At 41.7% G+C, this 72,089-nt stretch overlaps 1 protein-coding gene and 1 long non-coding RNA gene across 7 annotated transcripts; one reads left to right on the top strand and one right to left on the bottom strand.

The window, feature by feature from the left end:
* Positions 1-6,758: 6,758 nt before the first annotated feature.
* On the bottom strand, positions 6,759-10,964 carry LOC122627631. 2 transcript variants are annotated; one of them, XR_006326891.1, is made up of 3 exons: positions 10,750-10,964; positions 10,441-10,598; positions 6,759-7,184 (listed from the first exon to the last, which is right to left on the bottom strand). It is a non-coding gene; the product is annotated as an uncharacterized LOC122627631 (long non-coding RNA). The 2 variants fall into 2 exon arrangements; XR_006326892.1 differs by having other exon boundaries at positions 10,769-10,860.
* A 60-nt stretch (positions 10,965-11,024) lies between these two features.
* LOC122627630 (netrin receptor UNC5C-like) lies at positions 11,025-50,634 on the top strand. Of its 5 annotated transcripts, none has more exons than XM_043808909.1 (12): positions 11,025-11,651; positions 27,163-27,394; positions 39,460-39,870; positions 40,351-40,632; positions 40,733-40,900; positions 41,685-41,735; positions 42,105-42,269; positions 42,435-42,476; positions 46,509-46,646; positions 47,541-48,038; positions 48,724-49,681; positions 50,284-50,634. In XM_043808909.1, the coding sequence occupies exons 2-12, from the start codon at positions 27,313-27,315 to the stop codon at positions 50,453-50,455; spliced, it is 2,967 nt and encodes a 988-aa protein (XP_043664844.1). In that variant the 5' UTR covers positions 11,025-11,651; positions 27,163-27,312; the 3' UTR covers positions 50,456-50,634. The 5 variants fall into 5 exon arrangements, with proteins under 5 accessions (XP_043664844.1, XP_043664842.1, XP_043664843.1 ...); XM_043808907.1 differs by having other exon boundaries at positions 11,026-11,651; positions 39,457-39,870; XM_043808908.1 differs by having other exon boundaries at positions 11,026-11,651; positions 39,457-39,870; positions 41,688-41,735.
* Positions 50,635-72,089: the final 21,455 nt, after the last annotated feature.

Below are 72,089 nucleotides of genomic sequence, written 5' to 3' on the forward strand. Positions count from 1 at the left end.
GAGATACACGATCTCCTCGTGTATTTACTCTTTCAAAAATAAAAGAATACGTTATATATACATTTCTCTCTTTTTCTTTATCTGTTTCTTTTCTTTTTTTGAATTTTACTACAACACGATGTAAAAACGTAAGCAACGATTAATGAAATCTCGTAAGTATTACATTATTCTTAATCCAATTCGACTCGATTCTGTAATGATATATAATTTTGAACGACTGCATTCCTTCATAAAATTTCTCATTCAAGTTTCTTCTAGCGATCGAATAACCAAGCTATTCGAAGGCAAAGCAATACGTAGTAGCATATAGTAGGTAGCCGAGGTTCATTGAAACGCAGAAGAAGGCGCTCGCGGCATCGTCTGGAATGGTGGTAGGGCATTCACGATTGCATAAGTAGCGCAACGGACGTATATAAAGCCTGTTGCACAAATGCATATCCCGCAGCGAGAGAGTGGAGCTTGGCGAGTACCTACTCGAGTTACTCGCCGGTCGTTCAAGCGGCGTTCACAATTGTGTCGCTCGGTTGCGCACAACCACTGCCACCCATCGTAGTCGTCATCGGTAGCAAAGAGAATCTACCCTAGCTACACCCTCTTCCTCTTCATCCCTCTCCCTCTACTCTTCTCATTCTATGCCTCCCTTCAGCAGCCGGCCAGAAAAACGATTCGCAAACTACCGCGTAATAGCACCACCACCACCACCATCATCATCACCACCAGCAGAGCCACAAACGCATAGGTAGGCCGGATTGAGAATTTCCAGTGTGCTTGTTCGTTCGCGAGCTTAGCTTTTCCCGATTATTATTGCCTACTACTACTACTACTACTACCATTATTATTATTATTATTATTGTTATTATTATTATTATACCAAGTCATAAACCGTCACCCTTACAATAGGCCTTTCGACTGGATAGAGAGTTTCTCGTTGCCCAGCGTGTCGCACGAGAAACGCATATGGCCAAGTTGCACGTTCGCGATAATATACCTAAGTACTTAGTTGTGCCCTATTGTCTTCGCTCGAACGAACATAGGAGATATGATAATTTCCAAAGACATTTTTCACTGTATAACTCGCGTACACGATTACTTGGATACTTACATGCTAAATCGTTCCGTGGTAATAATACCTACGGAATTAAGATCGCTGGAAACTAGCTCGAACGGTATTACGTATTGTTCTCGCGAAGAGAACAATATACCTAAAACCTTTCACCTGTCTGTCGACTATCGTCCATACGAATTATGTATATATATATATATATATATTTTTTTCTTTTTTTCTACTCTCTTTAAATAAAAAATATTTTATCTCTTTAAAAACGACAAACGCCACACGTCCATGCGATTTAAGTAAGTACATAAGCGACAAATGGCATTCTCGTTTAATACATGTAAATATGTCTAAATTAACTTACATATGTACTTACACGACGCGACGTATACTCGACCCAGAATCACGGCGAGCAGCCTCGAAAATCGGAACGCTAGAAGTGCACTCTCGATGAGTACAAGCATGGTGTTACCGTTGGTACCTATAACGCGAATCTCGCAATGTGCCATATGTGAGAGCTCTCGCGTTCCCGGGGGTCCTTTTGCATTGTGGGGATATCATAATAGTCCTATACTACAAAACCGAGCGGGTTTTCATCTCCCTGGTATTAGCGAGCTAATGAAACGTGAGTTGGATTCCAGTCGGCGGTGTCGCGTTTCCGGAAGCTGTTAAAAAGAGAAAGAGAAAGGAAAGAGTGAGAGAAAAAAAAAGAGAAAGAAAGAATGAAAGAGAGAGAGAGAAAGATTCTTTTTCTTTTTTCGTCTCCTTCTTCGCATACTAACAGAAAGAGAGAAGGAAAAGGGAAGGTAGCTGTGGACGAGGGAGAAACCCGATCAATTTATTTATTAAACGTTTTTCGTGCGCTTTTGTTGGCATTGCCGGGTTCCCACGGGAAATACGAGGTGCTTAAAAGAGTGAGGGAGAAAGAGGATAGGAATCCTTTAGCGCGCGAGGGAATTCTCGGCGTCGAGAACGGAAAGGATCCAATGGAGACCTTCCCTAATGGAATCAGTGAGGTGTAGAAGGAAGAAGAAGATGAGGAGGAGGAGAAGAAGAAGAAGAAGAAGAAGAGAAGGAGGAGGAGAAGGAGGAGGAAGAGGTGAATAAAGAGGATGAAGAGAGCGCGTCACGAAGATACTCAAGGATAGAGAAATAGGTTGACACGTACCGTTGGTCCTTCAAATTTTCTTCTCAAGTGTTTTTCCCTCCTTCCACGTTTTTCGTTCCTTCTATAGGTAAAGGAGACAAAGGTGCGAGAAGAAAAAAGTAAAAAGGAAGAAAGACTTGTTTTCCATGCCGAGAGAAACGGAGAGAAAGAGAAAGAGAGGGAGAGGGAGAGAGAGAGAATGAGAAAGAAACAGAGACCAGGTCGATTCTTCTCGACGGAGGAGACAGCGGTTCGCCATTAGCGCAATCTAATCGTCGGAGGTCCCTTAATAACAGGTTGGTCTCGAAGAAGCTGCTGCGGCAGACCAACGATTCTTCCTTCCTTCGAACCTGAGAAATGCCGAGATGCTTTGCTGGAAAAGGGAAGGGAAAAAGAAGGTGGAGAGAAACTTGGGCAGAAATTCATTCGGTTTCTCGAATAGCTCGAAGACCACGATGTCTCTTCTTTCTCTTTCTTTCATTCTCTTTATCTCTTACCTCTCTCTAATCTCTCTCCAGACCGGGGCGTTCAATTAATGCTTAACGACAAAACCGAGAGAAACTCTCTTCTACATTTTCTTTAAGAGCATACGTGGGACCGAAAGAAAAGGACCAACTTTAAGAATGCAACCATTACTTTAAGAAGATAGTAGCGCTAATTGTGAAACGTCCTTTTCTACCCAACCGCAAATTGCCTGGTACGCGTTCGAAGAATGCGCATCGAATCGTTTCATTCCTTCCTACGCTACTCGATGGCGCCGTAAACGCCACCCTCCATTTTTCAAACCCTCGTGGGCCCTTCCATCTTCTCCTTTCTCCCTTCGTTTCCTTTCGGTCTTGTTTGATAATTGAAAAGCACTCGAAATATTAATGTACCATTGGTTTGCTTTACCTACGGGCTACCTATTATCGTCAGACAATATTAACTTTTTGATAAGGACGATTACAGGAAAGACTCGACTTTCTTTCGTTTGTCAGTATATAATGAACCTTATGTTTCGTACCTACTATTCCTACAGCTGCTTCTTTGATTCTCTCTCTCTCTCTCTCTTTCTTTCTTTCTCTCTTTCATAGTCTTTTTTCCTTTTTTATTTTTGAAAGTATCATTCATTTACCAAAGAATTCTTTTTCTCTATCTTTCTTTCGTAGGATTCAATCCTACGAGTCCAGATTGCAATTTGTTGCACGATTCTTCCTGGAACCCCATGGGACATGGCTCTGTCATTATCTCGATAGCTACGAGAAGAGCAAAGAAAGGAAGAAGAAAAAGAGGAAGGAGGAGGAGGAGGAGGAGGAGGAGAAGCAGAAGGAAGGTACTGTGGTAACGCGAGTGAAAATTGAAGGAGAGGAATATCTCTTCTTTCTGAATTATAAGCAGTCTTTCGTTTAAAAAAGGTAGATCCGGCACGGTGGGCCCTTCTCTCTCTCTCTCTCTCTTTCTCTCCCTCTCTCTCTCTCTTTCTATCTATCTATCTATCTATCTCTCCTTCCCTCACGCTTTCTTAAGAACCCTCAGTCTTTCGCCTATGGTCGAGATAATTCGTGTTCTAGGTAATACGGGATACAATCTAGCGGATTATGGGGCACCGAAATTGCCAGGTTACGAGAGTAAGAGAAGAGGAATGGGGGTGAGGGGCTAGAAGAATGTGCAGGACTAAAGTCGCCGCCCTTTTTGGAAAAGCAACGTGTCATTAAAGACGGCTCGAGTCCTTTATATCGAACGTTCCCTTTTTATTTATCTATCCATTATGTTTCCCTCTTTCGCGGTTGTCCCTTTTGAGTGGCCACTTTATTCCTTTTACTTTTTACGATTGTGAACAAAAAAAATTTGTTTCTTTTCCTTTTTTCTTTTCTTCTTTTTTTTTCTTTTTTTTTTTTTTATTTCAAAACATCGGTTATATGTTTGAAACTAACGAAAAGAGCGTTATTAAAAGTTTACCAAATATTATGGATTTTCATTTTGTCATTAGGATACGTTGCTACGTATAAAACGAATGTTACGTGGACGATCTTGTTTTCGAACATGAAATACGACTCTTTCACTTCGTCCGTCCTATCTAATCCATCTATCTAAACGTTCACCTATCTTTCCATCCATCTATTCACCCGCGTATTCGTCCGTCTATCCGTCTTTCCTCTTCCACTGCTTACCTCTACGGTCCGGAGATATCCCACATGGTAGGAAGGATCGCAGTCACTGGTAAATAATGCGCGTGTGGAGAATGAAGAAGAGAAAGAGAGAGTGCCCTCACGAAACAAAGAATAGAACTCGTACTCTTTTTGTTTCTTCCAAGCCGATGGAAACGAGAAGGATTTGTTAAAAGATTCCAAAGGTTTCCTGGATTATCTTTCTCCTTTGAATTTCTACTTTTCTCATTTCGAATATTAAAACCAAAGAGTGAAAGAAAGAAAGAGAGAGAAAGACATTATCATTAGAAAAATAATAGATTCTCGATTATAAATATAATTATAAAATGTAACGTACGATCTCTTTGAATACCCCTTGGTAGCTCTTTATCGACGAAACGTATCGTGATTCGAAATCGCAAGAAGTAAATCGATCGACGTGAGAGTTGGAAGGAATAAGGACGTGAAGATCTAATGAGACCGAACGACTGAATGAAGATAATCTTATTACCCATAAAGGTACAAGGCTCTTGGTAGCCGTAAAGGAGCAAGGAACCAAGGAAAAAAGGTGCGGCAAGATGGATAACATGGAGGACGGCGACTGAGTCGCGCGACTCGAGAGGTTGTCTCGTTCTAGTAATGTGGGAACGATCTCTTACGATGATGCGGATCCGATCGGTGGATGATAAAAAGAAAGTAATGAAAGAGAGAGAGAGAGAGAGAGAGAGAGAGAGAGAGAGAGAGAGAGAGAGAGAGAGAGAGAGAGGAAGGAAGAGAGATCCACATATATGGAAGGCGAGATCGAGAATTTACGAGCGCCAGTAAAGTTCTAACCCCTTAGGGATATATCGAAGATTTGTCGTACAACTTATCGATTCCATTAAGTACCTACTATTAGTCCGATAAGTCGAGGTAGGCGCGATCGAGTTCCAAGGATAACAGATTTCGAACAGTCCGGTCCAGATTTACTTAAGCGTCCTGAAATGGATTCATTTGTTTTAAGGGTTAACACTACGTCACGGTGATCCTTGCTTCGAGATAAAAGAGTCGATCCGTAAGAGATACTTCTTACATTCCTTATCTTTTATTTTCTTCTTTTTTTGTTTTGATCTTTTTTCGAAGCACGCGAATGTCGTTTTGCTTCTCTCAGAATATTTCAAATGCATCGCTCACGACCAAAGACATCCGTCTTTTCCTCTTCGGGTCCCTCGACGTCCTTCCTTTCGAGACGATCGTCCGCAGAACGATCAACGTTTCTCTATCACGGGACGACGTCTACGAGAAACGGGACAAGCTCGGATTTCACTCGTGGGGCTTGAGAGAGAGAGAGGGAGAGAGAGAGAGAGCTCGCATCGTAACCCAAGACGTAGTCGACGTCGATTTTCCTCTTGAAAATTAATGGACCCGCTGACGCTAGCGTAAAAAATATTCTCCACCCTCTGTAGAGTTTCCCTCGCGAGTTACTTGGAAGGTGGATTTTCTTTCTTCGTCTTTCTCACGTTACAATTCGATCGTCTCGGAGTCCCCAATGCGTGTTCTTCCTTTTACCAGCTTACTTCGACTACCTACGAGAATCCAAATGGATATACGATATATCTGAAGAAAAAAGAAAAAAAGAAAAAAAAATTGAGAACATCCAATTTCCCTGTCATTCGTTCGAACATAAAAATATGTGGGTACGCGATAGCCGTATATTTAAATTCATTGAATGAGTTCGTTACGTCTTAACGTCAACGACAATTATACTATTGTGATTCGAAGAATTAAATTGTGCGTATGTATGTATGTGTGTGTGTGTGTGTGCTCCTACGACGATGTTCACCCTCTAGAAAATTTTCCAATTCGTTTATGCGACCTTTTTGTAAACTTCGATCGTTCCCCAAAGGAGACTTCCTCGTCTTACGTCATTTATTTTTTTTTCCTCTCTCTCTCTCTCTCTCTCTCTCTCTCTCTCTCTCTCTTTTTTTACATATGTATGGAGAATACGAATTTTTCTATTTATGTAAACCGAATCGTCTCACCCTCGATTCAATTCAAGTAGCATAGAATATCGAAGATATGCATAAGAGAGAAAGAGAGAGAAGTAGATCCAAAGGGAGATACGAGCTTCGTTGACCTCCTGGCGAAACGAAACGACCTTACAAGAGTTTCCTCTTAAGAAAAGCAACTCACGAGAGCGAAAACGAGGGGTGGGAGGGGGAAGGTGGGAGAAAAGAAGGAGAAAGCGAATGCGAGGGGTTCACGAAAAAACATTCGAGTGAAACGAGGTGGTTTCTACTCGACGTTGAATTTCACGACGACAAAGAAGGACCACCTCGTAGGTCCACCTCGAAAATTTTCCTTTCCTATCTTTTTATTTTTCGTTCGTTCGTTCGTTCGTTCGTTCGTTCGTTCGTTCGTTCGTTCGTTCGTTCGTTATTTTTCTTTTCTTTCTGTTTGCTTTTATTTTTTTTTTATTTTTTTATTTCTCATTTCTCCGTATAGACAGTCAATGTTCGTTCACACGGCGTTCTTCTTTGAACGATAAAGAGTCAGTTCCGTTTCCGGCACGTGCGTCTCGTAAATGGCGTGTTTTCCGCGATACTACGTGATGCCGCATGTCGTAGATCGTTGTAAGAAGGCAGACAGGACTCGAAAATGAGAAACGACGAATCCGTGAACGCGTCACGTGCGACTGAGATACACTTTCGAAAAGGAGTGGGCGACACGTGTTTCAGACAGCAAGCCAGCCAACCGAACGTCCGATTCATCCCTCCTTTTTTCTTGACCAGAACCCGCATTATTTTCGAATTTCAAGTCCCTTGGCCCTTTTCTTCGGCGCCATCGAACATCAAACGTCTTTGTGCCGATAATATACCTAAGAGTAGATAAACCAACAAGATACAAGCTTATCCATACAAATACAATAAATAGAATAAAATGTAAGAAAGTAAAAGTATTCTTACCGGAAAACATATTCACGATTCTCGTGTAAACAGACGAGTTAATCGCATAAATAAGAGGATAGGATTACGAGGCAAGAAGAGATCAAAAAAAAGAGAGAGAGAGAGAGAGAGAGAGAGAAAGAGAGGAAAGAAAAAGAAAACAAAAAGATTCACCTGTAGCAACCCTCGAGATTTTCGTGCGTGACGCGAGTGGAACCACTCAGGCTACCCTTTTTTCTCTCTGGGAAATCAGAAAACGACCATGAGTGTCCCTTACTTACAAGGGAAGGGACACGAGTTATATAATAAATCTTTGAAGCTCGGTCGGGACGGGAGTCTTTGTTCTCTCGTTGCCTTCTCGGCCGTCGGAGTGTCGAAGATTTTCTTTCGAGGATGATCGTGAAAAACGTAGGACTTTAAGGAATGTTACGAGTGTAAGTATCTTCGAAGGGTTTCGAGAATCTGTTGGCAAGGAACGACCGAGGTAAATGGAACGCTATCATGGCCGTGGTTCGAGCACCCCCTGCTGTTAAAGCAGCTTCGTAGGTACCAGACTGGAGGGGGTGTGGCAGTGGTACACCCTTCGAAAGAACCCTGCGGTCATTCTCGTTCTTTGGTCGTCGGTAACCTTTAAAGCCGCGTGCACACCGAACGTACTATTATGCAGCAGGCTCCAAGCTATACGAACACGAAAACTATGCCAACGAAAACGAGGACGACGACGACGACGACAACCACGAGAACGATGATGACCGTTACGGAACCGCCCTGTAATGGGATAAAAATAACCGTGTTTATATAGGATTACGAGCAGATCATCTTCTCTATTTTAGTGCGAGACACCATGTAGGAAAAGAGAATAGGGCAAAGAATGCTTTCGGCGAAGGGTATGACCAAACTACTCCGTTCTCTTCTTCAACTCCCTCCGTTATTGTCTAGCTCCGAGGGATACTTGTTTATCGATTAGCGGCTCTGTTAGAGCTACGAAATACGCTAACTGTAACCGAGCTTATCCCCAAGTTAACCATGAATAAATATCGTCGTTTGACCTACACACTGCGGTTAATGTTCGAGATGAGATCGGAAAACATCCTGAATAATATATGCATTTTGCAAAGCGATTCGCAGCAACCCCTTCGGTGTTTAATAGAATACGTAAATTCTTCTTGATAAATATTTAAAGATTCTCGAACGTTTTCAAACTCGTTCCTGGGTAAGAATCGTAGGACGGTACATTATTGAAAGTATTAGCATATTTGAAATTTATTTCGCGACCCTTTAGAAATTCATACGATCATCCTATGCAAATTATCTAACTATGGTCTCGTAATAACGAAATTCTAATTGATGATCGTGCTACCGAACGAATTTCATTGGTTAAAACGCAATACGATTCGAATTTTCGATAACAGAAAGCGAACACGAATTTAAAGCTTGTTACGAGCGTGTCCCTTTCTTTCTCCCTTCATCGATACAAGAAAGAACCTGGAGGGCCTCTAAACGAGCACAAAAGAAACAAGCTCGGTCCACATGTTCTCCATTGATCCAAAATTCTTCTACCAGCATCCTTCGAAAGAAACTTACAAAGCGGTAGCTTTCCGATGCAATGAACAACGACAATAAAACTCGAAGCAACGTGTTCGAAGATATCGAATTCGAAATTCGAGATTGTCATCGAACGAAAAGGATATTTCCACGTATCCGAATATCGACCTGTAAAAGATTACAAATCGAATTTATGAAAATTACGAATTATTAATTACGACAAATTCAAAAGAAATAAAAATTACACAGGGTAATAATAATATCGAATAAAATTAGATTTGCAAGCTCGACCTCTCGTTTTTGAATTTTCCGTGACAAAATATACGATCGTAAAAATATTACATTTACTTTATTATCACGATGTCATAGTAATTACGGTTATTTCCGCTGTACAATTGTCTTCCACGATAACGAGTTTGCGACTTACTCGGTCGCAGAAAATGTGGAAATCGTTCATTTTCTACACCTTGCGTCGTTTCTCCGACTGTCCTCGGATCATCCACCCCAAGAGGAAAAAGAGAGAAAAGGATAAACGATGAACAAAAGAAAGAGAGAGAGAGAGAGAGAGAGAGAGAGAGAGAGAGAGAGAAAGGAGACAGAAGCGATTTCTGCTTCCACTCTCTTCCACCATGTCTGTTTGCTTTCGTAACACGTTAACGAGACTCGTCGCGAAATTCGAACGGCGATATTAAGCACCAGCCAACTCTCCCCCACCTCGTCATCCCACCCTAACCACCGCCCGTCGCCCCCACTACTTCACCCTCATATTTGATTATAGTTTTGCTAATTGCGTCGGTGTAAGAGAGAAGGGAGTAACATTCGATGTACTCATGGTGGGGGTAACGCATGGAAACGAACGTTATTAAATTATTCTAGCCTAACGCTGTATCCGTTCACGTTCATGGACATAAATTGACACCGAAAACGTTCGAACCGAATGGCTCCAACGTGTACCATTCCCGATCGCTACGTTGCAAGCTCCGCAATGGGATTAAATTCCTGTTATTAATGGATTTGTTTGCGGTACCCGACTCGACGGTCAATATTTATTTATCCGAACGGACGTTAACGCTGCGACAAGTACTACACTAGCCCTGAGGGGTTTTGTAGCCTGATAAGAGTTACCTTCGTGGAAAAGGGAAGACGGTGAAAGGGGATGTTTCCTAAATAAATGACTCCCGTATTTATTTGGTGAAAAAACAAATTTGTACACCTACTAAAATGCCGAGAAACGGCTGCGTTTTTTCGTTTCGAAAAAAAAACCGGAACGCGAGGGGCTAAATTTCTCTCTCTTTCTCTCTCTCTCTCACTCTCTATCTCTATCTCTTTATTTTCTCGAAAGTCTTTCGAAGCTTTCTTTACTTTGGTCTTGACGATAATCAAACCGTACCTTTTTCTACATTTTTCTAAAGGTATCCTACACTTTGCTCTTTAACCGTTCGACTTTATGTTTTTCAACGATGACTTTTAGCGATGGATTTCGATTCCCAAAGCTTTTTTTTTCCAAAGTATTCTCATAATTCTACCGCACCGATTCTGACTAGCGTTTGACAGGCATATCGAACGCAATACATCACCGACCCTTCCCGGTTGGCTCGGTAATTCGAGAGAGCCGATGTATTTTTTGGTTCACGTAAAATTTACCTGTGGTTTGACGTTCTCCATAAGTTGTACGAACGTTTTTTGAAATCTCTATCTTTCTTCTTTTTTCTTTCTTTGTCTTTTTATACAATAATACTATTCCATAAAAGCGCACATGTCTGCCTAAAAGAGAAAGTGCGTGTTTTCATCCGAAATCATGCCTGAAAAAAAAAGAAAAAAAAAGAAAAAAAATGTAATGAAACAATGCGCGAATTAAATATTGGATCGCGAGAAATTGAGATTTGAAAGGTATGATGAACGACTCGACGAGTTTCTATATTATTATTTTTTTTTGTTTTTATGAAAATTTACCAATACGAGAAAAACAAACCGACTCGCGCGAGAGCTCGCGAGCTACTCCGCAGCATCCGGCGCGTGGTAGAGATACTCGACGTCTCATTTCCCCCACCAGATCGTTTTCTACCTACTCTGGCACACTCTCCCCACCATAAACTCCCCTACCAGCATCATAGCCGCCACCACCACTAGCACCACCGCCGCCGTTAGCCGCCGCCGTTACGGCCGCCCAGCACCGGCGCCCAAGAGCCGAAGGGCCCCGAGTCTTTCCTGCTACGAGTCAGTTGGCCGACATGAGCCGCGCGTGTTTGTTAGGGCTCTTCGTGTCCGTTTCTTTCTCGAGATTGATCTCTCGTAACTCATCGACTCGTCGATGCTCGATTTATTAAAACTATTATACGGCCTGTCCGATCGAAACGATTTATTTTTCATACGAATCATTCCATGATCGGATAATATTATCGATCGAATTTATATAAATATATGTGAACGAAATGCGATTACGAGATACGATTGTTTATTGTTTTCCTTTTTTTTTTTTACTTTCTTTTTTTTTTTTTCTTTCTTAAATCAAGTGCGTAAACATACGTGCGTAGGACGATACGGTGCTCCGGAGTGACGAGAATTTTAGTGTTATATACCGACTCGTTCGTTTCTTCGAATTTGTTTCTTTTTTTCTTCCGTCTCCTACTTCTTCTACTTCTACTTCTACTTTTCGATCGATCTTCTGTCGGCGGACACGACCAAGTTTTTCTTTCCAAGGATAAGTTGAATATCGTCGAAAAACAGGTCGAAACACGACGCTGACAAGACAAGCACGGTGTAACGAACTGTATGGATGATAACAGTGTAAGTGCGGTGGGGTTAAAGTGCCAGCCCGTTTATGGATAACTACGATCGGTCGATCGAATTTACGAGTAAGTGATAACACAGTGTACATGTATTTATGAGAGAAAGTTTCTTTTCCTCGGTTTTTCTCTTTTTCTTCTTGACCTTTCCGTTTTCTTTTACACGAAACGAAAATGTCTAGTATACTTGTAATATAATTCTTATAAATATATTCGTGTTATATCGTCTGACGTGTCGTCCTCCAACGGATCGAATAGATGACTATTTATTAGGACGTAGAAGTCATAAAAAAATATTAGAGACAAATTTTAATCGAAATGAAGACTTTCTATTCTCGATGCCAGGACGAAAGTATTTTCGAATCGTTCGACCGAATGCACAATCTCAATAGCTCCCTCTCTCTCTCTCTCTCTCTCTCTCTCTCTCTCTCTCTCTCTTTCTCTGTCTATCTATCTATCTATCTGTCTATCTATCTATCTATCTATCTTGTTCTTCTACTTCTCTGGTGAACAAAATTAGGAGAAGATAGACGTTCGACTGGCAACCCCCTAAAGAACTCCCGCTGTGCTTTTTCGATCTTTTAGAAACGTCAGCGTAGACAAACTACGCAACACGATTTACGAGTTTCTCGTGTAGGTATATAAGTACTTACTTACCTATCCGACGAATATCCTTTCTCGAAAAAATTTAAATTATCTTGAAATTATGCATTTTCTTTTCTTTTCTTTCTTTTTTTTTTTTTTTTTTCTTTTAATCGAATATACACGACTACCTCCGACACCTCGGTGGTTATCTTGCCGACGGACTGTATCGCGTTACCGCGCTCAAATCGAGTCGTTAAATAAACGCGAAGCGACACGAACCATTTCTCCTTCTTTACTTGTTGCTTCCTCTCGATTGTTTGTTCATTTTTTCGTTCTTTTTCTTTTTCTCCTTTGTTTTTTTATTATTTCGTTTTATTTTATTTATTTTTCATATTTTTTCTTTTGTATCGTTTCATTTCACATAGATACGTTTAACACGAATGCGCTCATGTTATCCGTTTTATAACAATGCTCGTACTGATGGATAAGGTCAGAGCCATCGTTCGATTTCCCATTATTACTTTTCTTTTCTTTTTTTTTTTTTTTCTTTTTCCCTCACTTTTTCCTTCCTTCCGTAGGGAATAAGCGGAGTTATTTAACTCTCGCATACAACGCGTTTGACGCGAGCTATTTATACTTATACTCCTCCTATCCTATCTTGGCACTCGGCCAATGGTACTAATCTTCATCGTGACCCTATGACACGAACGGTAATACTTTTATATCGTGTTCATCCTCCTACATTCGTCCCTTTTTACAGAGAGGCGAGAAAAACTTTTCAAACAAATTTCCGAGACGAAAATGTGTTCGTCCGTTCGTTCGTTCGTTCGTTCGTCCGTTCGTTCGTTCGTTGGTTCGTTCGCATCGATGAACGTAGACCGACTCGTTTTCACGTACGAAATCGAATTGGCTCTATGTGCCTAGAGGCACATAGATGATTTTTTTGTTTCTTTTTTTCCTCTCTCTCTCTCTCTCTATTTTTCTTTTTTTTGGCATTTTTTATTTTTTTCCCTCCCTTTTTTGTTATTTTCATTTTTATTATTTCAAAGCATAGGAGGAGGGCGGAACAACCGAGCGGAAATAAAACGCGAGTCACGTCGGCGATAAACTAGAAACATTTTGCGAACGCATGTCGGACGAGCCAGCAGCGTTGGTGTTACGGCTGGCGGTCGTCTAGCATTTTTCTTCTTATAGCAAACGCGTTAGGTCCAAGTCTACGAGAGGGATAAATAGCCGCTAGCTAGTCGAGTTCTCTTACGAAGGCTAACGCGGAAAACGCATAACCGTAAAATATCCTTCCATATGCGGCCGTGGTAGCGAATGTGAGATTTACAAACATTCGAGTGCACTTACTAGAATTACGTCTACGGGATCACGTCCCTTTTGGTTGGCCGTTTACAGTGGCAATAAGTTTTCGAGGATTTATGCGAAATATACCTATACATATACATATACATATACGTATATATGTATATATATATGTATATATATTATACAAACGTATGTATGTATATAGGTGCGTATGCGAGAGAACGCGAGCGCCACCAACGAACCCTCTACCTTTACTTTAAACTTGCATCCGTTCTCTCTGTCTAGGAATATTCCCGAGATACGTATCGTGCTGAATTCACGAGCGCGTTTTAACCCTATAACTGTTGTCCGTATTTCCTGCCAACTGTCAGAGTTACGTTTGCAAAAGTGAACGCCTCCCCTCGTGGAAATAGAAATCCAAGTTTCGATCTCTGATCTCTCTTCGAACGTGTTACCTCTACGTAAAAAAAGAGACAGTACGGACGGGAGAAAAAAAAAGAAACATACGCACATATACGATACGACCAAAAAAAAAAAAAACAACAACAACAACAACAAAAATATCAAAACGTTGTCTCCGTTTGCGAGTGGAATAATAAATCGTACACAACTTTTTTTTCCCCAAGTATTACACTATCTACCGATCGATGAACGCAACAAACTGGTCGTTAGAAGAGGCACGTTCCACAATCTCTCTCTCTTTCTCTCTCTCTTTCTCTCTCTTTCTCTGTCTCTTTATTTATCTATTTCGTTCTAGTTTAAATTCGATATCTGAAGGAGGAAGAAATTACAAAGATCTTTTTGCAGAGAGAACGAAGTGAACGATTTGTAGTAAGATTCCGTAACTGGCATTCCCCTCCTTCAATTCTCCGCTATAACCACCATCGAGATACTCGATAGAACATTTCGATGTTCCGTTGGAAGATCGTAGTACGTCGTAGGACGAGGGCAACGTAATCCTTCGATCCTACGTTGCAGCAGGAGCGACGGTGATTTGCAAAACGATCGATTCAATTACTACCTTCGACGATACGTCGGTTACGATCGGTGAGCGTGTGCGATGCTATCGAGTATCACAGTGTTCCCCGTGTCTCGAGTGCTCCTATAAGAATATCGATGTTGAAATTCGCCATATATATTCGTTCGAACGATCGGTAACACAATATTCTCGACGATCCGTGCCGTTTATCGCCACCGTTACCGATAATTCGTGACACACGTGACCTCTCGATCGATCCTCAAGTTTTTACGTTGTTTGCCGAGACACCGCCGTTCTTTCTCTTTCTCTCTTTTTCTTTCTCTCTCTCTCTCTTTCTCTCCGTCTTTCTCTTACAAACCGGATAACACATTGCGCCTTTCCTTTGGCTTTCATTTGATCTGACCGAATAATTAATGATTCCGCGATATCTCGCTTTAAAGCTGTGAGAAATGACGGAACTTATCAATCGTCATTGGCGCCGGATTAATAATGATCGTTCATAGTATTATTAATAGTAATAATAATAATAATATTGTTATTATTATTATTATTATTATTATTATTATTATTATTATTATTAATAATGATGACGACGATGATGACGGTGATGATGGTGATGATGACGATGACAAGAATAATAGTAATCGCTTTGTTCGAGTTATAGAACAGTCACAGAATTCGTCGTTATTATTGTGCTATTTAACGAAACGTCCATTAATCTCAGTAGAGAGAAGTAAGTCATACCTTTTGCATTTTATGACGCGGCCCATTAATTATAACGCGAATGTTACAACGACGAATTCGATTTTAGTTCATCGAGGTAATTCAATTTCGTTTACAGTGGATCGTGCTTTTAACGTAATTCGGTTAAACGATTTCATCGATTCCAACGATCGATATCGTTTCCAATCGAAATTTGATAGCGTCGTCGATAGGTCGAAATAAATAAGTAAAATATGTACGTAAAGAGATTATCGATTTTGTTCTACAAAACACAAAAGCGTAATATTTTGAGAAAAGGAAAAAAAGAAATGTATTTCGAAAGAAAAAGAAAAAAGATGACGTCCCGTTGTCGAAGTTAACAATCGATGCAAATCGTTGAGAAAGCTTGTTACGAGTGTATCGACATTAACCAGTAACCATTATCTATCCCATAGCATAGTTAATAAATTAACAAAGTAAATGGGTATTCGACTGTCGATTCCAAAAACGGTAAGTACCGTGTTACTGATTTACAATCAAGACGAATGGCTTGTCTTTTTATTTGAAAACCAATTAGTCCGTTCGTTAAATATGATCTGGACTATTCTAAAGCCGTGCAATTTTCTTTCTTTCTTTCTTTTTTTCTTCTTCTTATTTCCCGAGCTTAATCTAGTCCGGATCGATAAGAAGAAAGAGGAAGGATATAGAAGTAGAATTAGTAACGCGTTCGCTCTCTCTTTCTCTCTTTCTCTCTCTCTTTCTCTGTCTTTCTCTTTCGCGAATAGATTACGTTCGACGAATGACAATATCCTGGTAGAAACTACACGGTGGGTGGCGGCTATGTTCGTTCGATACTCGAAAGGAAGGACACCTTATTTGACTTCGTCGAGAAAATGTTATTAACGATTAAACGGACTACCTATGCTCTATCGACGTTAGACTTTCGAGTAGTCGGTCGACTCGACTCGACTCGACTCGAGTCGAGTCGAGTCGAGTCGATCGTTACAAGAACGGTACGCGTTTCGTGTTTCACGAGAGAAAAGGACTCTTAAAACTAATGAAGTCGAACGAGTCGAAAAGGAAAGAAGGAAGGAAGGAAATAATGAAAGAAAAAAAAAGGGAAAAAGAAAAATAGAAGAGGAAAGAAATAATAAAAAAAGAAAAATGGAAGAATACCCTTCGGCAAAAGCCCGTTTTCAACGTGCTTTTATATATGTCCACGAAATTCTCATCTCTCTCTTCTCTTCTCTTCTCTTCGACGTTCCTTCGCTATTACCACCTTAGTCGTTTCGTTTCTGTAAACATTGCGAGCTTGACACGCGTCTCTTTGAACATTTTACTTCGCCGACCGTTTGCCTTTCGACTTCTATTTCGTTTTCACCTAACGAAAATTCATTCTCGAGTTTCGATAACCCAGACGGATTATCGGTAATTAACAGGAATTAGTTGGGCCGCAAAGTAATTAATTTATCGCTTTCCATTATCCGATGAACCTTTGTTAATAATACTCCTGTCTCCTGAGTTATAATTAAAGGCTGACATCAATGGCGGCGAACGAAAAATGATCTCTGATAAAAGCTGAAAATATCAAATTACTTCGTTCACCAAATTCCGATAGTGTTCGCTGTGATCGAAGTGAGACCACCTCGTCCTGTCGTTCTCCGCTAATTATCTATAATAGCGATAAATCGAATCTTTCTATCGAATTTCACGTTCGGTCGGTATTATTTTACAGCTGTTATTTTATATTTTAATGTAACGTTTTTCATTTCTGCGACAGCGTTTCTCTTATAATTAATACTTATTCCGTTTAAACGCGTAACAAGGATTATTTGATAAATAATTCGGTAAAAGAAATCTCTTAAAAAAAAAAAAAAAAAAGAAAAAAAGAAGTAAAAAGATAAAAAATAAATATAACGAACAGTTTGATAAATCATATGAAATTCGAGAATCGTCAAAGATCTATTGTTCGTAGATCACCGTCTGTCAAAAGGTGAACGTTCTTAATCGTGCTCTGCTGACTGAAAAGGTTGCTCGTACCCTTGACGAAGCTCGTAACGCATCGTGAGTACAGTACCGGCGATGATGGCGAACTTAATTGCAACGTCCGCGTAACGTGAAAATCAGATTAAAGCGGCGTCCTCGGTACGACACGAAAGAGCAAAAGATTCACCTCGGGCGTAACGCTTACAAACGACGCGTATTTTACGTCATTAGTTACGCCTTCGTCGAGAATGGTGGTTTGCTTGCTTGCTTGCTTGCTTGCTTGCTTGCTTGCTTGCTTGCTTGCTTGCTTGCTTGCTTGCTTTGCTTGCTTCCGTGCTACGTTCGACTGTACGCAAGATTTTCTAGCTTCCGTTTTTCACGCGGTACACGTACTCATATTTTACACGCAGGTGTGTTCGCGTGTAAAGAACTGGCAAGAACATATCACCGAACAGGAAGTTCGACGAACGTGAGCGCAGTCTTGCATAATCTCGATTAAGAATCTATTATTGATCATTCTATTTTGCATCTTTCTATTTTTGTTTTCTTCGAAAACGGTAAAACTGATATTCTTTATTCTCCTTTGCTATATATCTCTGTTTTCTTTGGATATTGAAAAATCTGAAAACCTGACTTTTGTAAAAAAAAAAAGAATAAAAAAAAAAAACAGAAAAGATCTTTCTCCTTCACCTTGAAAGATGCATCTCAACCGGATGCAGGATTTGGAAAATAGAGATCCATCTGGCATGCGTTCGATCCCATCTGCGAAGGAAAGAGAACCCGTGAGAATTTTGCGGAAGGGCTTGCCTGAAAAGGCGAATGTTCACGCTTCGTTGAATTTCGCAAAACGAGACTTTCACGTCGAATCTTACCTCTCTGTCTTTCTTTCGGTCAATATCTTCTTTTCTCTCTTTCTCTCTCTCTCTCTCTCTCTCTCTCTCTTTCTGTCTGTCTCTGTCTCTGTCTCTCCCGTTCTCCTTGGTTAATCTTTCTCTACCTATTGGTTGCTTCTAGCGCGTGCATTTTCCCGTCGACGGTGATTTACGAGCAAGCGCCAAGCACAAAGGATGCAAATCGAGAGGTCAGACAAAGTGAGATAGATGCGGATAAGAACTCTCCAATGGTATTTATTGTTCGGGAAGAAGCTTCCGCGGGAGAGAACGATCACGGAAGAGAATCGCCTACGCGTTACCTTCGACATTTTTTTTACCAACTCGTAACTCGTACGGTGTACTATATCGTCTCGCGATAACGTGGAACGACTTGGGGATCGTTTTATGGGGTTATCGCCGATGGTCCGCGAAAACTTTCGGGGCTTTACGACTGAGATATCCACGAACGATTCCAATAACAGAGAGAGAAAGATAGATAGAAAGAGAGGGGGAGAGAGAGAGAGAGAGAGAGAGAGAGGCGGACAGACAGACATATAAAGAGAAAGAGAGTAGATTAATAAAATAAAAGCGTTCTTCGAGCCAATGGAATTAACATAAAAAGAACATTTTCGAGAAATACTCGTAATGTTCAAATGTCCGTCCTAACAACGTTTCTCCCTTTTGGCAAAGAACCGAGTCGAGCTCTGTTTGCCGTTGAATTTGTCCCACGTGTGTCTCGTTTGCGAAAGGCCGGACGCTCGCCGCGTATTTGTCAATTTGCGTGACTCGACTTTGCTGTCCTGCTGGAGAGACAAATTACTGTCGGAATCTGGCCACTCTTCGTCCAGTGCATGTATGTTCAAAGAAAACTCGAGAAAAATAAACGACATTTGTATGTACATATATGTATGTAGGTGCGTATATTGTATGTATGTATTGTACGTAAACGTCGAGGAACGTTTCTTCTCGGGAGAAGAACAATCAAACGTCGAACGTTCGTTTCGTTCAACGAACGTTTCAACCATCTAAAGACTAGACACGCGTGCGTGTCCCTGTTACGTAAATCTACTCACGTTTCTTCTTTTACCGGCACGTTAAGTAGTTTTATCGAGCGTGGTATCAATTCTACGTACGCTTCTTTCTTTTTCTTTCTCTCACTCTTTCTCTCTATCTATCTCTCTATCTCTGTTGTACGAATATATCTATCCCGCGAGATTTCGAACAATTTCAGCTTACGATAGAAAAAAATCTACGAGACTTTTCTATATTATCCCATAGAGCGAACGTTTGTTGTCGAATATCGAAGAAGAAAATACTTTTCCCTTATTCCTTTCCCCTTCCATCTCCACGGAGGCCACCCAGTTCGATATCGAATATTCACGGAGCTTTATGATCGCCCAAGGCTCCTAGAGACTCGTCGTATTGTATTTTATATTCATCCACGTAAAAATGCGAAATAACTTTGCGCTTGCGAGAGAAACGTTGCGAGAGAGGAGTTGCTGGAGTTGCTGGTGGAAGTGGTAGGTGGAGGTGGAGGTGAATGTGGAGGTGGGAATAGAGAAGGAGTCTAAAGAGAGAGGGAGAGAAAAGCGAGGGCAAGAACGTTTGATCCTCCTACCGTGCGTCGTCCGAGGAAACGGCTTCTCCCCTCTTCGCGTGGCACCTCTCACGGAGGAGGATATACGCCTGGTATATTTTCAGACGTCGTTCCTATTTGCGAGATGACTCGCCGCTCAAAAGCCGTCCACGCTTGGGGTCGCGCCCGATGAAACGATCAAAGGAGAGGCGAGAAAGGTGTATTTCTCGGGCTCGTCGAACGTACGCCCTTTTGCCCTTCTCTCTCTCTCTCTCTCTCTCTCTCTCTCTCTCTCTCTCTCTCTCTCTCTTGGTCTCTATCTCTATCTCTCTTTAGTTTTCTCTCTTACTCCTGGAAAAGGTGATTCCACGATTTTCGAAAGGACGGTAAAAGGCAGTGCTATGCCTCGTTCTCTCTGCGTTCGAGGATAGACTCCGTTTCGACAAAGTGAAATCCTTTGATCCAGAGTCCCTGGGAAGCTGTAAAGATATCCAGACGGCCGTTACCATCGTTCCTTTTCTACCGATTCTCTCTCTCTCTCTCTCTCTCTCTCTCTCTCTCTCTCTCGTTCTCTTTCTTTTTCTCTTTCTCTCTTGTTCTCTCTTTCTCTTGTACCCGATAGCATAAGAGTAATCGCAACTTCCAAAATACCAGACTCACTCGAAATCCAGAGAAACTCGACTGCTATCTTCGAGTTACCACCGATCTTCTTCGATATTCGATATTACTGAACGAGAGCAAAGCCATGAGTTCCTCTTTGATCTCATTCAATCTCGTTTTCGTTGATTCCGTTTCAGTGATTCGAACGATACCGCTTGCTTCGTTATCCCGATCGGTCGACTGACTTTTTGCTGACTCTGCGATAAGAAACTCGTTCGTCGATAATCTATGTGATGTTCTTGTTCGAGGAATCATCCTCTAAGTCCTCCCTTTTGACGTACCATCCAGACTGTTAAACGACGTGACACACGAAACGCCTAGGAAAATCTTTTCTTTTTATCTTCTCGGTCATTCTACGGATGAAAATTCGAAAAAGTAACCTTCCTAAATAAACGAACGAAAATTCTTCCTTCTCCTTTTCCTTCTTCTCTCTAGGTGTTCTTAATCTATTTAAAATTCGTGTCGTAAAGCGAAGAGAAACATGGTTGTTCTTATCACTCTTTTAAAATCGAGAAGAAAAAACGTTTGGAGATCGGTTATCCGACTAGATAAAAAGAAAAAAGAGGAGAGGGAGAGAGAATGAGAGAGAGAGAGAGAGAGAGAGAGAGAGAGAGAGAGAGAGAGAGAGGAAGAAAAAGGAGATAGACAGAAAGAGATAAAGATAGAGAGAGAGAGTAAAAGAGATAGCGAAATCTGTTCTTTCCGAGCAGGTAGTCACAAATTTGTTCACGTCCGTGCAAACTCGAAAGTAGAAATACACCACCCCCACGCAGTGAGGCGAGCTACGACGAAGAAAAAAAAATGAACATAAATAAAAGTAAAAGAAACAGAAAGAAAGAAAGAGAGAGAGAGAGAGAGAGAGAGAGAGAGAGAGAGAGAGAGAGAGAGAGAGAGAGAGAGATAGGCACGCGTGTAGAAGCGCCATCGTGCTCGAAGAGAATACAAGAGGAGGACAGATCCATGGTGGCGCGCATAAAACTCCGCATGGTCCTATCTGAGCGATCTCGGGGTCAAGATCGTACGAAGATAGGGCTTGAGCTCGATCGGGCTCGTGTGAAACCACGACTAGGCGCATCTGCTCGCATCTGGCAGTTGCTTAAGTAACGATACTGCTTTGCTAGCGAGGGAGTAAGAAGCAGAGAACAAGATGAAAGAGAGAAAGATAGAAATACAAGAATATTCGTGCCGTCTATAAAGACGCTCCGCGAACCCACATCCCTCCTGCTGTTGTGCCAGGGTTGACATGTTTATTTCGCTCCGTAATCTTCTCGGATTACGTTCGCGAGGAAGAAGAAGAAGAAGACGAAGACGAAGACGAAGAAGAAGAAGAAGAAGAAGAAGAAGAAGAAGAAGAAGAAGAAGAGAAGGAAGGAAAAGGAGAAGAGAGAGAAAGAGAGAGAAAGAAAGAAAAAAAATCGAAAGGAACGAGATAGACGTCTCTCAAGGGGCCGAGTTTCGGTCATATTATACCTGAACATGGTCGACACGCGTCTTTCTCTTTCCCTCTCTCTTTCTCTGTCTCACGTTCTCTCTTTTTCTTTCTCTCTCTCTCTCTCTCTCTCTCTCTCTCTCTCTCTCTCTCTCTCTCTCTTTCTGCCTTCTTCTTTTTTTCCGTTGCGGTTTGCGCCTCGTTCGCTTTCCTTTCATCCGAAGGAGAAAAAGGGACTAACGGTGAAAGAGATCAGTAGGAAATTTATCGACTACCTCCAACGACGACGTTTTTCCGATATTTTTATCGCTTCTTCCTCGATTTCCTCTCATAGGATTACTCGGTGGTACTCTTGGAACGAGAGCGAGCAAGCGAGAGAGAGAGAGAGAGAGAGAGAGAGAGAGAGAGAGAGAGAGAGTATCATTCGCAAACGATCGAGGTTGCATCGAGCGTTAAATTAATGCTCTCCCCGTTGGTTTATCGATTCGAGCTCATAAATCTCCACCGAGAGATCCGCGGAACGAAAAGCCCAGGCCGATCTCGCATTCTGACAGGTTGCCTACCTCTACAGGTGGCTTATGACTTTTCGATGTACTTAAATGCGTTTTAGATGCGACCGATACCTTACGCGACCGTTACGCGAATCAATCATTTAGAACTGTTGTAAATAGTTGTAGATACTTATTAAAGGGATACGGAGAAATATGTTTGTCTTCGTGTATATACATTATCTAACATGGCGTACTTTGTCGAACATAGGAACGTAAACGAATGGACGCTCGAAGATAAAGCTCGACGGAGGAAAGGAACACGAGTAGCTCGTCCCTGTTCGCTAATAAAGTCCTTTGTAAGATTTATGCCATCGTGCATCGTTACGAAGACCATTCTTCGTTCGTCTCGCCCTCGTAATCGTCTATCTATTCATCGACGAAAAATTTTTCGAAAGGCACACCGGTCCGCATCGAATCCGCCGTGACCGCTTCTTCTTCTTCTTCTTCTTCTTCTTCCTCCTCATCTTCAATCCTCCTCCTGCTCCTCCTTCCTCTTCCGATCCTCTTCTTCTTATGCCGCTTAGAAAGATCCAAGAGAATCTTTCTCCTTCGAAACCGGTAGCTCAATCCTCCAGGGAATCCAGCCCGTTGACTCCCCTACCTGTTGTCACGCGATACTCGAGTCGCCCTTCCAAGCTTTAAACCGCATTTAAGACGCTGTCTCTTCCACCTCCGGGCGCTTTTAATCTCGGTTATGCTCTTCGAATGCGAACTCGTCAGAAGAATGATCCTTCTCTTGGATGCCGGCTCATACTATAGAAGATCATTCAGGATTTCTCACCTCGTCGTTCCTATAATCGGTCATGGATATCGTTTATCTCTTGTATAGAGTTTATAGATTATAGAGTATCGTCTTACCTACCTTGCCAATAGAATATCTCTCTCCCTCCCTCTCTCTCTCTCTCTCTCTCTCTCTCTCTCTGTCTCTCTCTCTCTCTCTCTTGTGTTTCGACGAATTTATTTTCTCTTACACTCGAGCCAACACAGCCGAAGCTCTCGAGTTCTTAGTCCCAAAGGGCTCGGAGGGATAAACGATGAGGCCACATCAAGAGCAGAGCCAGTTTTCAATGCTACGCAAACACTCGAGAGAAACTTTCCAATGGCCGAGCAAACTTTTTGAACGAAGCGAAATCTTGACAGTCGAGTCACGGTGTCATTGATAAAGGAAGAAGAAGAAAAAGAAGAAAAAGAAGAAGAAGCAGCTCGAAAATGTTAGATGTAAAAAGATAAAACGGAAAAAGGAAGAAAAAAAAAGAAAAGAAAAGAAAAGAAAAGAAAAGAAAAGAAAAGGAAAGCTCCGGTAGTCGGCTTCTCTATCTCGGTCGAATGCTTGCATCGGTTCGTCGCTTCGATTCTCAGCTCGATTCTCGGCTGGATTCTCAGCTCGATCATGGCAGGACGTCATCGTTCGTGCCAACTGCAGTGTGAAATGCCATGTGTTTGCGTGTCCCGGCTTGGCACAACGAACGGCGGTCGCTGTCGAGTGTTTTAAGCCCTTGAGTGGGTAATACCGAAACGCGTTTATAAATTGAGTCCTCGTCCTGGAGGATTAGAGAGAACTCGCGATGGGAAATCTGTGTAGGGTGGGCCTACGCGTACGCGTACCACGCAATACGCGTTCCACGGATCTTCAGCGGATTATTCCGCGTCATGAATCTCCGAGAGCACTTTCGAGCTCTCTCTCTCTCTCTCTCTCTCGTATTCTCTCGCACTCTCTACCTATCTTTACCTATCTCTCCCTCTATCGTATTCGCTGTTTATCGGCATTACGCCGTGGTCGCATCGATTTTCCACGCTTCTGCAGTCCCACGATATTCCGTTCCTCGATTAAACCCTACTTATTGTCCGTGGCTTCCGTGTTCCTCGCCGATAACGATCGCGATTCGATCAAACTTCCCCTTCTCTCTCTCTCTCTCTCTTTCTCTCGCTGTTTAGAAATGATTCTCTATCTTTCTCCAACTCGAAGTTAATTCCACGTTCGAAAGTTTTGAATCCGTAACGCAATTTTCCTTTTTCCATTCTCTTTCTCGCTGGTAGGTAATATCTTCAGTTTCTTGGAGCAAAGCAGGAAACGATTAATCATTCGACGAAAATTAATCACACTTGCGGTGTCGCTAATTAATGTAAGGCGGCACGTTGTTGAGCGCTGTGGTCTCATCGATTTCTTAGACGTTCCCTGTCGTCGTCGTCGTCGTCGTCGTCGTAAAAGGATGAGAATCATCGCATCGTGATTCAAACCTCATCCGTATTCCCTTCCGCGTGTAAGTTAAATACATATACCATAGTCTACTCCGATAAAAAACAGGCGTATTCGCTTGTTTCTACGAATTTAAGACCCTTACGTTACTTTTTTTTTTGTCTTACTTGTATCGCTTTTTACGAGATCGAGGGAAACGATTAATCATCTCGATATAAATTAATCATATTAGTAACCTCAGGTCGGTAATTAATGTGTGCATGCTCTTTCGTAAGCTTGTCCGATCTTACAAACGATTTATGAAACCGTGCGAAACGAGCTAGAACGGGAAAACGCACGACTTCTTCTCCGTTTCTCGTGATTTCACGAGAGGCTTAGGGGTGTCGGCTTAGAATAAATCGCGGCTGGCTCGTAAAATAACCATGCTCGTCGTTTAAGCGGAATTTATTGCATGCTAACGCACCGATTATTCCGCTTACGAAGAAATTCCGCCGTTTGCTATTCCGTTCCTTTGATTTCGGAATATGTATCTCTCACGCCGACTCTATTTTCTCGTCGAGTATCAATTTCTACTCTCCATCTTTGCTATTTCTTCCTTTTTCCTTCTTCTCTTCGTTCTCCTTCTCTTTCTTCTTCTTTTTCTTCTTCTTCGTCTTCGTTCTCCTCCTCCTTTTCGAACACGCTCTCTCGTCCGTTACGTACGAGAACGAACGGCACTGGTGGCGCGCGTACGGCTTTCTTACCGATGTAATCGAGCGTGTATCGCGAAGCCTTGAGGAACGACGTTGATAAACGATCCCTTCGGCGGGGTCTCACTTCACCGATTCGGCACGCTTTTATAACAAGTTCGATACTAACAAGCTTTTCACGCGCGCACGTCAATCCCGTCGTTTTTCACGCGTTCCCGCGCGTTGCTACGCGCCGCGATACGTTTCAACGCGCTTAATTCACTTTGCTCGTATTGCGAACCGTTTCTCGCGAGGCAGGCCAATAAAATGCGCCATTTAGATTTTTCTAATACGCGGAATCCCGACCCCGGTTACGCTCGTAAATTCTAATCCTTTTTTACTTTCCGCTCACCTTCTATGTTAAACACGAGCCACGACGACTCTTACATACAAATTTAACGCGTAATCATTCGATTAGCATTAACTTTTTACCATCTCGAGCGTGGAAAATTCACTATTTCTTTATTACCTCCTTTGAAGTCAAGCACTTGCTTTTAATCGATATTTAAAGTGGACGCGACGAAATGTATGATTAGAGAGTTAGCCGCGTATAATGAAAATCGACGTTTCTTTTACGAACTAAATAACGATAACGGAGAACCTGTCATTAATCCTTAGACGATTTCATGCCGATTAAAAATTATTATATGACAAGTTATTGCTATAAAAAGAATCGTCTTTTACTTAGCTACATATTTTTTCCCGAATCGTTTGATTTACGTTCTAAATAGTCTATTTCATTCGTCAATAATCAATTTACAAAACGATTTCTCCTTTCCATTAACCTTTAATTATTAATCCTATCGTTCATTACATCAGGATAGGAGGAGGAGGATGTTTCTGAGAGGGAAGAAAGAAGTCGTTCGCTCGTGTAAAGAGAAAAAGACAGAGAGAGAGAGAGAGAGAGAGAGAGAGAGAGAGAGAGAGAGAGAGAGAGAGAGAGAGAGAGAGAGAGAGAGAGAGAGAGAGAGAGAGAGACAGATACAGACAAAGAGGTGGATACGTTCCCTCTCTCTTTCTCTCACAGAATTTCCTTCGTTCCTTTCACGGTAACGACTGAGAACGAAGGCGCCACGGAAATTTCGCGTGCGGGAAAGTATCCACCGCCGTTGGAATATTTAGACGGCAAGGGTTGCCAGCTACCTCGTAAGTGGCACTCTCGACTCTCCTAACCGTCTTTTACGTTTTCCGGTAGAAACAACGCTGCCACGAAGCGACGTTCAGCCCTCTAGAAAGTTCCCTTTCGACCTCTCTCGCTTCGTTTTCTTTACCCTCGTTCGCGTGTAGAAAAGCATTTTCATTTCGCAAAAAGAACCTACACTCTTCCTCTATTCCTCTTTTTCTTTCTTGATTGACATCGAAGAAAGATAGTAAGAAAGAGAGAAAGAAAATGTGGACCGACTTTCGCGTGAATGGTTCGAAGGGCTCGATTCTTGAAGGGCCAACCCGTTCATTTATCTTACCACGCTATGCATAGTCTTCCTTATCTCGACGCGTAAAACCCTCGCAATTCGTTTCTTTCATAACTTTTCTCACTACTGGCCCGTTGTAATCGTACTAGCTTGTTATTTATGTTTTTGTTAGAAGCTGAGCTTTCGACGTAATAGACGATATTTCTTTCGCGACTATTATAACTGCTATCGTTGAATTGAAATGAAATTGAAAAAAGAAACTTTATGTGTATATGTGTGAACGATAGATCTTAGGTATAATACGTACTTATACTATATCTTCAAATAATATATACGAACGTGTGTTTACAACATTTTTTCGTCAGTGTTTAGTAAATACGTTTAGTTAATACATAGTAAACTAACATGAGTATTATCCATTGAATTGAAAACGAAAATGAAAAAAAAATATATATATATATATTAAACGAAAGATCTTAGATATAATACGTACTTACTACGACTATAAATAATATATACAAACGTAAGTTTACAAAATTTCTTTTTCGTAGAACGCGTTATATTATTTATTTTTCCGTTTGTATTATTACAGATGCCAGATCGAAGAGGACTCGGCGGGTAGAGTGACGAGTGCCGTGACGTGTTCGTTTCACGTATCGATATATCATCGATCGATCGCGTTCATTTTTACACTTGGTGTTAAATAAAATGAACGAATGACCTCGTCGGCGATATATACGAAATGAGGCCGAAATCGTGCTCCCTGTTTCTCTTGTTCTGCGTCCTGTTGCCTGGCGTCGTGCGTCCCTTCACGTCCGGAGAAGGTAAGAAGTAAATCTTTTACGAAAGGGAAGTAGCTAGTTTGAAGAAGAAAAAGGGCATTAGAGAAAAGACGAGATGAACTCGAGGGATCGTTAAATCTGCCATTTAGCTCGTGCCAGGCATATAATGAGCTTCCTCCCTCCCTTTCTCTCTCTTTCTCTCTCTCTCTCTCTCTCTGTTCTTTCTGCTCTTTCGATGACGCTCGTCCCCGATATCCGCAGATTCGAGCAGCAGAGCCAAGTACTTACTCGAGGTACTTGTATCGAAACAAGTAGCCGAGTACCACTTTGCGCGTCGGTCCTTCGTACGTACCTACATGCATGATACTCGGGTATACGAGTCAATGGAAAAAGAAAAATATCGTCTCGTTGTTTACGAACTTATTATGTGCAAACTCCTTCTTCTTTTCATTTTCTCTGTATTTTTCATTTATTAATTCTTTTTTTTCTTTTTCTTTATTTTTTCTTTTTTTTTATATTTCTCTCTTTCATTTCATTTCATTTCTATTACTCTATTTCAATTTCGAGGAGCATCGATCGAAAAGAATTAACGTTAAAGGGGATCTTAATTTTGTATAGCCATCTTTTTTAATGAACGTTCGTCCCCTTCGATGCGATACGATGGAAATCAACGTGAGAGATCGAGATTCTCGATGGCGGATATTAACGATGCTGGGAAAACGATGACTTTGCCGTAAGTTACCCTAACGATCTATAAGGTAACGTAAACTAAACACGGGCAGAAGGCTTTTTACGAGTCACACGTAGAAAGATGAAAGATGATATATATATATATATATATATATATATATATATATATAAGTAACGTTTCTAAAGTGAAACACGGGAGAGAAAAAGCATTAGAATTTCTACGAGCTTTCTACGAGAGAACGAGAAACAGAGATAGAAGGAGAGAAAGACAAGCCTAATTATACGGCGAGTCAGGCTCGTTGATTAGTCGTCGTAGGCACGACCGACCAGTTACGTTACGCCAAGCCATTTTCGATGATGGATTATACTCCCCTAGAGCTACTTTTGAACGGCCCCCTGGACTACGTGCTCCTACCCCTCTTCTCTCTCTCTCTCTCTCTCTCTCTGTCTCTCTGACTCTCCAGGGATCTCTCATGGTTAACTAATTATCGTCCTTGACGTCCTCTCGCGTACTCGTCATCGTAGCGACGATGAATGGTTTCTCACCTGCAACGTTTAACGTCGTTGATTGGTTCTAAAGGGAGAAACAATCGTAACGTGTATCTCCAACGACGAAAGGAATTCTAATCCAACTGTTTCCTCCTCTACCTCTCTCCTCCTTCCATTCTCTTACCGAGTCTCATCATGAGTTTCCATGGTGTTTCCAATGAGACGGGAGTAGACGGGACGAGACAAGACGCGCCGAAACGGCGACGACATCATTAATCGCATCAACTCGAATAAATTCGTAGAAGCGGAGCATGTGTCTCGATGGCAAGCACACCGACGACGACGACGACGACGACGACGACGACGACGACGACGACGACGACGAAGACGACGACGCTCTCCTCTCCTCTTTCTCCTAGAGATCTATCCAACAACGAGAAAGTTGTTGCTTCAACAACGGGAAAGCGCCTTCGCTTGGACCGTTTAATGGTTCTTCGTCTCTGAAGTTTCTACGCGTTTACGCGGTACGTAGACACGATGGCGTCCGATAATGCGTTGCATGTATTAAGCGGTAAAAGCGGTTACGAGAAGGAATTTGGGAATCCGGTAACCTCCTCGAAGAGACGTATATTAGCTGGTCCAATACCCCATAGATAACTTTCTAAGGCTCCTTTCTGAGAAACGATTCGAGCGATAACTTACTATCGATTGTCTCTCTCTTTCTATCTATCTATCTATCTATCTATCTATCTATCTATCTATCTATCTATCTATCTATCTATCTTTCTCTATCTCTATTTATCTCTATCTATCTCTATCTTCGAAGATCAATCGTTTCTCTACGTTTCCAGGACATCAAACTATTAGATAAAATCCATCGACTTTATTTCTATATTCCCTTAGGCTAGGTCTCATTGTAACATGCGATATATCACATGCATACATTAACCCATACATTCACAACGTTCGTGAATAATTAGCCGAAGAATTTATCGCGACGCGATATCTCTCAGTAATTTCACTAGTCCAACGACGACGACGACGACGACGACGACGACGACGACGACGACGACCAACGTTCGTGCACGAGCATGGCTGGGAAAAAATATTAGCCCCGTTAATAATTAAAGGAAAGACGAGACGAGGGTGAACCAGCCACGGTCTCGACATTTTGTGAGCGGTTGTGTTAAAGCTAGCTACCTACCTACCAACCTACCTACCTACCTATCTCTCACAGACTCCTCTCTGTCTGCTACTACCACGAACTGTCGTACTACCTGCCGCCCTTGCCACAACGAGAGACCTTCTTCAATTTTTTAGTGCCAGTCGTTATCTCCCGACACCTAGCGAATTTCCACCAGCTCGACGTCTACGCATCGTATTCGTTGAGAAAATTCTTTCCTATTCGCATCTCCCGTCATTCCCTCTCGTCATATTCCTTCATCCATCTTCTCATACCTCATCCTCATCCTCGTCCTCGTCCTCGTCCTATTCTATGAAAGCCACGGAAACTCTAAAGCTTTTATTTAACTCGCACCCTTTGCGTACGTTTAAACGCTCGAGTTTTTCAACCGGGAGAAATGTTATTTATCGCGTGGCACATTTTGACAAATTTTATAAAAATCCAACGTAATTGGATTTAGTTTTAATTTCGTTTTCATGAATAATTTCGAACGAATTCAAGTTTCGCTTGGATATGCAATGAGAGAGAGATAGACAGATAGATAAATAGAGATAGAGAGAGAGAGAGAGAGAGAGAGAGAGAGAGAGAGAGAGAGAGAAAGAGAGAGATGAAATCAAGTATGTTCGTTAAAAAAATTCATGGAAAGGGATTGAATACGGTTGAATAATGATCCCGACGTTTTCGTGATGTCCGATAAATGCGAAGGTACGGTTTGCTCGATAAGTATCATAAGTAAATCGCGATTACCATCCCGGTATGACCTTCGATCACGTAGTCCGCCGGCTATCTGAAGGTACGCTGGCCTAACCGATCGACCCTCTTCGCAAAATCGCCTCGAGGAAAAATGCAAAGACTGGTTGGTGAGCTTGTTCTTCGTTGGTGCAATTACCCCGTTGGTTCCGCCAGACGAGAGCCAAGCTTCGAAAGAACGTCGGTATACGTAGGAAAAAATGAAAGGAGGATAGAAAGAGATAGATAGATAGATAGAGAGAAAGAGGGAGAGAGAGAGAGAGAGAGAGAGAGAGAGAGAGAGATGAAACGAGGGGAAAAGAGTGAAAGCAAGGAGAGTGGAGGAAGAGTTTCGCGTTTAATACCTCTCGCGTGGTCTCTCATCGGCGCCAGAGCCGACGAAGAAACACCAAGTCCGCGCTCTTTCCACTCTCGCGACGAAAGGTCGGGTCAGCTTTAATTATCGTAAATCAAAGGAAGGCGGCAGCGCGTCGTGGTATAAGTACCATACGAAAGGAGAAGGGTGGTCGTACCCGGACTCGAGCGAGCACGATTATTGTTGAAATCTTGGAGAATGTTCGATACCGAAGGAAAGAGTTACTGGTAGGAAAATAAAATGAGATCTTTAGTATTGGGCGTGATCGAGAGATCGTGGAATATAGATCGATCGATTCTATTCGATTAGATCGTCCAAGAACGGGTTCCCACAAAGCAAGGAATTCGAGAATAGATACCATATACTATTCCTTATTTCCTCCCCTCGTCTCTCCCCTCTCTTTCTTCTCCTCCTCCCCACTCCACCCCGTAGATCAAGTCAAGTATACGTTCGAGATATATTTTCACGAGCGTGCCTCGAGAATCAACCGGTTTTACTGTCTCGTCTCCTCGTCCACCACCGTTTTAATCCGAGAATATTAAACGTTCCTCTAAATGTCTAACCGTTCTCCTTAAAGCTAATCTGATTATCGATTTCTTTTCTTTTCTTTTCTTTTCTTTTCTTTTTTTTTTGGAGTGCGGATTTTATTTTTTGTTTTTGTTCTTCTCTTTGTTCGTTTTAGTTTTTGCTTTTCGTTTTCTTTTTTCTTCCTTTTTTTCTTCCTTTCTTTTTTTTCTTTCTTTTTTTTTTTCTCATACGACGGGAGCTACCACCGTAGACAGCAGCATCGTCCAACAGCTTTACGAGATATCTTTAGAGATTATTATCGAACGATGTCGCATGTATGAAATAATTAAATGAGACCGGACAGAACGTCTCGATGGCGTCCGGATTTTCTTAACTGAAAACTCGAGCGACGTATGCAAATGGGAACACCGATGTACCTGCTCGTTGCTCGCGCGACGCAAAGGACGTTTGAAAAAAGAAAAAGAAAAAAAAGAAAAGGAAAAAGGAAAAGAAATGGAAAAAAAAGAAAAGGAAGAAAGAAAGAAAAAATATTCTCTGGCGCCAAGAAAACTCGACGTACCGGACGCGGAATGCGAGGTCGAACGGAAACGATGGCCCCTCTCGATCAAATACTATAGAATGCATCGTTTACCTGTTCGATTGTGCAACTTGCCTACGGATAATCATATATTAAACGCATACACGAATACGCAAACTCTCGAACACGAATATATAATTGAGGTATAGGTACCTACTATGTGTCGCGTGCGAGAGTTTCCTCTCTTTTTCTTTCTCCCTCTTTCTTTCTTTCTCTTTCTCTTTCTCCCTTTTACGTTCTCTCTCTCTCTCTCTCTCTCTCTCTCTCTCTCTCTCTCTCTCTTCCTTTCTTTCCTTCTCAACGCGTTTCGTAAATACACGAAGGCACTCTTTTATCCAACTGAAAACGATTACGGCTCGGTGCGTCGACACACGATAGAAATTATCGTGTCGCGGCGCCGTCTATGTTCACGATCGTGCGCGATAAACCGGAAACGCAGCCTTCGTAATAACACTTTGAAAGCCGGTGAGTTGTTCCCGATCGAATCGCGTGCCGTTTCTTCGTAGAAAATAATTGTCTATAGTGCTCTGCACGATGCTGCTGGATTTCGATTCTATTCTAGGTATTTAAACCTTTTGTGAACGTAGCAATTGGAAACTAAATGATATGGTACTATCAAAACATATACTAAAATCCATCGAGAACATTTACAAGTTTTGCTCGTGTCAAAAGGGTAAAGCCGATTGTTTTTTCAAACGCATTTATGAGTTCATCGTCCGCAAAAAATAATAGTAAATAATACATAGACTTCTCTATAGAAAATTGTTGAAGCATTCAGGACGCATGGTACACAACGTAACTCGAAAGAAACGATTGTTAATTATAGTACGATTGAGTTCTCCGATTGCGGTACAAAATGTCACGCGAGATTTTCCACAAATAATAGTGAAAATAAAAATAGAAATGTGAACGGTACTGCGTATACATACGTACGTATAGTAGTTTCTAGCTAAAAGTCGATGCGTCGTGCATACAGGAAATAACTCGGTTGATTTAATATAACGTTGACAGAGAGAGAGAGAAGTATAAGCTTGTAGTTGAAAAACAAAAAAAAGAAACAAGAAAAAAGAGGGGAAAAAAAAGGAAAAAATAGGCATTAAATTTCGTCGAGAGATACGTAGTAGACGCGCGCGCGTTCACTTTGCGTATACATACCAACGAGCCGTATAAATATTAAACTTACGAACGTAAATTGCGAAGAGATGGAAAATTAGCGTAGGGGTCCAACATGAAAAATTCCGCTATAGTTGTTCGTCATGCGAAACGATGCATCGGATTTACATACAAAAGCTCAGTCTCGGTGATATCTCCTCTTTCTTTTCAACGATGAATCCACAAAATCGCAATCGGATTGGCCAGCAATTTGGTTCCCTCTTAACGGTCCGATTCCTCTACATAAAGGAAGCGACTGTGGAACATCGAAATCAGCGTGACGCACTCGTTCCGACTTGCCCGTTATCGATACACGTAGGAGTGAGGTTTTAACACGCGAGCGTAGTACTATCTGATTCTGTTATTCGCTTAATTACACGCCTTAACGTAGCTGGGTCTGCCGTGCCGCAATCGAGCCGCACACACGTAGTAATACGCATCATCACCCTCTCTCTCTCTCTCTCTCTCTCTCTTTCACTTTTAGCCTTTTTTTCTTCCCTTCTCTCCGACTCCCTCATTCTCTCTCTCTCTCTCTCTCTCTCTCTCTCTCTCTTTCTTGTTTCTCCTCATAGCGTTTAATATGCACCCTATCTCTCGGATGGCGAGCATTTTTCGTCCTCCTTAATTCGTTTATCCGTCGCGACCGCCGGCGGCTCCAGTTGAAAAGTAAAATTTTCTCGAGTCTTTTTTCCTTTTTTTTTTGTCTTTTCTTTTTTTTTTTTTTACGATCGAACATTCGCTTTTTTGAAATTTTACAAAGTTTCAAGTATAGGCTCCATCGCGTGATAGAGGAAGAAAGAGAGAGAAAGAGAGGGCTTCTTTTTTTTATTTAAATCAAATGCACGCTCTCAAGAGATAAACCATCGTACTTTCACCCGATCGTCTGATCATCACGCGCGTGTCATTAAGCTAGAAATAGTTATTTCGAAATTTAAACATCGTGGATTCGTGATTCGTAAATACAGTAATTGTTCGAACGGTATCCATGTAATACAGGTGAAACATGAAAATAAAGAAGATATAATGATAAATAATAACGGTTTTTCTCCATTGAAAAAGAGGAAGGAGAATAGTAGAAGAAGCTATTTTACTTCATCACGTCATAACATTTAATAAGATCGTTTCAATTGGAGCTAATCAAGGCGGGAGCGATCGTGAAAGATATATATCGACTGGAGCACGGAACTCGTTAAGGCCGAAAGTCTTCCTTGGCAAAAAGGAATAACACGAATGGAAAGAAAGAAAGATAATCTTCTCGAACACAGAGAACCCCCTTGATTTTAACATCCCAACGAATCCTTACAACGCAATACGAAGTAATATCCTTCTTCAGTATCGGAAGATAATACGCGTTATCCAAGTCCGACTGAATCGAAGCGTTCCAATTCGTTGAACGATTTCATCTCGGCATCGATATACCATCTTTCTACACCATATACATATACATATATGTACACACACACACACACACACACACACACACACACACACACACACACACATACACATACCGATTTCCATCTGAATTCGAAGGTATCTCTCCGACCAAAACGATACGAATCGATATAAAGAAATCGGTCGGGGTTCGTCGTTAACCAGAATGACGATACAACAAAGTCTCGGTAAGGGGATCGACTTTATACGTATATATACACCTATATAAATATATGAATATATATATATATATATATATATATATATAAAACTACAATCTATATACTTACTACGTAGACGTGTATATACTCGCTTTGAGAACAACTCGACTCCGCGTTATTTCAACACGAAGGTCGTGATCCGTGAATGCTGTCGAATACAATGCCGGACCTGACGAGAGGTGTCGTGCTCCTATTGTGCTTCCTACCAGAAGCAGTGCATCGAACAAATACTCCCGAACAGGAAGTGTGATTCTAGAACTAGCCTAGGTGCCTAGGGAAAACGGTAATATACCGTGTTCGTCCGATTCACGCTCTTGTTAAGCCAGCTACATACCTACCTACCTTCCTTCCTTCCTTCCTTCCTTCCTTCCTTCCTTTTCGAGCAAAGTGACAAAACATTTTCCGGTGCATCTGTCTGGAACTAGCATCTCGCAGGAAAAGATGCATATATATATATATATATATATATATATATATATATATATTATGTATAAAGGGTAGTCCTTTCTGTATAATCCCAATTTCTAAACTCGGAACGATCATCTCGTTTGCACCTTTTATGCTTTCCTCAAAAAGGAAGTGCTTCAAAACTCACCAACGAGAACCTTCCATTTCAAAGCTTTACTCGCACGCATGAAGAAGATTCTACGAGATGGTAAACGAGTTTCATGCTTGAAAAAGGAAAAGTTTTTTCGCTAGAATCCTTATTTCAAACTCGGTTGAGCAATCTCCTCACGGCTACATGTGTTCCTATGCATCTACCCGTGGAAACAGAAAGAGATAGAGATAGAGAAAGAAAAAGAGGAAGAGAGAAAGGACAACGGAGGTCTAGTTTGGACACTGACTAAAATAACAAAGCACGTGACGCGAGAAACAAGGAAGTTCGCTATATATTCCCTCTCTCTCTTTCTGTCTCTCTCCATCCGCTATTTCTTCTTTCCTTTTCTATGTTCTTATTCTCATCCTTTTCTCTCTCTCTCTCTCTCTCTTTCTTTTTTCCTGTATCGATCTTCCTCTTTACGATGCTCACTTCGATCCCAAGCTATCGTTTCTCTTATTCCAGAAGATGAAGAGAGAGAGAGAGAGAGAGAGAGAGAGAGAGACAGAGAGAGAGAGTAACAGAAAGAGAAAGAGAAAGAGAAAGAGAGAGAGAGGAACCAAGGGAGAGAGATCCTCTTGACGGTACTTGGCGTTACTACTACCTCTGCCGGTTCTGCAGGTAGCTTTGTTAATTAAGAGGCGTCATGTGTGGTCTCTCAGCGCGCGTACACGTTGAAACCGTACTACGATGTGCTCTCGTGTCTCTTCCTCCTTCCCTTCCCCTCCTCTCTCTCTCTCTCTCTCTCTCTCTCTCTCTCTCTCTCTCATTCTCTCAGCCTCTTACCCTTCTGGAATACGCGGTCAACCCACATAGGAGCCACGTGGGGGTTTGCTCGAACGTATGCATACCAACATCCTCTATCCACACCTACACACTCACACACAGACATAGATATTCTAGTATCTAGTGGGATACACGACTAACTAGCTAGCCATCGTAGCTAACGAAGGGGGTTTCTAGCGATCAACCTGAATGATTCAGAGTTGCAACGAGATTCGACGCAAACTGTAAGCTCCATCTATAAATTCGAACTGAAACGAAATGACAAAATGATCTCTGACGGACTATTTTTATTTTAACTTCTTTATACTCTATGTCTATGAAAAAGGAAAGATAGATAGATAGAAAGAAAAAAGAAAGAAAGAAAGGAAACATATGAAATGGCAACGATACTTATTCTCTTAGAATTTGGACAATTCTTTTTTTGTCTCTACGTCACAATCTATGGAATCAAATCCAAGTTTCAAAGCAATCGAGAACGAAGAAGAAGCATTATCGCTGTCGACGTTTTTATTTCCAAATGCAGGAGAAAAACACGTCGATACGATTTATGAAACCCTTGTGTATATATATATATATATATATATATATATATATATACATATAATGTGTATATATATATATGTACGTACACGCATACGTACGTATATGTTAGGTATATATATGCGTGGCCAGGCCGTTTGCGTCGAAAACGACTAACGAGATCTCGCTCAGACTGATTCACTGTCGAGAGAAGCCGGACAGAGAGCGATTTCACCGTAGCCTATCGGCGAACCGATCGTTTCGAATTATCAGAAATCGATGAAAATCCTCTTTTGCTCGATACCTGGCCCCGAGGTTCAGGGCAGAGTGCGTAACGTTTTCGAATTTAGCTGCCTTTTCGTTTTATCCACGCATCCCTCCGGACATCCCCTCCGTTCATCTCTCTGTCCGTTTCTCTTTCCGTCTGTCTGTCTGTCTGTCTGTCTGTCCGTTCGTCCATCCGTTCGACCATGTGTCCGTCCCTCCCATCCTTGGTCTGTCTTCCAAACGGTAGCTCTCTACTGCAAATAAATTTGGAATTTTTTTTCTTTCTCTTTTCCTTCCTCTTTTATCCTTTTCTCTCTCTCTCTCTCTCTCTCTCTCTCTCTTCCTCTTTTTTTCATTTTCTCTCTCTCTCCCTCTCTCTTTCTTTTTTTCTTTCTTTCACGATTCAACTCGTTCGATCTACCCACAATTTCGTGAAAGGTGAAACCATGGCCATTGTAAACGTTGTATATTCACGTTGTCGACCTAACGAGATGTTTCGGTATATCGAAGTGCATTTGCTTACCGCAACACCGCAATATTCCGTTCGCCGGAGCTCAAACATAGGATACGTCGTTATCGATAAGAGAAGAGGTTGAGTGTATCCGCCTATAGGTTTGTCCTAGATACCAAGAGGTTCACGTTGAATTTGCATAGGAGCGATGCGTAACGACGGCAAAGTACTAAGATACCAAGACTCGATTGACTCCTCGACCCTCGTCACTTTTGTCGAAACGAGTGCTCTTCAACGATAGAGATATCAATGTACACGTTCCACACTTGTCCCAACTTTCGAACGAATAAAAATCGATGTTACGCTCGGCGAACCATAGATCATCGAATCGATGAAATCATATGGAGAACTATGTTGGATATAATACGAACTAACAATATCACGATAATAATATCTCGTTTATCATAAAGAATATATTCGAAAGTATTCGATTTGCATATCATTAATTTTTAAATAACTCTTTCATCCCAGTTTCTCAAACGTTCGTTTCGAATACTTTTGCGTGATAAATGGCCGAGAGTTTCAGGTTCGAGGGTGTACCTACTCATCGTTCATAATGAAACAGCGAAAAGGGCGTTTCTTCGACGGAGGCATTGAGAAGAGAGCAAGCGCTTATTAAAATCCATCCGAAGAGATCTTCTTCTTCTTCTTCTTCTTCTTCTTCTTCTTCTTCTCCTTCTTTTCCTTCTTCTTCTTCTTCTTTTTCCTCTTCTACTTCTTCTACTTTTTCTTCTTCAATCGATCGGAAAGTTTTGTAATATTGAAAGTACGTTAAAACGCTCGCAGAGATACTTTTATATCAGAACTGGAACTTTCCGCAAAGACGTAGATGGAGAAATCGAGAGACATCGTGTGTCCAAATGGAATAAGAAAAAGTCTCTCTCTCTCTCTCTTTCTCTCTCTTTCTCTCGTCTTCTTTCTCGTTCTATCTCTCTGATAGTGCATGATGATTCGACATCTATACGAGGATATTACGAATACAAAACTTTATAGTCTTTGAGGCACACTATGATTTCCATAAAAATATCGTATCAGAGATACATCGTAGAGATTTTTTAATAAAAGCATAAAAAGTGTGGTCTCTCTCTCTCTCTCTCTCTCTCTCCCTCCCTATCTCTCTTTTTAAATTCGTTCACCGTCGACTGTACCGTCGACGTTACATTCTTTCTCGTTTTTATGATATCGATCGTATTCCGCAAAGCCGGAAATCTGACAGGACACGTATTAACAAATCAAGAGGGTTTATGGATAAATAAAAAAAAAAGAGGTAGGAAGTGACGGGAAAAGAGAAAATAGAAGTGAGTTGATCGCGTTTCGGTTTTGGAAAATTCGCTGGCGACGAAGTGTGAGATATAGGATGAGGATGAGGAGGACGAAGAGGTGGAGGAGGAGGAGGAGGAGGAGGAGGAGGAGGAGGAGAAGGTAGGTGGCACACGGTTATCGCGATGAAAAGTGTGGCCCCCGGCCAAATGTCGCACGGGGATAAAGGTCTAACCACTCGTTGGCGGAAAATACATCGAGCTCGGTGCACCGGTGGCGCCGCGTAAATCCGAAAATTCATTACTGCAGTTGCAGTACCGCGATTGTTCGGAGCCAACGCGTTAGAACTACGAGACCGGAGTACTGCGAAGCTGCGGCATTAATAGCCGGCCGTCCCGTCAGGATTTACCAGGAGGCACGGCATTGTTGACAAGCGAATATAGAATTTTCACGATTCCGATAGGTACGCTACGTGAATAACATTCAGGATGGAATTAATGACTCGAGATCCTACGTATTTTACTATCGCCAAGCGCCATTATCGAGCTGTTTAGTATTCAAATGACTGACTGCACTGCCATTTTTTCATTAGTCCTCTCGGCAACAGTAATCCGATAATCGGATTTCACGAATTTATTATGTATTAGCCGATACGCCGATTGATTCGAGTCTACCTACCACGTTACGTTAACGATTCAGAGATTTTATTCGTATCATGCTCGAAGAATTGATATTATCTTTTGCCAATATCGCCTTTAAAACGTTTCGTTTCTATACGTTTCAGAAGGCGAGGACGCGGCGGAGGACGAGGATTCTTATCTCCTCGAGGAGGATGACGTGCCTTCGGCTACCATCGCCAGTGACACCGAACTGATATCGGAAGGTGGCGGACACCTTCCGGTATTTCTAACGGAACCGGTCGACTCGTTCGTCGTTAAGAACAAACCCGCCACTCTTCGTTGCAAAGCGGCACACGCGTTGCAAATATATTTTCGTTGTAACAACGATAGAGCGGATGACTCGGTTCAACAAGACTTTGTCGATCCTCACACGGGAACTAGGATCGTCGATTGCGAGTTGAACGTTACCAGGGACCACATCGAGGAGTATTTCGGAAAAGACAAGTTCAAGTGCGAGTGCATCGCTTGGTCTGGCTCGGGACAGATCAAGAGTCAGCCAGCAGTGATCGATGTTGCTTGTAAGTATTATCTTATCTTCTCGTTCTTATGTGCAAAAAAAAAAAGAGAAACAAAAAGAATATCTGATCTTGAAGGCAGGGGGAAAAAACTTTAAGAATACGATACGATCATTCAAGAGAGCGACTTTCGCCTTACTTCGTCCTCCGCCCCTCGTAATTATCTTGATTCTCCTGGCAGTGATGTCATTATTTAATTCCGCTCCTTAACAGAAGACAATGCGACGAGAGCGTCAGCGGAGGAGTTCCTAAGAGAATCAATTTAGGGAAGAACCACTTGTCCAATTTCAGAGTTACGCAACTAATGAAGCGGACAAAGTTTCGTTTAATAGAATCACCGAAATGCATACATTTTCAAATAGAATTTAAAGCAGCTTTCACGTCCAATTTCTCTTAGTGCTCTGATAGGAACTTTGAACCACATTAGCATCGCGATGTCGTTCTTCTCGTTTTATCGACAGCAAGCAACAATTCTTTTTCCAGATCTGAAGAAGCAATTCGAGTCACCGCCGTACTCTGTTTCGGTCGAAGCTGGTCACAGCACCGAACTTCGATGTCTGGCACCGCTCGGCGTGCCACCGCCAAGAGTCTATTGGCTGAGAAACAACGTTCCAGTTGATGCCGACTCGGACACTCTTCTGGTGTCCAGCGAAGGACATCTTCTCGTTGGTCAAGCAAAACTCAGCCATCAGGCTAATTACACATGTGTGGCTGAGAATATCGCGGCAAAGCGGTTAAGCGATCCAGTTAGCCTAACAGTATACCGTAAGATTGAATATTCTGCAATTAACATTTCACTCGGCAAACGTCGTACATATCTCCCAATTATCGCCAATCGACGAGTCGTTAATTACTATGTTCGCAGTGAACGGTGGTTGGTCTTCCTGGTCTGCCTGGTCGGAATGTCATTCGAGATGTGCGAAAGGTGGCCAGAAGAGAACGAGAACGTGTACGAATCCGGTACCTATGAACGGTGGTCAACCTTGTCTTGGTCCAAGTCAGCAGAAAATGGATTGCAACACTGCTTGTCCTGGTGAGTCGATGATCCACCATGCGACAATGACAAGCGGTTATTTCAATCGCTTTGCGCTTCCGATAACAATCGTTTATATCGTGATTCTATGGTAAACGATAATGGTAATCGTGCGTGTGGTCGTTTGATGAAAAATCTTTAGGATGTAATACCATCTCACGTGTGTTTCGTAAAAAGCTCTCACAATTCGCTTACTAACGTCGACGTGCTTTCAGCTTCGTGGGGGGTTTCTTCTCTCTCTCTCTCTCTCTCTCTTTCTCTATATCTATCTATCTCTTTCTTGCCTGTCCTTTTGCAATTTCACTGCGTTCTATACCTAAGGCGACGTCTTTGAAGATAGTTAATGTGTAAGCAAGCGTTGGCGGTGGTGTCGTCTTCCTCTTCTTATCCTAGTCCGTGTCGCGTAGACGTCAGGCTCAAGCAGGTTTTGCCTTGGCGGGCCGATATTACCAATGCCGAGTAGAGGAAACTCTCTCGCTTGATTTACGATCGTTTTCTCTCTCTCTCTCTCTCTCTCTCTCTCTCTCTCTCTTTCTCTTTCTTTATCTATCTATCTATCTCTCTCTTATATACGCATCTCTTACATGTTCGTGGTCATCTTATGCCAGAGGGTCTCTTTACCAACATTCACCTTTCCAAAAGGTTTGCGACATTTCAAAAACACCTGCACGTTACATGCATTCACGTTTAAGCTTAGAGCTAATATCCGTATATTTTCCGTCGCGAAAACTCGACTCTCTTGTTGAGTACTCGCGTAACGCTTTTTCTTCTTTCTTCCTTTCTGCTGCTTATGTCGGAACAGCGGGTGCATTGGAGGAATTCACCAACACTATGGGTAAGTTTTTATTTATAACGACCCGGCTGCTTTTTTAACAGACCTATCCTTTTGTTTGTCGAGCCGAAGAACGTAAATACGTATATATGTATATGTACATACATATGTATAAATCGATTTACCAAAGGTGCATCAACGAGCAAATGTCTCTCCGAGAGAAAAAGAAAAAAGAAAAACAAAAAGAAAACGTTCGAGCAGATTAAACGGCAATAAAGCCACCAACGAGCATCGATATCGACCGAGAATAATGCTTTTACAAGAAGCTCGTCGAACTTTTTTATCGAGCTAGCTCTCGTCGTATCGATCGAAAGCATTGCCGCCGCTTTAACGACTTTACGAGACACACTTTTCTATCTTTTTTTGTACCAGTCGTCGACGGTGGATGGTCCAGATGGTCGGCGTGGTCCATATGCGGGAGCGACTGCACGCACACCAGAAGGAGATCGTGCGACGAGCCGCCTCCGAGCCACGGTGGCCGTTCATGTCAGGGCAAAGACATAAGCGTGGCCAATTGCACCGGCGGCATATGCAACGGTAAGTCACGCGAGACATGAAATTCCTTCCATATTTTCTTATGCTCATCTTCAAAAATTAACATAATCAAGTTTTTTAAATCCTTCATTTTCTTCCAAAACCAATTTCTTAAAACGCATCAGAGAACGGATTTAAAGACACGACCATGAACGTTTTCTGTTGCAGTTGGCAACGCGAAGATGGGTGGCGCGCATTTGACAGAAGAAGGTGAGTGTTAAGAAAAAATTTTATTCAAGAAATATGTGTGTGTGTGTATATATATACACGACAATGCCACTCCTAGATCTCTCTCTCTCTCTCTCTCTCTCTCTCTCTCTCTCTCTCTCTCTCTCTCTCTCCCTCTCTCTCTCTCTCTCTGACCCGTTAATTCTCTTTCGTCGCATATTTCATTCGCACGCGCGTTCCTCGTCACGGTGCGTTTGCAAGAGTCCAAGAGGGAAGTCTCTCTCGATTAGATAAGCCGTGATTCGCGCGATGTACCGACCCTCCTCCGATTCGTTCCGGATTTGTACATGCTTGCGGAGAAGCGAGGCGACGCTATTACGAGCTTGAGGAAAAGAAAAGGAAATGATGAAAAAGTATCGTGGTATAAAGGAAAAGCACGGGCATGACCAAGAACAGAAAACAAAAAAAAAAGAACAGAAACAAATATAAGAAACAAAGAAAAAAAAATAAATAAACAAATAAAGAAATAAAAAAAAAAGAATACGAGTAAAGGAACCAAAAGAGTTAGGTAGAAGTTTTAAGTGCTATGACAGTCAGGGTGCGACCGTCCAACCGCGAAGAAAATGTCCTTAACCCGTCGTACGACATTCTTGGATGGATTCTTCACGCCCGGTGCACGCCATTTATATTCCCAACGACTCCGTACTCCTATCTGTTTCTTTCCGATCTGATACCATTCTCGAATCGTACCTGTACTTTATTCATCTTGAGAAACATTCAATCGACGTTCGAGTTAAAAGTGAAGTAATAAGAGAACCGACGTAATAAAAGGCCTTGATCAATATGGAGGTATGTAGGTACTACGTAGGTAATGTTAATACACGAACGATTATTAAAATCATGGAAGGACGTTGAAAGGAGGAAAAGGAGAAGAAAGAGAAGGAGAACGAGGATAAAAGGGTAGGGTGAGAGTAGGTATAGGTAAGGAAAAGGGAAGGAAGATCGCCTAAGGGAAAATGTAAATTCGTTAGGTCGCTAATTCCCTTGGCTCAACGTAATTTTGAATACCTTCGAAGAGAGAAAGCGGAACTTTGGAGAAAATCTTAAGAAGTTGTTTCTTTTATGAGATTCGATATACGAGCCAGTGCCAAGTAAGTATAAACTGATGGGAGGGTAAAAAGAGAGAGAACGTTTCGGTCGAAGGGTAGGATTTACGCTGCGCGTAAACTCTTTTTCGAATATTTACATTTAATTACGCGACTGGTTAATTATTGACGCTGGGAAAGTAGAAGGGAGTTCTGGGAGAACGATCGGATCCCTTCGAGCTTTACGGAGCCAAACAATCGTAACAATGAGCCTATATAGCTGGTGGTAGTCTCGAGGGTGGTCCGCGTGGATGCAGTCGCTAGAACGAAACCCTTCTCTCTCTCTCTCTCTCTCTCTCTCTCTCTCTCTCTCTCTCTTTCTCCATGAATCTCGACGATTCTATCGAGCGAGGGCACATCAAAGTTGCACGCGATATACGCGTAGGCTCGACCTACACGGTTCCCTTCGGTCCCTTCGTGCCTCGGCAAGGGCTGCCTTTAATATCGAAGAAAATTATGTAATCGGTAGCCGTTACGCCCTTACGATGGTAGGGGGAAATTGATCGTGCATGCAAATAAAGTGCCATTATCCTGTGCCGTGGTCTCGAACATATACCTACTCTTCTGTGAGACACTGAGACAAGAGAGAAAGGGGAAGGGGGGTACAAGAGAAAAGAGGAAAAGTGAGAGGGCCAAGCTATCCTCTTTGAATTCCGTAGTGACTTCGATTTTCCGAAAAATACCTTTAAAATACGAGAGGAATAGCGGTATCGATAAAAATTACAACATATATGCGAAATTAAACACTTGTTCTTAAATTAAGCCCCATTAAAGAGACTCGTCGATGTTCGCTTAATTCGTTTATTATTAACTTGTAAAAAGGTTACATTTTGATCGATGCTAATACGCGAAAAAAAAGTTTTATAATGCTCGCTCTTATTATCGATTAAAATGGGATATCCTATGTAGAGAAGGTATGTCATGTTATATACGACGTCGCGGCACAGATGCGTCCGAACGTAAATCGATCGTGGTTAAGAAAATAAATCGTGGCATCCCCAACAGAAGTTACTCTCTCTCTCTCTCTCTCTCTCTCTCTCTCTCTCTCTCTCTCTCTCTCTCTCTCTCTCTCTCTCTCTCTCTCTGTTTGTCTGTCTGTCTCTCTTTCTCACGCACACAAATACACATATGTACGTGCGCTCTCGCACGTACGACCGAGTGTCTTGGAGATAGGGTGAAAGCAGCACACGCACTTCCGATCTCATTTTCCTACGTCCTGCGTGTAACGATGTGGAACTATTGCGTTTTGAAAATCTTTCTTTCCGACTTTCGAACGACGCTACTCGTTTTCGACGTTCGCGCGGTGATATTGACGTTCGAGGCACGTGTCTTTCTAAAGAGAGAGATAGATACAAAGAGAAGGAGAGAGAGAGAGAGAGAGAGAGAGAGAGAGAGAGGGAGAAAAAGAGAGAATAGAGAAACGTATACATACGACAACGAGACGCACATGATCCTATGAGAGAGGAGGAAGAGGAAAAGAAGAAGAAAAAGTCGGCGCCCGAAAGTCACGTACCAGGGTTACAACCTCGCGTGGCTTTGACATTCTAAAATTGGAAGAAGCTTAACGGTGTTTTGTGGAGAGCAGGGATGCTGCTGTTCTACTGCTGCCGCGTGCTTCTTGAGGAATTTCTTGACAATTTTTATGGCCATAGGGATATTCGAAATCGTTGAAATAAATCTCGGCTAGTAGGTACGCGCCGAGCTTATAAATAGTGTTTAATATTAAATATGCTTTAATGCAAATGGGGAATAAATTCTTCTCTCACCTTTTTCCCCTTCTTTGTTCTTTCCTCTTTTTCCTTTTTTTTCTTTCTTTCTTTCTTTCTTTCTTTCTTTAAGTTCATCGTGGAAACGTTCGTATCATTTTTCTCTTTTCATCCGTACGTTCTCGTGCTTTTCACATCGTTATAAACAACTCGATTCGTTTTATCGTTTCTCACGTAATTTCTTTGCAGCAACTACCAATACCAGTTAGTCGGTAATTTAAAATTATTATTACGTTCTTTCGCTTAAGCAGTCGAATTTTTATCGTCCGTGTTAATAGCCGCAATAGTAAGCCGATCTCGATCTTTATCGGTTTAGAAAATAACGGCACGTTGTAAAACGATAAAACCAGAGTCGTCCCATACTTCGAGAAGGGGAACGAGCATGTTAGCCGAGTCGCTTGAACGATGAGGAACCTTAAAACTTTTCTACGACTTCTCGTAATATTTAGCGACACGAGAAACGTTTAACGTTTTCAAACGGCATCTTTGTCGCGTAGAGACCGTGTGAAAGAAAGTCTATCTCCTCTCCCTCGGGCAAAGAGAGAACGGAGAACAAATAAAAGTTCGCCTATAAAATATTCATGAGCTGACACCGACGTTTTTTGAGAAACGTGGACGACTGGGCTTTTGCATTCGCGAGAGTTATTCGCGTCTCTTGTGCGCACTTCGAGTAACGAGGAGACACCTATTTCGATGATCCTACTATCTGGAAAACTACTTTTCTATATTACTGTTGCATTATGTATACATACGTAAATGTATATGTACGTAACGTCTCGATCTCCTTCCATATGTATGTGTGTATGTGTACATGAAAGTAGATATATGTGCATATGTATATCTAATTCAGGCCACACGTAAATCCGTGTACGGTGGAATTGAAACGTGCATATCGTTGATATATACATATAATATATACACATAATATATAACTACATATGCAGCAAACGTTTCAATTAAATACATATACCATAACGCAAAATGTATAATGTAGGAAACGTTTGAATATTCATACGACGTACTTTGATAAATCTATTTGGTTTTACGCCCGTCCTAACATTTGAATCGTGTATTATCAAGATTATTTAAATTATTCGATTAATTTTACTATTTCGTATATAACAATGTCTCGAGGTTCGTCCTTTTTTTTTCTTTGATTGCAGCGAATCGTCAGATGGACGTGGCTCTTTATATCGGATTAACCGTGGCTTGCATAGTCATCGGTGGATTAGCGTTTTTCTTGGCAAGACTTTTACGAAGAAAAGGTCGAGATCATTCTCTTTACTCCATGGCACGCAATGGTAAGCATTACGAAAGAGGTAAAAAAGAAAAAAAAAAGAAAAGAGATCATTCGGCTCCTTTTTTCTCGAATTTGTTCCTTAATCTCCTGTTTTTTGCTTCTCGCTCCTATTTTCGCATACACGGAGATAATATATATATATATATATATATATATATACATATATATAAAAAATAAATTAGGAAAAGAAAAGAAAGAAAAAAAAAAACAAGCAGGCAAGATACTATTTCGAAGCTTGATTAATCCAAAAGCACTCGCTCCTTCCCATCTTTCAATCATTCATATTCGTTCGTCTTTATCGTCGAGAACGCTTTTGGAATGCATTAATACACATGCAAAACACTTGTCTGCTGTTTCTAACGCGTATCTACTTTTCTCCTCTATCTATCTTTCTTCTAATCTCTCTCGTATTAACTATAAAAGAGGTCGTAAAATTGTATACTCTCCGTGGAAAGATCGTTGAATATCGGTAAAGGACGGGGCGCGAGTGCTTATCTGGTAACGTAGGATCTTTGTAAAGTCCTTATGCACTTTTAAGATTCAAATTAATATAATTCGTATACATACGTATCTACTTGTGTACGGAGTTACGATCGTAATAAAAATCTCTCTCTCTCTCTCTCTCTCTCTCTCTCTCTCTCTCTCTCTCTCTCTCTCTCACTTTCTACGATCTTAAAATAAAATTTACGACGTCCGTGAAAATTTTTAAGTATCCTTTAAATGGTATATCAACTAGGTACCATTAGATTCTCGTAAGCGTTAAAATTGCAATAAGGACTTTGCGAAGTATCCCGGTAAGAAGAGATGCGTAAGAATCGGAACAGTATCGTTGCCGGGATCTGTCCGCAGCGCGCAGAGATACCCACGAGCCGTGCCTCGGCCGTGTGCGTTTCAGAATTCCAGCCGGAGTTCTTCCCGGACCAGGACAAGAAGTTGAGCCTACAACCGGACGTGACGGCGACGAGCGTGCCGGCCTGTTACGAGTATCCTTTCGACCCGAAGCTGTCGATGTCGAGATCCCTCTCGGAGCACCATTACGACGTACCGCACCTATCGATCGCCCCTCAACCATCCCCGATGTCACCGACTCCTTCGACATCGACGCAAGAGTCCTGCAGCGACAAGCAGATTCATTCCGACAGCGAGAACAGCGTCACTAGTTCATACCCATCCTCGGACTCCACTTACAACGTTGCCTCCGAAAGCGTCAGGTTGCCTAAGCTCGAAGCTGGAAACGTAGCGAGAGCTGCGGTCAACACTCGAGGTGCGTTGTTGGTCCTTCCGGATTCTGGTATTTCCATGTCGGTACCCGAAGGAGCAGTACCGAAAACTCATAGAGAGGAACTCTATCTGGCGGTTCTCAACGAGGATCGCTTTAGGCCTAGATTACCTGGTAAGTGTAAAAAAAAAAAATAAAATAAAATGAAGAAGAAAGAAAGGAAATATAAAAAATATAAGAAAGATAGAACGTTATGGTTCCGACGTTCCCCTTTAAAGTCGTGACAACGAAAAAGCTAACATTTCCCCGAACGAATTCGATCGCATTATAGCTTTTATCTCGCTCCCACCGTATCTCCGTGCAGCCCCTTTCGCAATGTCGATAAATCAAATTAGCACTCTAATTTCGTCGAGTCGCGTTCGAGAGATTGCCTGACGTAATATTCACGGTAATGGTGAACGTCGATTGTTGCTACCGACGTGAGAGCATTTATTGTATCCGTCCGCGGCCGTGAAAATTCGAACCGCGTCGATGAAAAAGAAAAAAAAGATAATAAAATATGATCGACGTTTATTTTGCGTTTAATTGATCCGAGAAAAAATAAAAAATAGGAAAAAAATAAAAAAGATAAAAAGAGAGACCTTTGCGTTTCGTACGTCAGTTACGCGTCGAATTTGGATTACGATTATGTAGGTACATGCGAAAATAAACTCTCATTGACGAAACGTTTGATTTATCGACAGCGATGATGTTTAATTATTATCCGTTAACGCTATGATTTATATCGAGATCATTATCGATATGTACGAATGTTCGTTCTCGTCACAAAATCGAAGAGAGCCTCGTTTTGTCCTCGCAGACGGTATAACGCAGCTGTCGGCGGTGGTGACCTGTGGCCCATCTAGGGCATCCTTCAACAAACCTGTGATCCTACAATTCGAACATTGTGCAATGTTGCATCCCGCGACCTGGGAGCTGAGCGTATGGGCCTCGGACAATCTAAACGTCGAGGAGAGCTCGTCGATGTCGTCGACGAAGGATCATCAGGTGGTGACGTGGAGCAGAGTGTTGACGTTGGGCAACGAAACGATCAACACGCCGCTCTTCACGCAGCTCGATCACGCGGAAGCGTTTATCGTGACGGAGCAACTCAGGGGCTACGTTCTCGCAGGTCAGAGTTGCGAGAACTCGATAGCCACTAAGAGACTGAGATTGGCATTGTTCGCTAGCCAAACTGGCCAGTGTTGCGTCAGGGTCTACGCCGTTGAGGACACGAAGGCTGCCACAAAGGCGATCGTTGACAGGGAGTCGCAAATCAGAGGCTACTTGTTGGACAAGCCACGCACACTCATGTTCCAAGACAACGGGGATCCTCTTTGCGTTAGTCTCGAGGAAGTCGGCAACGAATGGCAGAGCAAATCGCCGACCGAGCGTCAAGAGCTATCCTTCAGAGACGTCTGGAACTGTCAGGAGAACACGAAACACGTGACCTTCGGTTTAGACACCGCCTTTGGCCCGACGACAACCAGAAGCTACAAGCTGCAGGTCTCGCAAGGCAATTCCGACACGAGGCAAGTCTTCAGGATCGTTTACGACGGCGCGAAACAACTGATCTCCTCCGGCAGCGTTACCAGACCTCTCAGGGAAGTGACCGTCGTCAGCAGCGGACATGCTAATAACGCGACCACGGATTCAACCGCCCTCAGACCGTTTCGGTTCACCAGGTCTCTCAGGAAACAACTCTGCCAGTGCCTCGACCCTCCTAACGCTTTGGGCAACGACTGGAGAATGTTGGCTCAGAGACTGCAGGTTGACAGGTTGGTAATCCATTTGATTCCATCTCTATTCTCGCTAAAGAACTAACCTTCGATAGAACGATACGACTCTCACCCTAAGCTATTACTTATTTCCATCGACGTTAGACCCTTATTTCGGTTACTTATCTCTAGACTAGTTCGAAACTAGACTATTACCGTCTTTTTCTCATTAACTCATCTTTCCGCTTAGTCACGCGATAATGAGTTTTTCTTTCATTACCGACCCTCTGGGAGATACAACGACGATACGTACATATGTACGCCGTGCTGCCTCCTCTCTTCGCGTAATGTAAACCCGTTTAGTTCGTGTATCCGATCAACGAAGAAAAGAAGGAAAAAAAGAATCCTCTTAATCGGTTGTTCCCCTTTCATTATCTCAATCGACATTCAGTCGTCGTACGGCTAATGATTCTTCTTCCTACGATCTAAGAGAATCTCAGGACCCGTTTACTCGCTTGACAACGTTATTAATTTTTTCCTTCTTTTTCTTTTTTTTTTTTTTTTACCTTTTTTATTGTGTTAATGATCAATCGATTTATCTATCGTCGCGGCTGCTTTCTTAATAATCACTTTAGACGGGATTCTCGTTGCTCCTGTCGCAGGTACATAAACTACTTTGCAACTAAGTCGAGCCCGACGGAACACATTCTCGATTTATGGGAAGCAAGGCATAGAGAACCAACGGCGGTCACGGATCTCTTGAATCATTTGAGAGTGATGGGAAGGACCGATGCTGCTACGATCTTGGAAGCACAGCTTGGACCCTGGCTTTGAACGCGTTACCACGTCGAATTGCTTTTACAAACGAAGTTACGTTCCCTTGGTCGGTGAGTGATAGTTACGAACACGATGGACGCCTACGATCATCGAAATTGATCCTCGAAATAATAATAATAATAATAATAATAATAATAATAATAATAATAATAATAATAATAATAATAATATTAGTAATAATAATAATGATAATAATAATATTAAATAATAATATTAAATGATAATATTAAATAATAATAATAATAAATAATTATAAAAAGTAATAATTATAATAATAATATTAATAATAATAATAATAATAATAATAAAAACAAAAAATGAAATAACGATTCGAATACGCGAATACAATCGATATACGATATCGATATTGTCGGGTATAATAACGAATGGAGAAGGAGCACGTGGTGGTTCTTCGAACGAACTCATCGAAAACACTGCCTTAACACTTGTGTGTGTGTGCGCCTTTGCGCCAAACTAACGCCATTGTTATTGTTGTAAATAAGAGCGTAATTTGCGAGGAAACGAACGAGATGACCGTACGAGACGACCTATCATCCTGAATTCTTGTCTCTTCTCTTCTCTTGTAAACGATAGAGGAAAAGAGGAGAAGGAATAGATCAATTGACGGAAAGACGATCTCGAAACGAACGGTCGGTTAAAGTGCCGTGTATAATCATGGCTGATAGCTAGCTAGAGACTGTGCATTTAGATGGATATATATGTACATACATACTAAGAGATACGCGCGCAGATACAGATGGATCAATCCATTTAGAAAGATGATGGATGTTTATATATAAATATGCATACATATTTATATATATATATACACATATATATTTATATATAAAAATATATATATACATATATGTATATATATGTATAGGTATTATATATATATATGCAAATACTGCCGAGTGAAAAAAGAAAACAAAACGAAAGAATGATAATTGGCGGCGAAATGCAAATGAAAAGATAAAAATAGAGAGAGAGAGAGAGAGAGAGAGAGAGAGAGAGAGAGAGAGAGAGAGAGAGAGAGAGAGAAGCTAATGCCGCGTTTTGGCTAATAAAAAAAAAAAAAACGTACTTTATCTATTTGTTACACGGATATACAGGAACGCGCGAGTGACCCGATTGGTTTTTCAGAAAATCGTGCCAAAATTCTAGCTCTCTGTTTTTGCAAGCGTTCACACTTGCGTTGATGTTTGCTTCGGACAATTTATAAATCGCGTTCACTTTTTTATATACGTTTATTGTATAGAGGTACGACAATACACGCGCGTGCGTAACGTAAATGCACGTGCTCGCTCATTAATTAACGCGATCGAGTTCATAAGAGACGACGGATAATCGCGTGAAACGAACTAATTACAGAGTATATGGTTTAAATTGACGCAATTTATTTGGAAGGATTGTATATTTGTTACTTTCGACGAATAAAATATTCTTGTATACCTCAGGCATTCGAAAAAAAAAAAAAAGAAACGATTAATCGATACACTATATATCTTTACCTGTCCCGTTTTCCCTACGAATCGTATTTTTTTTATTTTTTTTTTTATTTTTTCATTCTGAATGAACCAACTAAAACATCTGTATTCGTAAATCCTTCGAACATCACGACACGCTTCACAGGCTTAAATAAATTAAGACTAATGCGATACGAGTGATCCTTAATCCCTAAAACTACGTCGGGAAACGTCTACTACTACTTGCGACGAGTTGGCTTCGAGCCCATCATTGGTTACGACATGAAAATAGTCGATTCCCGAGATTTTCCCTCCAGCAAATTCCTATTTTCTCTCTTCGTTCATGATCATCAAGATAACGTCTACGTGCCAATTATCTATACTCATTTTCATCTTTTTTTATCCCCTCGTTTTAGCCGATGAAATTTCAAGCGAAATCGTGGAAAAGAGAGTATCACGAAAACGAATTTAATAAAAGACCTAATCGAAACGGGACGATATATATATATATATATATATATATATATATATATATAGAATGAAAGAAAGAGAGAGAGAGAGAGAGTCGACAACACTTATCGACACTTTGCCAATAATTTTTCTTCCAACTTCGAAGGTAGGCTAGCTACGACAGACTATATATTGCTCCGACTCTATCTTGTCTCTGTACTTTCTCCTTCCCCCTCCTCCTCTCCTCATCGTTTCATCTATCTCCCACAGCAGGTTCAAGGAAGCTGCAGAAACGTTTCTCGATTTTTCTCGAAGGAAAGTAGGTACTACGTACCTTAACGGAAGCCTCGAAGACGGAGAGAAGATGGGTGACAATGGACGTCGAGCGTTGCAATTTTGAAATGTCGATACCAGTCGGGCGTGCACTCCTCTACTTCTTTTCCTCTTCTTCTTCTTCTTCTTATCCTTCTTCTTCTTCTTCTTCTTCTTCTTCTTCTTCTTTCTCTTCTTCTTCTTCTTCTTTTCCTTCTCCTCCTTCTCCACCTACGATTCTTCCCTCGAGCTTTTTCGCAACAGCCTTTTCCAACATCTATACGGTGTCGACGTAATTCGCTTACCGTAGCCCGCGTAGGTACTCGACAACTTTTCCTTTTTATCCACGCCTCAAGGCGTTAGATCGTCGACGATCTTCCTGACTCTCTTTCTGCGTTATATTCTACGAATACCTAGTAATATCCGTAAGAATCAAAGTAAATATAAGCTCGTCTTTAATACGCGTTTTCTTACTTCTGCTAGTTCGAGAAAAAGAAAAGGAAAAAGGAAAGAAAGAAATAAAGAAGAAGAAAAAAGAAAGAAGTAACGCCGACAACCGACACCGAATGACTTTAAACCCCGTGTTGCCGTGTGTTGAATTCCATATCAGTAAAAGCTAGTCGTTACAAAGTTTCGAGTCATAAATTTTCCTTAGAGCACAGCGTCGCAGGTTAATTCGCCATGTTGTAGAGAACTTAACTCTCCTAGGATTTTCAGTTCTCTCACGGCCATACAACGATTACTCGTTGAAAATCGTTGAATCGATATTGCGTCCGTAATCCTGTCTTTTCTTTCAAAAAAAAAAAAAAAAAAAAAAAAAGAAAGAAAGAAAGGGGAAAAGGAAAAGAAAAAAAGTTCAACGCTTGGAGCTCCACGAAGATTTATACATTCAACCCACGATCTACGTACGTTCGAGATGACGATGAGTTCGTCTTGGCTTTGTTAAGGTAAGTATCAATTCCTATCGTCACTATTATTTATATCGTTCGATAAAAATCATTCGTCAGATCGCACGAAGAAAAAATGATCAATCTCCTTTTTAATTTTCTCGTCGTATCGTATTGTAACGTTAACGTTATATCATATATCGCTGTATCATTATATCATACCACAAACCGTCGATCTTTCTAACGTAAACTATGGCACGGTTAGTCAAGTAGAACGCCTAGATCATATACACAAAAATCAAGGAGAACCACTTTAGAAATTGTAGAAGAGAGGAACGATCGTATTCTCTCATTGAGACGCTTTCTTCTTTCTTTCTCTGTTTCTCGCATGCTCGAGCGATAGTTGCGTAAACGTAACGGAATGCATACAAGTGTTTTTCAAGTGTTCCAGCATGTTGCCGCTCGGAAAGACTAAGTGCCATAAAAATAGCCTCTTGGAAGAAGTTACTTCCCCTCTCGTCGTCTACAATGAGCTTCCAATAGCCGCTTGCCATTCGCGCTATGCTCGCCGACGCGTTGGCACGTTGGATCGTCATTGAAAACGCCTCTTCGAGAATGCGAACACGATTTTTGCTTCTTCTTCTTCTTCGTCTTCTTCTTCTTCTTCTCCTTCTTCTTTTCTTTCATGCCGTTTAGAACAATGGAGTAAAATTTTCTTACTTTTCCATCTTATCTTTTTTTTGGTTTTTCTTTCTGCATTTTTTATCTTCGTTATTATATCTTAATGTTGCTTACTTTACAATATCAAATATTTTCTTTTTGTAAAAAAAAAAAAAAAAGAAAAAAGAATAAAAAGAGAGAGAGAGAGAGAGAGAGAACAAAAGAAAAAAATAAGAACGAAAAAGAAAAAAATATTTTCTATCCTTTGGCGTACGGCTCGTTTAATTCTCGTGGAATCTAAAGAAAGTTTATTTTACGAAACACCCAGGATTAATACGAACACGAATACGAAAGATAAAGTTAAGAGTCGCGGAACGATAGAATAATTATTAACATTTTAATTGCCCTTTAGCAGTTTTCAACGCGCGCACATGTTTATTTTATTGGCCGTTTACACCCAACGGCGTTTACGTTACGATCGTTAAAATCTATACAAGCGTGGGCGTCGAATAGTCCAACAGAGTTCTGCCGTGTAATCTTTACATTCTACATATTCCGATCGTAAGCGTATCGTTTGAAATCGAATAAAACTTTGTCGATCCTCCTGTCTTTCGTTTCCTCTCTCTTCTCTCTCCTGTTAGATTTTTGCTCGATATTTCGTGATTGAATGAATATACGGAAGTTATTCTTACACATAAAAGAAGATAAAGACAGAGCATATGAGATACGCGTACATGAATTACTATCACGATCGTTGTTCGCCTTACGCGTGCGTTCTCCGCCCTTGTTCGAAGGTTAACGACTCATTGGCGTGTCCCTAGCTCGTCGAAATATCTACGGAAGCTCAAACCGATTTCCTGCGGTGATTTTAACGCGTCTTTCTTTTTACCCTTCTCCTCTTCCCGCCCCACCACTCTCCACTTCTCCACCTACCTACCCTCGCACACTTTCATTCTCACCCTACCCACTCGATCCGTACGTATAACATCGATTCTCGTATAACTTTCTCGGCGTAATTGAAAGATAAGATCCAACGAGATAAAGATTTAATTGGGAGTACGCCGATAGATCGAAATAGAGATCTTGTTTTATTCTACTAAATACGTTTCGTGTAATTAGTTCGACTTAAGCTCGTAAGTCCATCACGTGTAAGTAGGTATCTTGCGTGTCTCTCTATGTGTGTGTGTGTGTGTGTGTGTGTGTATGTACGTATTTATGTACGTCGAGAAACTTACGTACGAGATCATCTTTCTTCGTTCATGACGGTAATTAAGTACGTCTACGTGTCCACATTTCTTTCGATTAATTTATATTTTTCCCGTTCCTCGTCTCGTCCGATAAAAATAGAGATCTCGAAAGGAAACGTTTCCCGATTAGATACATTCCTACAAGTTATTACGGAGCAATCTAATGTAATTCTCGCTGCAGGTAGTGGAGATTGTTAAAAGTGTCGAAAGCACGTGCGATAAAACGGCATCCAGGGGCGCAAAGGATATGGTCGAGGGCGTCGAGGCTCGATATGTTTCTCGAAATGTCAGACATGGTCGAGGGAACTCGGAGTTCTTTTCACGAGTGAACGAAAAAAATTTGCGTTACGTATGTAAACGTAAATTACGTAGGGATAGGAACGACGATAGACGAAGAAAGAGAAAGAGAGAGAGAGAGAAATAGAAAGAAACCCGTGTAGTCGAACGCGATTTGCGCAATCTAAAAACTTTCTTCGTATTATTATTTATTTTTCTTTATTTTTTATCTTTTTTTTTTCATTTTCCGCAAATAGTGACGTTTATGCGCCGAAAGATTATTGCTCGGCGATAGTGTTTATCATACGTACGATAGTCAACGACACTTTGGCACGCTGCATCGACGCCCGGCAATGACTCCATGGGAATGCTCGCCTTTCCTTTTCGTTCTCTCCTCTTGAGATCCCTCTCTCTCTCTCTCTCTCTCTCTCTCTCTCTTTCTCTCTCTCTTTCTTTCTTTCTCTCTCTTCCTTTCTCATTCCGTACGTCAAGTCGTTTTACACCTCCTTTGGACCTTGTGTACATTAAAACGTCGTATCGTTCGCCACGGAGATAAATGTCTACTTAACGAACCAACGTAAACAGTACCTGGAAACGATTAAAACTTTTGCATTATAGACGACTCTGCTTTATCTCGAACATTAGAATAATAAATAATTTGATAAAGTTTTTTTTTTGATTTTCGTACGACGTTCGCCGATTCTTAGTTAAATATTAAAGTATAATAATATGAATTATTGATATTATTGTATTATATATATATATATTTTGTGATTCTATTTGCAAAATTTCGTTTTGTACGAGATTAATCGTGTAGGTAAGTATAGAAAGTGTGAAAAGAAAAAAAAAATATATGACAAAACATATTTTCGTCCTCGAAAACTCTCTCGCGTTCTCGAATTCCAACGAAAGGATAAGGATCGTCGTAGTAAGTGTTGCATGTCTGTCTTTTAGTGTAGGCCAAATGTCTCTCTCGCGTCTACGAAATCCTTGAAATCCTTTAAATCCTTCTCAGCTAAATCCTCGAGAGATACATGTAAATATTACGACGGTTCTTCCACACCACCCCCGCTCTCCCTTTTACACCCTTCGCGAGTATGTGCATAATACATAGAGTTCGTGCGTTCTCTTATAAAGATGTCATGCCGGTTCAAAGCCGTAAATATTATGTGCGAGTATATTGAAAAATACTATACCGCGTTGCTTCTTTTTAATAAATGTATTGATATATCTAGATAATAAATAAATATATATATATATATATATATATATATATATGGATTTGATATTGAAGCTATCAATACGTTTCGAGCGAGTCTCACGAGATTTCGAGAGCACGGAAAAATTTCTCATTTTGATCTCAAAGCCATAAACATAAAGACAATTTCGTGCCATGGCAAAAATTCTTGCACAATTGGTTCTTAAATTCATTAGATATTATTGCATCGAATCATAAACCATTCTGAACTATTTCAAAGGGAACGAGAGTTCATTGAATCAACTCTAGTTTTATTTTCAAAAGAAGCAAAAGCTTTTCTCGCGTTCGTTATATTATACATACGAACGGTCGGCTAGGGGAGTTTTCAACGACTTTCTTTCCCTCTCTCTCTCTCTCTCTCTCTCTCTCTCTCTCTCTCTCTCTCTCTCTCTACGTCTATACTACTTTTTCTTTCTATCTTCAAATCTCCGTATATTACTTACATTCCAAAGTAACCCGCAATCGCAACAATGCACGGTAGAATGAGTCAAGTATTCTCGGCCCCTTCAAGAACGGACGGCTTTGTTTCGTCTACCGAAAATCCCTCTTCGTTGAATTTTCTGACAGAACTAAAGTACTTTGCGAAAAATCGTCGAAAGGCGATACGAGAGGTAGAAGAGAACGCATTGATTCAGACTGGCGTACCACGCTGCTACCTACGTCGTATTGTTTTAGAAGAAAAGCCACGGTCCACGGTTTCGTTTCTTTTCGTTGGCGAAAACACAATACTCTTAGCATTGTGCGTTACGTATTTCTCTCTCTCTCTCTCTCTCTCTCTCTCTTTCCTTGTGTTTCTTTTTTCTTTATCAAGAGACGCCCATAACAGATTATTCGTCTTCTTTCGACTAACGTATTCGTTCGCTCACTCTTCCCGCCCCTAAAAACATACATATGTATCCCGAGTCTACCGGTCGGCCGAGTCTCGAAGGTGTAGATAAAGAACAAGACGGACACCCGCTCTCTCGATGTCGCCGACGACGACAACGACAACGACGAACCCACGCGAAATTGGTGACTCACTTTGGAATATCGCACCGACAACAAGCGGGCCCGGCTTACGTGTAGTGTACGCGTAAGCGGATTTACGACGTACGGGAAAGTTCAATATACGTAATACGATAAAATAAGTGTATCGGCTCGTTCGACGAAAGTGGGTTAACTTTTAAATACTTGTCCATAAAGAGATACGTTGAATAATATATATTTACTCCTTATCATACATACGTATCTTCTGTATGCAATCGAGACAATAATTATTTATAGATTTTAATGACCGTTTGTAATATCCTTAGAAAGCAGCTTTCTTCGCGCTCGTCGAGTATTAAAACGAGACTTTAAGTTTTCAACGCGTCAACACTTTAAACGAGCCATTAAACTCCAAACGACGTCCTTTTTTCTCTCTTTCTTTCTTTCTCTCTTTCTCCTTTCTTTCTTTCACCCTACGCAAACAAAACGATTCATGAGAATTCTCTCGATTCAATTAGATACTGAAATATTTATGAACTATCTTGAACCGTAAACACTGTATATTCGAATAGATAGAATTCACCTCTTCACCCTACCTCTGCGAGTTAGTAGTTTAGTTTAAACGTCAAACAATTAACGTCGAGATCCGATTCGTGCTAACAAACGTTTTACCCTTTTCTCAAAGTACATCTCTTAACCCCATTGTACAAGCTCCCTTTTTACCCTCGAAACGAATCGTCGATCTTTTTTCGAGCTCGTACGATATTCATCCGTCGTTCGGCCTCTTTTTATCGAACGATCCGTCTCGCACACGTGCCCGACGTCAAACCAACGCATGTACACACGCACACAACATATCGAATCTCTACGAGTCAACCGTATCATATCACCACCGCATCGTCGAGTTATAAAAACAATCTTCGTAAAAAAAAGCGCATTCTACGAGTCTCCGACAGATCTGGCGATCCACGTCAAAAGTGAAGGACAAAGAAGGGTAAAGAGAAGAGAGAGAGAGAGAGAGAGAGAGAGAAAGAGAGAAAAGAAGAATATAGGGAGAATGAGAGAGAAGGAAGAAAGAAAGTAAAAGAAAAGAAAAAAGAAAGGAAGGAGAGAGAAAGAGAGAAAAAGAGAGAGAGAGAGAGAGAAGGAGACATTCGAGGGGTTGACTTGAGTTCCCGATGGGAGAACGCATTGTGCCTCTAACTTTGCTCTCTCCGCAATACAATAAAATCCTCTTTGCACGGCGCGTCATTGTTTAACGGCTGATTGACGTTGATCGAGGGCGCACACCGACGTCCAACCCTCTGGAAAAGTGTCACCGCGTGCCCAAAGAGATAGAGAGAAAGAGAAAGAGAAAAAGGAAGAGAAAGGGAAACAGAAAATGCATGGATGTTTGTATGAACATAGTCAGAAAGCATACATACGCGATTTCCTGACTTCTGGACTCTCTCTTTCTCTTTGACGTCCAGAGAGAACCAGAGAGAGAGAGAGAGAGAGAGAGAGAGAGAGAGAGAGAGAGGAAAGAGAGCTGCCCGTTGCCAGGACGAAAAGCATTGTGCTTGCGTAGATGCGCTGCGAGCGCAGTGACGCGTGACGCGTCCCTCGAGGACGAAGGGCGCTGCTAAATAGAACGGCCATTAGTAACGAATACCGCGAGAAATCTCCCTGTTTCTCCTTCTCCTCTCTCTGGCCAACCCCGTCTCTCTTTTGTCCATCGTACGCGTAATGTACCTACCACCCTCGAAACGAGAGAGAGAGAGAGAGAGAGAAAGTCCTCTCGCGGGAACGATACGCGGTCGCGATAATTTTCTGTTACTCCTAGCTAGCCCCATCGAGGGTGCGGATTTTTGCGAGCGACTCGTTTGAACTTCACCCTTCGATCTTTCGAAATTTGCTCTTGTTCTTTTTTTTTTTCATTTCTTCCTTTTCTTTATTTTCTTTTTTTTTCTTTTTTTTTTTTTTTATTTTCTTTTTTCCGACAAACACTTTCTAACGTCTCGTCAACGTGATATCGATTAATCCCGAGCTTTCTAAACTTACTTGATCTTTTAATTCGATCTTTTAATTCGATCAAACTTTTACACGCCAATATATTTTATCACAGTTCATTGTAGTCGGAATATACGAAAGAAATGTTTTTTCTTTTCTTTTTTTTTTTTTTTTTTTTACTTTAACGTCGTTTATGACCGCGTTTCTCAAATCGCTTAGTCACGAGGAACAACTTTGTGCTCGCTGAGCAGAACCAGGTAACGCTTGTAACAAGTGAAAACGTTCGCGCGAGAAAGTGAGCGTTTCCAGATGCGGAAACGGTCGGCTCTTGTAATAGCGTACAAATCGTTCACCGACAATTAAGATATCAATCTGGATAATCATTTAATCATACGATATCGATGTAAGGCAGCAATCATAAACACGCTCCTAGAGAGAAAGAGAAAGAGAAAAAAAGAGAAAGAGAGAGAGAAAGAGAGACACTCTGGCAATCGTAGGAAAGAGATAAAGAGAGACTGAGAAAGACTCGTTGTATTATTTATAGATACCAGACGTCTATTCCGACAACGTACAATTACAGATTTTCATGGATTAACGTTAAAAGGTCTTCTTTTCGCGGTGAACTCGATGCAAGGTGAATATCGCGTCTCCGTAAGCGAATTAACCGGTCTGAACGTAATTCCCTTTATCTCGAATAAATCGCGGACGAAGTTTCAAGGGCTTGGCGTTCCGCAATTAAAAAAACAAAAAAAAAAAAAGAAAAAGAAAGAAAGAGAGAGAGAGAAAAGAAAAAGAAAAAGAAAGAATAGAAAAGAATAAAAATTGAAAGGAAGAAAAGAAATGGAAGGATAAAAAAATTTTTAAAGAAAAAAAGAAGAAAGAAAAGAATAGAGAAAGTAAAAAGGAGAAAGAAGAAAAAAACACAAGCCGAAGGGGAAACGAGAGGCGTGCGAACTCGCGATTCGAGATCATCCGTGTGAAGATAAAAATAGAAAGAAAACGTGGTAGATAGAGACAGAGATAGAAAGAGAGGATGAATGTGTGTGTATACGTGTGCGTGCGTGCGTGCGTTCGTGCGCGTGCGTGAAGAATAGAGAGAGAAAACGAAGGAACGCGAGGATAGTCTACCTGAAATTGGCAGTTCTGAGCGTACGAGGGTGCTAATTTCAGAGGGTCGGCATCGCGGCCCTGTAATTAATGGGGTTTGTCATCCGAGTAAAAAAGCGCCGTGGGTGCAGCGAGGATGACGTTGCCACTCGTTCGTCCCGCGATTCTAACCGGAGAAGCATCGTCGCGATCGTTGATTGCTATCGGTAATTGGCCTGATTGTCTCGTGGCCCAATTAATTTAATTACGTTTAATTACATATCGAGAGTCGCGCTCTTCCGCCGGGTTTCTTTGCCACCGTTTTCTCTCTCTCTCTCTCTTTTTTCTCTCTCTGTCTCTCTTTCTCTCTCTCTCTCTCTCTCTCTCTCTCTCTCTCTCTTGTATGCTTTTTCATCATCACTGTTTTCGTGCACTCTTCGTTACTATTGGAAAACGGATAATCCGATCGACGAGGACAACTTCTCTCGAGTCGTACGGAATCGATGATTGGCCACTCGATTGAACTCGTTCGAACGGAACGACGTTCGATGTTACATACAAGTTTTCTGGATGAACTTCTAAGTCGAAAGAACGTCCCGTGAAGTCCTTTAGAATCTTAAAGTAAGCCAACGTAGAAAAGTACAAGAAAGATACATTGAAATATATATATATATATATATATATATATATATATATTCACCTATGTCTACTATACCTAGACATATACGTATATCTCATAGATATATACCTATGAGAAACGGGGAAAGGCGCGATTCGAGAGAATTATGAGTTCACCGAGCAGTCAGTTTTGTCGCTCTTGAGCGCGTAGTTTATGTAAATTATAGGGTAGGCACTCCTGGAAAGTCCCCTTTAAACGGAACGCTACGATATCGCCCCGCGCGTAATGTCATGCAAATCTCGGCTAGTTCCGAAAGTTCGTTATAACAAGCTGCCAGAGAGTTTCGTTAGAGAGAAAGAGAGACAGAGAGAGAGAGAGAAAGAGAGAGAAAGAGAGGGAGAGAGAGAAAGAAAGAAAGAAAGAAAGAAAGAGAGAAAATTGTCGTGAAAAATTACGTGAAACGCAACCAACACCACTGCTACCATCGTAACTACCACCTCCTCCATCCCTTTTTCCTCATCGTCTCATTGCTGCTTCGCGTTGCTTTCGAAGCGAATTGTGGCCCAGTGAAACGCGGCAAAAAGAAAATCACCGACTGAAAGGGCCTTTGTTCGCGAAAACCGAGCGGAAAACGCGGCTCTCGCGAGCGGCCTTTAATTAAGCCTCTAGGTGAACGAACCGTCCTCGAATGGGTGCTCTTCGTTGGTTTACATCATACACAGGTAGGTATATGCGTGTGTGTGTGTGTGTACGTACATGGCATCGTTGAAACGAAATGAAACAAACCTATTACCCTAAATTTAGTGCATGGACTTAGCGCTTTGTCCGTAAACAATTCATTTGCGAAATTGTTTTAGAAAGAAAAACAAAAAGAGAGAAAGAAGAAAAAATTGAATTGCAATTCTGAAGAATTTAAGACGCTGAATTGGCGCGTCAAGATTGCGTGGAGATGCAAAAATTTTGGCTAAGGACGAAGAAAAGCGATATTTCGAAGATAGATGCGACGTGCAGTCGGCGCAGCAATTTCCGGTTCGGTATTTTCAAATCGATTCGCAACCCCTTTTCTCTTTTTCGAAGGTAGCACATCGTTGAACGAGTTCAGGCAATAGCGTTCTCTCCTTTCTCTTTTACTCTCTTTCTCTCTCTCTCTCTCTCTCTCTTTCTCACACACACGTACATACTCATGAGCATCCCTGACTTTTCTCTCCGGCTTGTACTCCGCTGTTACCCCTCGACCAATTTTACTGCCTCGTCGTGGTGCGAGTTAGGGCAAAAGGGGGACAGAGAGAAAGATAGAAGAGAACTCGAGTATCGTCCGTAGGGATAGACGAAGAGAACTTAAAAGCGAGCGGAGAGTGTGAAAGAGAGAGAGAGAGAGAGAGAGAGAGAGAGAGAGAGAGAGAGAGAGAGAATTCGAAATGGATATTAATAGTTCTGCTTGCAGCACCCCGCGATCGTCGCTGATTACGCCGTTACAGCTGTTATCCTTGATTAAAGCCCCTGGCCCGGTCGATGTTTAGAACAGCGGCAGCCCACAGCTTTCGAGAGAGGAGAAAGAGAGAGAAAGAGAGAAAGATAGATAGATAGATAGATAGAGAGAGAGAGAAAGAGAGAAAGAGAGAAAGAGAAAGAGACACGAGAGAGAACGTGCGTGCTCCGCACAGTCCCATTTATATAAATTCAAGCGCGGTAGCTCCACGACAAACGGCTCTGGTGGGCCCCGTAAACAAAGCTACTTCACCGGCTTTAGAACCGGTTTAACCGCGGCTCGCTACGTTTACGCGCTCGAGAGCAACAGCAACAGCAACAGCAACAGCAACAGCTACGGCAACGGCATCTCTGAGACGTCTCCAGGGTGCACCGGATCTCGCGCATAAAGCGGCAACCTCTAACTGACTAATCGTTAATGACAAGCTGCTCTAGACACGCTGAGAGACCAGAAATACACATGTAGATATACGGGCATCGCATAAAAGCGTCGATGTCTTTTCGATCGGTGCACGCACGCACCAACGGATCCCGAGACGTTACGACCAGTACTTGGCTAGATCATCCAATAAGGACACGCAACTCGCGTGGTTGTCTCTTCTGCTACGGATAGGAACGCGATGTAGGCGAACCTTTTCTACGTCGCAATTAGTCGAGTAACAGGGACCAATAAAAGTATCGTTAATCCTCACGAGGCGTTCGCGACAATTGCGACAGGAAGCGATAAACCTTCCAGCAATTCCAGTTCGACCAACGTGAGCCTCTATTACCTCTGTTACGGAATAAAAAGAGAAAGGAAGCGAGCTTTGGGAATTACCGTTTGTGAACTAACAGGAGATTTTTGGACTTGTTACTCCTGAAAGATTTAACGAATCTCTCTATTTATTTTCATGTTGGTTACATTAACTTTGTTAAAAGATATTTATTATAAATCGTAAAAATGCATTGGATTTTGTTTAATCCGGTGTTTTCTATCATCCTTTTATAATATATCCCATTTTTCTTCTTCGTAAAATCGTTGAAATCGTTAGAAGGGATAAGTCGGATCGTTAGCGAAATATCGTTTCGTTCGTTTGGCGATGGCCCCGTTTGTTCGCGGATTACCGGCGAAATCACGAACAAGTGTGGAAAGCCGTGTTACGAGAGCAAACACGCGTATCTGTTATTCTACCGACTGCGAAGCGGAGTACGAACCGAAGCCACGTGTAAAAGTAAGCTTGTCCAAGCAAGAACAACACGATATAACGTCGCTCACTTTATTTTTTAGAGGAAAGCATTAATTATCTCTTCCACGTGGAAAATTTTCTTAGGATTTTGTGAGATTATTTCTTTCTCTATCTTTCTCTCTCTCTCTCTCTCTCTCTCTCTCTCTCTCTCTCTCCCTCTCTCTCTGGCTCCTTTCGATTCGATTCAAACGAGCAGATACACGTGTTTCTTTTACTCGTGAAGTTTCAACCCACGTAGCTCCCCCCCGACAGGCGTAATAATCGAGAAATAAGAATTATTATGTGGAAAGATATAACATTTCGTAGATCCCTTTCATCGTTGAATCCGTGTCGATCCCAAGGAGAGTATCTCGATATCTAAGGCGTCACAAATCTTTCGAGAGTCGCAGAGAGTTGGTTAGAGTACACGAGGTACCCGGAGCCTTTCCTCGTTTCTCGACCCACATGGCTCTACCGATACGAATCTAAAATCCATTGCACGATCGAAAGAGAGTAAGAAGGGAATAAAGAATGCCCAGGGAGGAATAAGAGGCGCGGGCTAGGTAAATCCCTCTACGTTCATGGTCAATGAACTTTGACCGAGAAGAACTTCGAACAGTGCCTCCGCCGTCGTCACGATTTCAAACGCTTCCTAGCTCGCTAGCTCGACGGGAGTCGTTAACGTTCGAGAAATTCCTTTGGAATTAAGCGTAACGATCTCCCTGCACGCCGAATGCACGCCGATACATTTAATAATATTTTTCTTAACCGAGAGAGTTCTACGACGAGATCGAATCTGTTATGTACACGAGAATCGAACACGTGTTTCCAGTCGAGGAAATCGAACTCTTTCGATCTTCATCTTCTCTCTCTCGTGAAACATGACAAGTCCGAACCTCTGAAATTCATACTACGGAGTGCGGTAGACTATCGAGAATAATAGCCATCCATAAACAGGACGCCAACACGTTCGCAAAGTACAACATGTGCAAACGTGACAGGTAACTACCCACATAGCCACGGGACGTCTAGCGCGTGTCTTGCGTACGTTCTCGAAATCACGCGCGAAACGTCGCTCGCCGATGTTGAAAGGGGAGACCCCCCCCGATGACGATACTCGGCATACGCGTTCGCAATTCCACGCTTTCGGACGGAAATTTCGTGCTGAGTAGGTGCGGTTGACGTCCAGTTACGATCCTGTTACTAAATTTTCGCCAAACGGTTACGCACGTCAAATTCGTCCAACGAAGTTTCCTCGAAATGTTTCCCCTCTCCGCCCCTTATTTTTCGTGCCGGATATAAACGACAGATGGCGAACGTGGATTAAATTCCGATAAATCGACGGAGAAAAAGGGAGGGAATAAGAGAGAGAGAGAGAGAGAGAGAGAGAGAGAGAGAGAGAGAGAGAGAGAGAGAGAGAGAGAGAGAGATAAAAAAAAAGATAAGAAAAAATTGAAAAATTGAAGGATCGAAGAAGGGTTGGTCGATGACGGTGGTATTTGTCAAAGACACATACGGCACTGGCACGGGCCCTTGGCCTCCTACGATTACGCGTAGGAGTGGAAGGACCCCGTTAAATCAACGAAGGTCCCGCGTAGTTAAAATGCCGATGTTAATCGCCCGGAGGCCTCGTTAGCGGCCTTTACCTCGCGGTCTTACCCCTACCCAACCATTCCACTTCCTCGAGTCGTTTGACTCCCTCGTTCTGCTCCGGAACACGATGACACGAGAAACAGAAAATAAAAGTTTCGAGAGGACGATTAAGGCGCACGGCTCACGACTACCGGATAGATATACCGTTGTATCCTACCGATAGATTCAACGCGATTTCCAGACCTCCATAAAAGATCGTTCTATCTATCTTTTGTATTCCGTATCGATTCGTGCGACATGCTAAAGGCTTCGTCCTATAACATATCTACCTAGATACGTATTTTTAAAGAAAAAAAAAAAGACAAAAAAAGAGAGAGAGAGAGAAGCGTAGGCCTTCCATTTCTTAGAATTTACCGTACGACGATAAGTCCTGACTAAATTAAATTAACCTTCGACCCCGTTGTTCTTTTTCTTTTAGAGATACTCTGGGACAAGTTCGAGTGCCAATTTCGGGACATCTGGAGGCGGTCTGTTTTTCTTTAAGAGACCCTACCGTTGGAACAGCTCCTTTCAGTGCCTCCCTTTACGCTAAGGTAAACCTCTTCGTTTGACTGAATCGAGAACTCCTGGGAAACAGAAACGACGTTCCGAAGATCGAATCGAGAATGAGACTTCGTTAGCTCGACCTAGATAAGCGAACGATCTTACTATCAACTAAGATCTTTACAATTAACTCGAGGAAATAGAAGAAACGTATTATCGTTTCCCTATCGTACGTAGAACGTGCCAGCTTTGATTTCACTTCGGTTCGATTCGAAAACAAAGATCAAATCTGTCTTCTATCTCTTTAACGTTGGATCAGAAACCTCGAGTCATTCTCGTCTCTCGCTGAGAATTATCCAAAAGACAAAACGATAAAATCGCGACGATTCTGTCCCTTATTCTACTATAGAGATCGTAGAAAGTTACGATCGGAATAAAAGGGGCCGGTAGGAGGTGGAGCGAGGTGGGTGGAAAGTAGAGGGAGAAATCTTTATCCCATATCGACGTTAAATCGAGACACGGTCTTTCTCGAACGCTCGTCCAGGAAAGAAAGGAGACGATAGAAATAAGGGAAATTCGTTTACTCGTGCTTCTCGAAAAGGCGAGCATAAATCTCTCGCGAGTCCTGGGTACAGAAGGAGGAAAAGAAAAAGAAGAAGAAGACGAAGAAAACGAAGAAGAAAATAAAGGGATGGGGATACAACAACGTGAGTCATCCCCCAAGGAACCCCCATGAAACTTTCAGCGAGTTTTCTCCCTTGCGTCGTTCCTACCGGACTCTTCTCTCCCCGTTTTACCATTAAACCGCGATTCCAGAACGTCGAGTTTGCCTTTCCGACTAGGAAGTCTTTCTTATAGGAGAAACGTAGCCTTCGCGATTCTTACGCGGTTAATGGCACGTGGTCCGAAGGGTCCTCTCTCTTTTGCTACGCGTGTATGACGCATTGTATAGTGTCGTTATTCGTCTGGGTTACGCACCGCGTCTTTCTATGATAACTCTTCGTCATCCTTCGGGTTATTTCGAAATACAAAGATTTTACGTACGATCGTAAAGACGATCGTACCGAGAAGAATTTTTTCTAAATAAAAAGGAATTATTTACAATCGCATAAAATATCTACAATTACGTATATATGATATTTAGACGTGGGTCTGTGTGTGTGTGTGCGTTTGTAAATATTGCATGTATAAAATATGTGTATGTAACATATGTAAATTGAAATTTCGAAGCGGATTTTGTCGAAAATCATTGACTCAAAATTTGAAAAAATAGAACCACTGTAAGTAGAATTAAAAGGCCTTTCAAACGATATGCCACTTGTCTCTTGTTGCCATTTAAGAATTTCGAGGCGGTTGTCATACTACCTTAAATGTTTAGCCCAAAGTGCGTGAAATTTATGGTAAGAACCTGTCCCCCTCGAAAAGAAAATTGACCTGTTTCGGCGTTCTTCGAAAAAATCGCTAAATTTCATAATAATCCTGTTGAACGCTTTTCTTAGGAACACTTTGTATGCGTGTATATGTATATATACATATAGGTAATTTATCTCGATCGATTTATCGACAATTTTTGTTATATTCATTATAATTTTTTTATGTTACTTCAAAAACATTTTTATATTAAGAATAATATCGAGCTTGAAAAGAACAACTGGACGATATAGCAAAAGTTTTGACTCATAAGGTTCATGAAGTCCGTTCGATCTGATGCGTCGATTCCATGGGATAGCACCGATTTATAATGTGCATCGACGTCCACGCTAACCCCATAGAAGTATGGGTCGATTGAATAAATCAACACCGAGGCCAAGCGGATTGGTATTCGGCGCGGGACGTTTATTAGATTTCTACGCGAAACAATCGACGCGTATGGGAACGCTCGAATATAATATTCGGTAATTTCGTTTCGCACGCGATCCATTATCGCCTGGCCTTCACAGAGAGATACACGCACATGTATTAATTCACTTCCTCTCTCTCTCTCTCTCTCTCTCTCTCTCTTTCTCTCACTTACTGTCCTTTCTCTCCATTTCTTTGTCTCTTTCTCTCACTCTCTCTTAATAGAAGAACAATAAAAATCATCCGGCATAATTATCATCCGATTACTTCCCTTTATATAATAAGATAAGCAATAAATTTTCATTAACATTTCAGTCTCAATAATTTTCTCTTATCTACTCTCTTAGAAATATAAAAGTAGTAGTCGACTGCGTGAAGATTCGCGTATCAAGATCTTTTAATCCAAGATGCGTAGCCTGGATGATAAGTCGCTCGGGTCGTTCATCCTGCGAATGTCATCTCGTTCGTAAGAGAAGCCGTTTGCGAGGATGGTAAGATCTTAATGGTTAGCGAGAATAATCACGGGCGCTGCTCGCGAGCATGGAAAGACGTTAGACGAGCAGAGCTTCGTTGTGGCTTGGAATTACCTTGGTAGCGATAATAATCGGTGTGCTATCTTTTGGATTCCTCGAGGCGCGGAACTCTCTCTCTCTTTCTCTCCTTTTCTCTCGTTATGTATATTCGTGAAGAAAGGAAAGAAAGGATAGAGAGAAAGTAAGTAAAACACAGAGAAGGAGAAAGATACACGGAGACATATACGTGGATAGATGTACACACATATAAACACACACACAATGCCTCCCGTAAAGTGGGCTACCGAGTGTAAGCTCGCGTACGGGAGCTACGAGGCATTTGCATTATTGCAAATTTATGACTGCATCCGCGCGACTCTAGTCGTTCCTTTCCGTCCCAGAAATGTATTATGCATTATCTTTCCAGCACGTAGATCAACGTTAGTCGAACTTTCCGAAGGCGCAGCGTTTTGCACGACGGTGGTCACGATCTTCCTACCTCTTTGCTAGGAAACCGCGATAGAGAGACGGGTTCCATTGTGAAATCACACTTAACGGCTCCTCAAATCGCTCCTGAATACGGAACGTACGACAGCGATTTCTACGGATCGTTAAACAGACATCGAGTTCGCTCGCTGCTCCGTTTAACCAGCCCTACACGCTTACCCGGCCTTCAACTAATTTCTAAACAAATTCTCTTCTCCTCGGAGAAACACACCTCTGGATTATGATCTCGAGACGATCTCTCATGGTTGCTCGTGCGTAAGAATATCTATAAACATGACTTAAGTTACCTATCCTTCGATACTAATGGATTTTGGAGAAGCGAGTAGAAAAGATGATCTTATCGCATCGTATCGTATAGTATCGTATCGAGCTTTGAAAAGGAGCTTACTCACTGTACAGTAGGCGTATTCGATCGATGTGCGACTACGTGTATTCGTGTACGTATACGTATTTCGTATATGTATATATCCATGTATCTATGTATGTATGTACGTACGTATGTATACTACCGCAGTAGGCAGTAAACCTTTCGTAATCGTCACAATGATTCATCGAATCAAGATATCGTACATTCAATGAGCCGACACGTACAATTTCTCATCGCCTCTTATCCAGGAACATCCTTTTACAACGCATACCGAGCGTGAAACACGTATGTACCTACAATCTATAGACCGAATTTAATAACTTAATCTCCCATTTCGAAGTCCCTCTTAGAGATCGATAACCTCTTTAAGATATGCCTTTAAGAATTTAACCGCGGCGTAACTTCGAGTTATTGTGCCGAAAGTCGTATGTTCGTTCCTTCCTTCGTTCGTTCCTTCGTTCGTTCGTTCGTTCGTTCGTTCGTTCGCAAGAAGAGATAGTGGGGAATCATGACACAGAGATTCGAGCCTTTCTAAATCGGCGCAATAATTCATCGGGTGCGTGAGCGCGCTCGCGCACTCGTTCTCTCCTCTTCCAGGAATGCGCTGACTAAAGCCGAGGGCATCCCATAGTTGCTGGTCTCTCTGGCAACTTGACAAGCCAATCCTCTCCGGGTGCCAAGGCGCCGTGTTCCTATTTGTACCAAAACAAAACGTATCCACGTGCCGTGAAGAGTCTGCCTAGACAAGAGAGAGAGAGAGAGAGAGAGAGAGAGAGATAACTAAGGAACGAAGAAAAGATCTCGTCCTGAAGATCTTCGAGGATCTTCGATCCATTGATCGATCGATCGATCGATTCGTGCGACGAAAAGGTGACTCGAAGCATCGTTTACCTCTAAGATCCTTTCAAACGCTTCATGAATATTAATGAATCTCGAAAGGTCCAGCATCTATCGTATGTTATGCTACAACCACAAAGATCATATCTTTTTTCGTGGCTGTTTAATTTATCGTAAAGAAGAAAAAAGAAAGAAGAAAGAAAGAAGAGAGGTTTCTACGTGCCTCGAAATAACGCGATAAACGAACGAACGTCGAGCGCGTTCCATCGACCCTGTTTGATTTCCGGCGTCTGATTAATATCGTGTTTCGTCCTAAGCAACTAGGTATCCCTCTCTCGTTTCATTAAGATACTTCACGATCGACTCTCGTTTATCTCGCGCGTTAACTTACGATTTATCTCGTAGTTTCAGGCGCCTAACCTCTCGATAGTTATACCGGGCACACGCTAATATAGTTCTTACGTCGCTCTCGAAATTATTGGGGACAGGGAAATTAAGCAATAGCTTGTTAGCCGATATATAGCAATAGGTTGTTAACGATAGAGAGAGCATGAAAATACATAGGCGTGTTGTGTTACCTTTGCTTTGGAACGTGTGACTTATTATCCAGCGCGAGACTTATTATTCGGCTTAGATGGAGATATCGGAAGAAGAAAAAGAAGAAAAAAAAAAATAAACAAAAAAGAAAAAGAAAAAATCTTAATAAGAGATTGTATTTTAACGTAGCCGTCTGCGATATCAGATGGATTTCAAGCGAGCCGAGACGAAGAACCGATCCTTATATCGAGTCAATGCAAATCCAAATCCTCGGCCGAGAAACGAGCGTGTTGGACAAGCGTGAAACGGGATACTGTAAACGTTTAATGGTGCAGAGCTTATGGTTGACTTACACGTAACAAATAAATAACGTAACTTGAAATGTTATTTGTATTCGTCCTGCATCGATGGTCCCTCGAGAAAAGAATCTATAACATCTTTCGATTAAAAAGATAAGATCGATTGGAAGATACTTAGGTGGAACGTCTTAAGATTTCTAGCAAGGAGGAGATCTTCTTCCTTCTCCCCTTTTGTATCTTTGCGAACGAGGAGAAAAAATCGGCGGTCAAGTAAATTCGAGAGATTCCCTTCGCCGAAATAAATCTGTCGTCGGGGGACGAGGGTTTATCGTCGAGTGTAACACAGGACACGGTGTATAGGCATCGCCCGACGACAGAAATTCGGTAAATATAGAACAGTCCGCGTTGTTGCCCGTTAAACCAGATGTAACGTCTCACTTCCGTTTTTGCCAGCACCTCTTCTCCTTCTACTTTTATATTTTTTTCTATTTTTCTTTCTTTTCTTTTCTTTTCCCTTCATTTCATTTCATTTCATTTCATTTCATTTCTTTTGTTTTCTTTCCTTTCTATTTTTTCAACAACAACCGATTTTCCTAGCCAGCACGAAGTAACGTTTACCAAAGGGATGAGTTTAATTGGAGAATAACGAGCACGGCTAAATACTCATTTTTCTTTTTCGAGAACT

This window comes from Vespula pensylvanica, chromosome 3 (genome assembly GCF_014466175.1).
Source record: "Vespula pensylvanica isolate Volc-1 chromosome 3, ASM1446617v1, whole genome shotgun sequence".
Classification (NCBI taxonomy): domain Eukaryota; kingdom Metazoa; phylum Arthropoda; class Insecta; order Hymenoptera; family Vespidae; genus Vespula; species Vespula pensylvanica.

What these genes read in the sequence shown, in the direction of transcription:
- LOC122627630 (XM_043808907.1), top strand. Translation starts at nt 27,313, where the DNA reads ATGAGGCCGAAATCGTGCTCCCTGTTTCTCTTGTTCTGCGTCCTGTTG. An exon ending in TTGCAACACTGCTTGTCCTG is followed by an intron (nt 40,901 to 41,684) that starts GTGAGTCGATGA and finishes TCTTCCTTTCTG; the next exon opens with CTGCTTATGTCGGAACAGCG. An exon ending in TTACTCCATGGCACGCAATG is followed by an intron (nt 46,647 to 47,540) that starts GTAAGCATTACG and finishes TGTGCGTTTCAG; the next exon opens with AATTCCAGCCGGAGTTCTTC.